The 72,089-nt window shown below is 42.6% G+C and overlaps 1 protein-coding gene across 2 annotated transcripts; it reads left to right on the forward strand.

Annotated features, from left to right (window-relative positions):
- The first annotated feature begins 19,390 nt into the window (after window positions 1-19,390).
- Window positions 19,391-52,123, forward strand: LOC106583974 (beta-1,3-galactosyltransferase 2). 2 transcript variants are annotated; one of them, XM_014168700.2, is made up of 2 exons: window positions 19,391-20,178; window positions 49,813-52,123. In XM_014168700.2, the coding sequence occupies exon 2, from the start codon at window positions 50,227-50,229 to the stop codon at window positions 51,526-51,528; it is 1,302 nt and encodes a 433-aa protein (XP_014024175.2). In that variant the 5' UTR covers window positions 19,391-20,178; window positions 49,813-50,226; the 3' UTR covers window positions 51,529-52,123. The 2 variants fall into 2 exon arrangements, with proteins under 2 accessions (XP_014024175.2, XP_014024176.2); XM_014168701.2 differs by having other exon boundaries at window positions 19,391-19,590.
- The last annotated feature ends 19,966 nt before the right edge of the window (window positions 52,124-72,089 follow it).

Here is a 72,089-nt window from a genome sequence, read left to right on the forward strand (position 1 = left end):
GGAGATGTTGTTACCTACCCTCACCACCTGGGGGCGGCCCATCAGGAAGTTCAGGACCCAGTTGCACAGGGCGGGGTCGAGACCTAGGGTCTCAAGCTTGATGACGAGTTTGGAGGGTACTATGGTGTTAAATGCTGAGCTGTAGTCGATGAACAGCATTCTGACATAGGTATTCCTCTTGTCCAGATGGGTTAGGGCAATGTGACTGCGATTGCGTCGTCTGTGGACCTATTGGGACGGTAAGTAAATTGGAGTGGATCTAGGATGTCAGGTAGGGTGGAGGTGATATGGTCCTTGACTAGTCTCTCAAAGCACTTCATGATGACGGAAGTGAGTGCTATGGGGCGGTAGTCATTTAGCTCAGTTACCTTAGCTTTCTTGGGAACAGGAACAATGGTGGCCCTCTGGAAGCATGTGGGGACAGCAGACTGGGATAAGGTTGATTGAATATGTCCATAAACACACCAGCCAGCTGGTCTGCGCATGCTCTGAGGACGTGGCTGGGGATTCTGTCTGGGCCTGCAGCCTTGCGAGGGTTGACATGTTTAAATGTTTTGCTCACGTCGGCTGCAGTGAAGGAGAGCCCGCAGGTTTCGGTAGCGGGCCGTGTCAGTGGCACTGTATTGTTCTCAAAGCAAGCAAATAAGTGGTTTAGTCTGTCTGGGAGCAAGACATCCTGGTCTGCAACGGGGCTGGTTTTCCTTTTATAGTCTGTGATTGACTGTAGACCCTGCCACATACCTCTCGTGTCTGAGCCATTGAATTGTGACTCTTCTTTGTCTTTATACTGACGCTTAGCTTGTTTGATTGCCTTGCGGAGGGAATAGCTACACTGTTTGTATTCGGTCATGTTTCCGGTCACCTTGCCCTGATTAAAAGCAGTTGTTTGCGCTTTCAGTTTTGCGCAAATGCTGCCATCAATCCATGGTTTCTGGTTTTGGAATGTTTTAATAGACGCTGTGGGTACGACATCGCCGATGCACTTGCTCATAAACACGCTCACCGAATCAGCGTATTCATCAATGTTGTTGTTTGCTGCAATGCGGAACATATCCCAGTCCACGTGATTGAAGCAATCTTGAAGCGTGGAATCTGATTGGTCGGACCAGCGTTGAACAGACCTGAGCGCATGAGCTTCCCATTTTAGTTTCTGTCTATAGGCTGGAAGCAACAAAATGGAGTCGTGGTCAGCTTTTCCGAAAGGAGGGCGGGGGAGGACCTTATATGCGTCGCAGAAGTTAGAATAACAATGATCTAGGGTGTTGCCAGCCCTGGTAGCACAATCGATATGCTAATAGAATTTAGGGAGCCTTGTTTTCAGATTAGCCTTGTTAAAATCCCCAGCTACAATAAATGCAGCCTCAGGATATGTGGTTTACATAGAGTCAAATGTAGTTCGTTCAGGGCCATCGATGTGTCTGCTTGGGGGGGGATATATGCGGCTGTGATTATAATCGAAGAGAATTTTCTAGGTAGATAATGCGGTCGGCATTTGATTGTGAGGAATTCTAAGTCAGGTGAACAGAAGGACTTGAGTTCCTATATGTTGTTATGATCACACCACGTCTCGTTAATCATAAGGCATACACCCCCGCCCTTCTTCTTACCAGAAAGATGTTTGTTTATGTCGGCGCGATCCTTGAAGAAACCAGCTGGCTGTACCGACTCCGATAGCGTGTCTCGAGTGAGTCATGTTTCCGTGAAACAAAGAACGTTACAGTCTCTGGTGTCTCTCTGGAAGGCTACCCTTGCACGGATTTCGTCTACCTTGTCAAGAGACGGGACATTGGCGAGTAGTATGCTCGGGAGCGGTGCGCGATGTGCCCGTCTACGTTGCCTGATCAGAAGACCGCTCTGTCTGCCCCTTCTATGGCGTCGTTGTTTTGGGTCGCCAGCTGGGATCTGATCCATTGTCCTGGGTGGTGGGCAAAACAGAGGATCCGCTCCGGGAAAGTCGTATTCCTCGTCGTAATGGTGGTGAGTTGACATTACTCTTATATCCAATAGTTCCTCCCGAATGTATGTAATAAAACCTAAGATTACCTGGGGTAACAATGTAAGATATAATACATTAAAAAAAAATACTGCATAGTTTCCTAGGAACGCGAAGCGAGGTGGCCATCTCTGTCGGCACCGGAAGAAATCCTGTGATTTACATAGGTAAACAACGTTTAAGATCACACACGTCAAGTAAAATTAGCTAATGAGCCAGCCAGCTAACGTTAGCTAGTTAACCTGTTGGGTCTAGGGGGCAGCATTTGCACGTCTGGATAAAAAAAATGTACCCGATTTAATCTGGTTACTAATCCTACCCAGTAACTAGAATATGCATATACTTATTATATATGGATAGAAAACACTCTAAAGTTTCTAAAACTGTTTGAATGGTGTCTGTGAGTATAACAGAACTCATTTGGCAGGCAAAACCCTGAGACATTTTCTGACAGGAAGTGGATACCTGATGTGTTGTATTGACTTTAAACCTATCCCATTGAAAAACACAGGGGCTTAGGAATATTTTGGCACTTCCTATTGCTTCCACTAGATGTCACCAGCCTTTACAAAGTGTTTTGAGTCTTCTGGAGGGAGATCTGACCGAACAAGAGCCGTGGAACGATGATGTCCCATTAGACACCTGGCGCGCGAGTTCATGTTGGGTACCCTCGTTCCAATACGTTATAAAAGAGTATGCATTCGTCCACCTTGAATATTATTCATGTTCTGGTTAAAAAAGGCCCTAATGATTTATGCTATACAACGTTTGACATGTTTGAACGAACGGAAATATATTTTTTCCCCTCGTTCATGACGAGAAGTCCGGCTGGCTTACATCATGTGCTAACGAGACGGAGATTTTTGGACATAAATGATGAGCTTTTTTGAACAAAACTACATTCGTTATGGACCTGTGATACCTGGAAGTGACATCTGATGAAGAGAATCAAAGGTAATGGATTATTTACATAGTATTTTCGATTTTAGATCTCCCCAACATGACGTCTAGTCTGTATCGCAACGCGTATTTTTCTGGGCGCAGTGCTCAGATTATTGCAAAGTGTGATTTCCCAGTAAGGTTATTTTTAAATCTGGCAAGTTGATTGAGTTCAAGAGATGTAAATCTATAATTCTTTAAATGACAATATAATATTTTACCAATGTTTTCTAATTTTAATTATTTAATTTGTGACGCTGACTTGACTGCCGGTTATTGGAGGAAACGATTTCCTCAACATCAATGCCATAGTAAAACGCTGTTTTTGGATATAAATATGAACTTGATAGAACTAAAAATGCATGCATTGTCTAACATAATGTCCTAGGAGTGTCATCTGATGGAGATTGTAAAAGGTTAGTGCATCATTTTAGCTGGTTTTATGGTTTTGGTGACCCTGTCTTTGACTTGACAAAACATTACACACAACTCTTGTAAATGTACTGTCCTAACATACTCTAAATTTATGCTTTCGCCGTAAAACCTTTTTGAAATCGTAAAACGTGGTTAGATTAAGGAGATGTTTATCTTTGAAATGGTGTAAAATAGTTGTATTTTTGAAAAATTTGAATTTTGACATTTATTTGGATTCAAATTTGCCGCTCTTGAAATGCACCTGCTGTTGATGGAGTGCACCACGGGTGGCACGCTAGCGTCCCACCTAGCCCCAAGAGGTTAACCTGTTGGGGCTAGGGGGCAGTATTTGCACGTCTGGATAAAAAAATGTACCCGATTTAATCTGGTTACTAATCCTACCCAGTAACTAGAATATGCATATACTTATTATATATGGATAGAAAACACCCTAAATTTTCTAAAACTGTTTGAATGGTGTCTGTGAGTATAACAGAACTCATTTGGCAGGCAAAACCCTGAGACATTTTCTGACAGGAAGTGGATACCTGATGTGTTGTATTACCTTTAAACCTATGCCATTGAAAAACACAGGGGCTGAGGAATATTTTGGCACTTCCTATTGCTTCCACTAGATGTCACCAGCCTTTACAAAGTGTTTTGAGTCTTCTGGAGGGAGATCTGACCGAACAAGAGCCATGGAACGATGATGGCCCATTAGACACCTGGCGTGCGAGTTCATGTTGGGTACCCTCGTTCCAATACGTTATAAAAGAGAATGCATTCGTCCACCTTGAATATTATTCATGTTCTGGTTAAAAAGGCCCTAATGATTTATGCTATACAACGTTTGACATGTTTGAACGAACGTAAATATATTTTTTCCCCTCGTTCATGACGAGAAGTCCGGCGGGCTTAGATCATGTGCTAACAAGACGGAGATTTTTGGACATAAATGATGAGCTTTTTTGAACAAAACTACATTCGTTATGGACCTGTGATACCTGGAAGTGACATCTGATGAAGAGAATCAAAGGTAATGGATTATTTACATAGTATTTTCGATTTTAGATCTCCCCAACATGACGTCTAGTCTGTATCGCAACGCGTATTTTTCTGGGCGCAGTGCTCAGATTATTGCAAAGTGTGATTTCCCAGTAAGGTTATTTTTAAATCTGGCAAGTTGATTGCGTTCAAGAGATGTAAATCTATAATTCTTTAAATGACAATATAATATTTTACCAATGTTTTCTAATTTTCATTATTTAATTTGTGACGCTGACTTGACTGCCGGTTATTGGAGGGAAACGATTTCCTCAACATCAATGCCATAGTAAAACGCTGTTTTTGGATATAAATATGAACTTGATAGAACTAAAAATGCATGCATTGTCTAACATAATGTCCTAGGAGTGTCATCTGATGGAGATTGTAAAAGGTTAGTGCATCATTTTAGCTGGTTTTATGGTTTTGGTGACCCTGTCTTTGAATTGACAAAACATTACACACAACTCTTGTAAATGTACTGTCCTAACATACTCTAAATTTATGCTTTCGCCGTAAAACCTTTTTGAAATCGTAAAACGTGGTTAGATTAAGGAGATGTTTATCTTTGAAATGGTGTAAAATAGTTGTATTTTTGAAAAATTTGAATTTTGACATTTATTTGGATTCAAATTTGCCGCTCTTGAAATGCACCTGCTGTTGATGGAGTGCACCACGGGTGGCACGCTAGCGTCCCACCTAGCCCATAGAGGTTAAAATCAATTTTTATGCCATTTTTCTCGTAAAAAAGCGATACTATTCCGACCGGGAAAGCCTGTATACGTACAAAGAGAGAGAAAATAAATACATCTCGTGCCCTCATGCACGAGCGTGAGTCTCAGAGTACTCTGACCAGCCACTATCCAAACGCGATAATGTGTTTCAGCCAGAGTCTGCCTCAAAATCGTTCAGCTTTTTCCCGGGTTCTGAGAGCCTATGGGAGCCGTAGGAAATGTCACGTTACGGCAAAGATCCTCAGTCTTCAATAAAAAGAGCCAAGATGAACAACAACTTGTCAGAGAGGGCGCTTCCTGTTTGGAATCTTCTCAGGTTTTTGCCTGCCATATGAGTTCTGTTATACTCACAGACACCATTCAAACAGTTTTAGAAACTTTAGGGTGTTTTCTATCCAAAGCCAATAATTATATGCATATTCTAGTTACTGGGCAGGAGTAGTAACCAGATTAAATCGGGTACGTTTTTTATCCGGCCGTGTCAATACTGCCCTCTAGCCCTAACAGGTTAACCTCCTCCGATAATTCATGAAGGAATGTGTCGAACAGGGATTCCGGGTTCCAGGCACTCTCGGGCAGCTAACGTGCCGAAATCAACCTCATAGTCCGCCACACTGCGGGAGTCTTGGCGAAGCTGCAGTAACTTCTGGGCAGCCTCTCTCCCAGCCAATAGAGAATCGAAAACCTTTTTCACCACAGCCACGAACTCCTCCAGGCTAAAACACCCGGCAGATTGTTGTTCCCATACCGCCGTAGCCCAGGCGAGAGCCCTCCTGAACATTAGCGTTATGAGATACGTTATCTTTGAGCAGTCCGAGGGGAAGGATGAGGGCTGCAGCTCAAAGATGAGGGATCACAGGGAGAGAAATGCACAACAGGTTCATGACCCTCCAGCGAAGCATTCCGCAGGAGGTAAGCAGGGTTCTCGGAAAGCCGGGGTGGCCTGGAGAGACGCACTACTGACAGCGGTGTTACTGGGGGGCTGGGAGGCAACTGTCGTGGCCGGCTACCTCATAGATAATTTGTGGAATTGCTCAAGCAATGTATTCAAGGCACAGTCATGGCATTCTGCCATGGTCTGGAATCCGTCCAGAAGACCTCGAAGTAACTCCACGTGTCTCCCAATGCGGAGCTGGTCTGTGTCTCATGGGTCAGTCAGGGCCAGTACGTACTATCAGACCTCAGGATAAGACCCAGATGCAGACAATTCGAAGTAGCAAAAGTTTATTACAAAAACAGGGGGCAGGCAAATGACAGGTCAAGGGCAGGCAGAGGTCAGTAATCCAGAGCAGAGTCCGAAAGGTACAGAATGGCAGGCAGGGTCAGGGCAGGCAAAGGTCAGTAATTCAGGGCAGTGTCACAAGGTACAGAATGGCAGGCACGCTCAGGGTTAGGGCACACAGAATGGTCAAAACCTGGAAAACTAGAAAACAGGGACTACATTTTACATTTTAGTCATTTAGCAGACACTCTTATCCAGAGCGACTTACAGTAGTGAATGCATACATTTCATACTTCTTTTTTTTTTTTTTTCTGTGCTGGCCCCCCGTGGGAATCGAACCCACAACCCTGGTGTTGCAAACACCATGCTCTACCAACTGAGCTACAGGGAAGGACTAGAGAGAAAACAGGAGTGCGGGAAAGACGAACTGGCAACAAGACGAACAGACAAACAGAGAACACAGGTGTAAATACACAGGGGATAATGAGGCAGATGGGCAACACCTGGAGGGTGGTTGAGAAAAACACAAAGACAGGTGAAACAGATCAGGGTGTGACAGTAGGTGCTAGTTGAGTCTGTCATATTGATAACAAACCGAATATTAACTCATCTCTGGCTTTTTCACTTGAACAGCTCCATTTCTTTCTCTATGTGTTTCGATAAGAGGCCATATACAAATCTGTGAGTCATTCTCTTGAATAAAATGTGTGCACACGTCATGGAGTCAAACCCGTGGGGAGAAATGAAAGGGAGAAATAAAAAGGACTGTTGAGCAGTTCCAACAGTGAATTGAAAAGGGGAAATATGTATACTTTTCATGGAGGGTCACACTACATTTACAGTACATGCAGCACGATGTGTAGAAAACATTCAGTGTGACATTTTGCCAGTATGAAAAAGAGCTTCCATCGTCATAATGTACCATATCCTTTCAGCCTTCAAGTATCCTACTCTCTGTGGAATTTTTCTTGTAAGGTTTTTTTTAATGCAACAGTTTTGTGACTGTATTGAGTGTCTTCTTTATACACAGTTACACTCTACATGTAATACATTGCATTGCACAGATACAGTAATGATGATGCTGGTTATGGTGGTGATTATGTAGAATCTTCATTGTAAATTATACTTATGATGGTGATGAAGATGATGATGATGTAATGTTGAGAGGAAAGAGTGGTGATGTTGATCAGATCTAGGCCTTGTTATCTTATCTCGGCGACGTCATTTACAAAATAGCCTCCAATACCCTACTCAATAAATTGGATGCGGTCACAGTGCCATCCGTTTTGTCACCAAAGCCCCATATACTACCCACCACTGCGACCTGTATGCTCTCGTTGGCTGGCCCTCGCTTCATACTCGTCGCCAAACCCACTGGCTCCAGGTCATCTACAAGACCCTGCTAGGTAAAGTTCCCCCTTATCTCAGCTCGCTGGTCACCATAGCAGCACCCACCTGTAGCACGCGCTCCAGCAGGTATATCTCTCTGGTCACCCCCAAAGCCAATTCCTCCTTCGGCCACCTCTCCTTCCAGTTCTCTGCTGCCAATGACTGGAACGAACTACAAAAATCTCTAAAACTGGAAACACTTATCTCCCTCACTAGCTTTAAGCACCAGCTGTCAGAGCAGCTCACAGATTACTGCACCTGTACATAGCCCATCTATAATTTAGCCCAAACAACTACCTCTTCCCCTACTGTATTTATTTATTTTGCTGCTTTGCACCTTCTTCCACTGCAAATCTACCATTCCAGTGTTTTACTCGCTATATTGTATTTACTTCGCCACCATGGTCTTTTTTGCCTTTACCTCCCTTATCTCACCTCATTTGCTCACTTTGTATATAGACTTATTTTTCTACTATATTATTGACTGTAGGTTTGTTTTACTCCATGTGTAACTCTGTGTTGTTGTATGTGTCAAACTGCTTTGCTTTATCTTGGCCAGGTCGCAATTGTAAATGAGAACTTGTTCTCAACTTGCCTACCTGGTTAAATAAAGGTAAAATAAATAAATACATCTTCACTAGTTAATCACCTTGGCAACACTATTATTAACTCTAATCCCTGTGGATTTGAGTTGATGCAGGGAAAGGTATTTGCTAAATCAATAAACCCCAAATTCAAGGCAAAAATGCATTTCGTTTCAGCCTCTTTAATATGGTGAGTTAAATGTAGTCCTTAACAGGGGAGGGGGGAAAAGCGTTCCATTTGCCAGTGGAACACTTAGCGAGATGAAAAGCCTTCCTAGCAGCCTTGTTGCGGGGCTGCTCTGCCTGTATTAATGTATTTGTAGATTACACCCAGCGAGGGGGACTGCAGGGGTCAGTGCCGGAAGCAGGCTAGTACAAGCAGCTTACTGCCTGTGCCCTGCAGCCCAGATCCCCAGCCCTGCCAAACAGCTGGCTCTACAGCGCGCCACTGGCCCTGGTGATTAAATAAAGTGCCCTTTTGCAGCTTCGACTTCCTCAACTCTGACTGCCATTCACAGAGCGTGTTTATGTGCCAGACAAACACTCGGCTGACGCAATAAAACATGACCAGGAAAGAACCTGAACCTCAACTCAGAGGTGGTGAAAGATGCTAGCATGTCATCTCTCTCGTGCATCTCATCTCATCTCAGGAGTGGAGGAGAGTGAGGAGAAAATGAATAACATCAAGAGGAGATGAGAGGAAACGTAAGGGGCGCCACCCCTTTTCAACAACACTTTGCTCAGAGGTCTGATGTTATATTGTAAGAGTGAGGCAGCTGAAAATGTTTCATTCAAAGCAAACAGGAATAACTAATTGTACATTTCGAATGCAAAGCCTCCCTGTTGGGGAGTTGGGCAGGGAGGTTTGCGTGTAAAAGGATTTAGACGTCTGTTCCACGGAGGGAAGCCAATGCTTCAGCATGCCAAGCCGTAAGTCTCTCTCTCTCTTTCTCGCTCTCTCATCAGACACGGAAGCAAAACAATCAAATGGGAACCGTTATGTTAATCTCTCAGAGGCATGCAAAGTCTGATAATACCTAAGTGCCACAGCCATAAGCAGCCTCATGTGAAGGGAATCGTACTGTAACCCTTCTCACACACAGCCGCAGCAGCCAAAAGACTGGGAGACATTTAAATATCACTGTAGTGTTACACCTACTGTGCTATATTTTTCATGCACACTCTAAACTGGAAAAGGAACTGTAATACCCTCAGTCTTTTTTAGTAGTATTAGAGGCTCCATTTTGGGGTCATATAGAGTAGTATGGCCTGTCGCTTTTGAAATTTAACCTCTTAGCCCGTTACTCCTAGACAATCCTGGTAGATCTGAGAGGATCACATATTGCTGACACTATAATTCTGTCAGGTAAAATACATATCCAAAACATACTAATCTGCAGCTCTGTTCAGGTCTAGGAACCAGGTCTCTGTCCCTTTTCACTCCCTGATGACGGTCAATGCCGAAACGTATCCGATTTTATCAGTTCATTTGAGCTTGACCATATCAATAAAAACATGTTAACCTACAGTAGCTGTCTATTGGATTTCGATGTTGAGAGACTGAAACTGTAACGCTCAAACAAGAATAACCAAAAAAACAACAAAACAAAAATGAACAGTTCCGTCAGGCTCAGAAGCTAAACAGAAAACAACCTCCCACAAACACAGGAAGAAAACAGGCTGCCTAAGTATGACTCCCAATCAGAGACAACGATAGACAGCTGCCTCTGATTGGGAACCACACTCGGCCCAGAAACAGAAAACATAGATTTTCCCACCCGAGTCACACCCTGACCAAAGGATCTCTTTGGTCAGGGCGTGACAGTAACCCCCCCCCTACCAAAGGTGCAGAATCCGGCTGCAAACCTGAACCTATAGGGGAGGGTCCGGGTGGGCATCTCCTCTTGGTGGAGGCTCCAGTGCGGGACACAGATCCCCCTCCGCTTGGGGCTCCCCCCACTTTCATGGAACCGGACCGTGGATTGTCGCTGGAGGCTCCGGACCCTGGATTGTTGCCAGAGGAACCGTACCATAGATCATCGCAGGAGGCTCCGGACTGCCGACCGTCGCCAGAGGCTCCGAACGGGGGAACATCGCTGCAGGCTCCGCGCCATGGATCGTCGCTGCAGGCTCCGCGCCATGGATCGTCGCTGCAGGCTCCGCGCCATGGATCGTCGCTGCAGGCTCCGGGCCATGGATCGTCGCTGCAGGCTCCAGGCCATGGATCGGCGCTGGAGGCTGCGTACCATGGATCATCACTGGAGGCTGCGTGCCATGGATCATCACTGGAGGCTTCGTACGTGGAGCCGGAACCGGTCTCACCGGACTGGGGAGATGCACTGGTGGCCGGGTGCGCAGAGCAGGCACAGGGCATACCAGGCTGGAGAGACGCACTGGAGACCGGGTGCGTGGAGCTGGCACAGGATATACTGGGCCGTGGAGGTGCACTGGAGGTCTGGAGCGTAGGCCTGGCACAACCCGTCCTGGCTGGATGCTCACTTTAGCCCGGCAAGTGCGAGGCGCTGGCACAGGACGACCTGGGCTGTGAAGGCGCACTGGCGACACAGTGCGTAGAGCTGGCACAGGATATCCTGGACCGAGGAGGCGTACTGGAGACCAGGAGCACTGAGCCGGCACAATCCGTCCTGGCTGAATGCCCACTCTAGCACGGCAAATGTGGGGCGCAGGCACAGAGCGCACTGGGCTATGAATGCGCACTGGAGATACAGTGCGCATCACCGCATAACATGGTGCCTGACTGGTCACACGCTCACCACAGTAAGCACAGGGAGTTGGCTCAGGTCTAAACCCTGACTGCTCCAATCTCCCCGTGTGCCCCCCCAAAAACTCTTTGGGGAGCTGCCTCTCGGGCTTCCGTTGTTGCCATGCTAACTCCTCGTAGCGTTGCCGTTCCTCCTTTGCTGCCTCTATCTCCTCCCTTGGACAGCAATCCCCAATCTGTGTCCAGGGCCCTTTGTCGTCCAGGATCTCCTCCCATGTCCAACTATCCTGGCCACGCTGCTTGGTCCGTTTTTGGTGGGAGGTTTTGTAACGCTCGTCGTTTTTAGAAGTGGACCAAAGCGCAGCGTGGTGTGTGTTCATGATAATTTATTACAAGAAGCACTCAAACAAGAATAACCAAAAAAACAACAAAACGAAAACGAACAGTTCCGTCAGGCTCAGAAGCTAAACAGAAAACAACCTCCCACAAACACAGGAAGAAAACAGGCTGCCTAAGTATGATTGGGAACCACACTCGGCCCAAAAACAAAGAAACAGAAAACAAGATTTTCCCACCCGAGTCCCACCCTGACCTAACCAAACATAGAGAATAATAAGGATCTCTATTGTCAGGGCGTGACAGAAACAAGCCAGACAGGTGCTACATCTCTGAGACACTTTGGTGGTAATTGGGTGCACCTGTATGTTTTTTCCTTTGAGGAGAGCAGTATCACCTCTATGTAAACCCTTATGGTCTATTGACCAAAATGTTGGGTTTAAGATCCTTTAAAAAAAAAAACATTTGTGAAGAATACAAAAATGCCAGTGTGTTAGTGAGTTTCTTTTTCATAACAAAAACAGTGTCCAGATGGGATCCTGTGAAACACTAGCCGGCTAGCTCAGTAGTGGATGCTGATAGCCTGAGAAGGGATCAGGAGACTGTGCTGTGTGTTTGCTCACTACAGTACAACCGTTTTACCTTCCAGAGACGAGAACCAGATACATGGAACAGCCAGGGGATCCATCCCTTTAATATTGAAAAAATCAGTCCATCGTCTCCCTCCCTCCCTAGCTCCCGCAGAATTCACACAGAACCTGAATTTCAAAGCCATTGGAAACTGATTAATGTATTCTCTTTGAAGGCTAGTATTTATCAAGGGCTATTTGCACCAATATCTACTTTTAGACACAAGCCTAGCTAGCTACGGTACTGTAAAGGGCCCAGTCACCAATTCATGCAGATTGAATGGGATGGATGGATATGGAAAGCTTGGATAATTCCTGAACATGAAGTACGGAGCTGCATGTGGAGACAGACACACTCCAGTCAGCATAATGATATCGCAAGTGAGGACCTCTAAAGTATGGCATGTTTAGAACCATTTCAGGGCGTATGTAAATGTTCTCCTATGAATTAACCATTTCTGTTGGGTGTAAGACTGATTTGTGTTATCATGCATATTCATTATCACTTCGAATAATGTCAAAACACTTGTGTTGAATTTGTACAATATTGACAAGGCAATTTAGTGTGGAAAAAGTGGAAAAGTACAGGTACATTTCTGAATAGACAATGAGATATTTTGCTCCCCAGGGCAAAAAAAAGAAGGAATATCATTGGAAAAAGAAATAGCTAACATTGAAAAAAAGACGAATGAAGAAGCAAATTTGTTAAGATTAAAATAGTAGGCCATTGTATATTTTCACGTTGAGTAAAGTTGACCTATAGTACATTTAGCAAAGGATGATCCTTATAGTTGGGTGAATAACTGGCATTGTGAGACAAAGTAACTAATACAGCATGACAAAAAAATTAATCATTCTAACCACTGAAGGCCAAATAGCTTCTATTGGAAGCTTTAAAAACCCAATAAGCCCAGCACAATGCTGTCTACACTTGAATACATCGATCAGACTAATTCTTAATTTGTCATTCGCGGGTACCTAAGAGACCCATTTGGTGAGTTTTCTGCATGCTATCAATGCTCTTAGCATATTTCCATCATTATGACTCAACAAAAACTCTTTGATAATCATTATTATTGATTCATGACAATTTATGAATTAGCGCTGATCAAAACTAAGCAGCCATAAACTTTATTTTTATGTGTTTAGTTTCTCTTGCCTTCTGAGAGAACATTTAAATAAAGTATTTTTCTTTCAAGGCACAAAAGTGCCCTCCTGCCCGGCACTGACTGTCTTAGTTGGGTCTGTTTCATAAATGTTGGGTAAGACCACGTCTATCTATCCTACTCCAGCCAGACACAACCCAAAGACACAAAACGCCCAAACCCACCCAGACAATAGGGAGGAAAGTAAAATACTTACTAACGCAGTAAGTGTGGAGGTACTATAACAGTATAGATTTCACAGAGTAGCAGCGGTCTGTTCAGGAGAGACCTAAGCAGGTTTTATGTTGATTCATTACTCTATTAAGGTCCATGACAGAGATAAGGACCAGCATGTTTCAAAGTGATAGCTGACCTCCGCGTTCTACCCATCACACAACAACCACACCTAAGGAGAGGGCTCGGTTAGTCAGACACCCAGAACACAGCTCTGTTATCTACCCCCCCCCCCCCCCTCAAGTCAATTACCAATAAAATGGATTTCATTCATCGTCTCACAAATAAATGGGAAAGAAAGAGATCGACTGGGTTGGAGAGTGCGGTATAATGGTAAAAATGAGAAACTGAAAATATAACCTGTGAGGCCATTGCAAGTGTTATGACAAGTGTATCTTCTAACACAGTGTACCTTTCCCAAGATATTGTTTTTCAGAAATATATAATGAGTGATGGGGACTGCGGTAACAGGAAACTTGAGTCTACGATTCCTCTAAAAGGAAATGGAGAAATGGTTGAGCAAGAAGGAAGAAAAAGCACTTAAAGAAAACATAAATCCCAGTGCTGACAGATATTTAGGGATTTGTTTGATTTGAAATAAGAAAATATGGATTCTACATTATGACTAGGGAAAAGTCTATAATAAAAAAAGCCCATTAATTTAATCATATCATACACTACCTCCGGGATATATAAAAAAAACTGAGAAAAGGTAGATAAGGATTTGTCACATTGATGCCACCATACAATAGTGTTGTGGGCTTGTTATTGTATCAGCCTGCTAACACTACGAGATGGGGTGCTGTGCTGTGCTCTGTCCTGCATCTGCAAGTGTTTCTATTTGCAAAATAAAGTCTATCCGTCTTCTTTCATCTCTTGTGTTGATGTTAATAAAGCCCCATGTGACAGAGACTGAGAGGAAGGTAGAAGAGGGGAATAAAATAATGTAGTCTATAGAATTGACATCAGCTGGCTACAAATACTGATCCAATATGTTTTTCCACACTTGCTATTGATATACACATCCTTTAGTACCATATATACACTACCGTTCAAAGGTTTGGGGTCACTTCGAAATGTCCACATTTTTTGTCCATTAAAATAACATCAAATTGTTCAGAAATACACTGTAGACATTGTTAATGTTGTAAATGACTATTGTAGCGGGAAACGGCTGATTTTTAATGGAATATCTACATTAAACATTTTTTATTTGACCTGTATTTATAAAGGTTTTTCTCATTGAGATAACATCTCTTTTCCAAGAGAGACCTGGTCCAATAGCAGCAGAGGGAACAACATTTCAGACAAAACAACTTACATACACTAACACAACATTAAACAAAACTATAAAAACACACATACAGTACATTAATTACATATTATGTTAAAAACACAAAAGTCTTGACTAAAAACAACTGTCCTAAAGACAATTACCCTCTTCTATGATATATCCATTGATCAAGTGTTTAAACTCCACCAACAAAACTAGATCAAATAATAGGCACTGTTCTGTGAAGGGAGTAGTACACAGCGTTGTATGTGATCTTCAGTTTCTTGGCAATTTCTCGCATGGGATAGCCTTAATTTCTCAGAACAAGAATAGACTGATGAGTTTCAGAAGAAAGCTCTTTGTTTCTAGTCATTTTGAGCCTGTAATCGAATCCACAACTGCTGATGCTCCAGATACACATCTAGTCTAAAGAAGGCCAGTTTTATTGCTTCTTCAATCAGGACAACAGTTTTCAGCTGTGCTACCATAATTGCAAAAGGGTTTTCTAATGATCAATTAGCCTTTTAAAATGATAAACTTGGATTAGCTAACACAACGTGCCATTGGAACACAGGAGTGATGGTTGCTGATAATGGACCTCTGTACGCCTATGTACAGTTGAAGTCGGAAGTTTACATACACTTAGGTTGGAGTCATAAAAACTCGTTTTTCAACCACTCCACAAATTTCTTGTTAACAAACTATAGTTTTGGCAAGTCGGTTAGGACATCTACTTTGTGCATCACACAAGTAATTTTCCCAACAATTGTTTACAGACAGATTAATTCACTGTATCACAATTCCAGCGGGCCAGAAGTTTACATACACTAAGTTGACTGTGCCTTTAAACAGCTTGGAAATATCCAGAAAATTATGTCATGGCTTTAGAAGCTTCTGATAGGCTAATTGACATAATTTGAGTCAATTGGAGGTGTACCTGTGGATGTATTTCAAGGCCTACCTTCAAACCAAGTGCCTCTTTAGTTGACATCATGGGGAAATCAAAAGAAATCAGCCAAGACCACAGAAATAAAATTGTAGACCTCCACAAGTCTGGTTCATCCTTGGGAGCAATTTCCAAATGCCTGAAGGTGCCACGTTCATCTGTAAAAACAATAGTACGCAAGTATAATCACCATGGGACCATGCAGCCGTCATACCGTTCAGGAAGGAGAAGCGTTCTGTCTCCTAGAGATGAACGTACTTTGGTGCGAAAAGTGCAAATCAATCCCAGAACAACAGCAAAGGACCTTGTGAAGATGCCAGAGGAAACAGGTACAAAAGTATCTATATCCACAGTAAAACGAGTCCTATATCAACATAACCTGAAAGGCCACTCAGCAAGGAAGAAGCCACTGCTCCCAAACCGCCATAAAAAAGCCAGTCTATGGTTTGCAACTGCACATGGGGACAAAGATTGTACTTTTTGGAGAAATGTCCTCTGGTCTGATGAAACAAAAATAGAACTGTTTGGCCATAATGACCATCATTATGTTTGGAGGAAAAAGGGGGAGGCTTGCAAGCCGAAGAACACCATCCCAACCGTGAAGCACGGGGGTGGCAGCATCATGTTGTGGGGGTGCTTTGCTGCAGGAGGAACTGGTGCACTTCACAAAATAGATGGCATCATGAGGACGGAAATGTATGTGGATATATTGAAGCAACATCTCAAGACATCAGTCAGGAAGTTAAAGCTTGGTCGCAAATGGGTCTTCCAAATGGACAATGACCCCAAGCATACTTCCAAAGCTGTGGCAAAATGGCTTAAGGACAACAAAGTCAAGGTATTGGAGTGGCCATCACAAAGCCCTGACCTCAATCCCATAGAAAATTTGTGGGCAGAACTGAAAAGCGTTTGGTGTAAGGTGTATGTAAACTTCCGACTTCAACTGTAGATATTCCATAAAAAGATCTGCCGTTTCCAGCTACAATAGTCATTTACAACATTGACAATGTCTACACTGTATTTCTGATCAATTTGATGTTATTTTAATGGACAGAAATTATGCTTTTCTTTCAAAAACAAGGACATTTCTAAGTGACCCCCAAACTTTTGAACAATAGTGTATTTGAAATCAAAATCCAGACAACAGTAGCAGTTTGATAGCTTCTGAAACCAGACTTATACATTTTTGTGCATTTGCTACGATAACATACATCAATTAATTTTCACCATCGAACCCAGGTACAGAATCCACACAGGCTACAAAACACACCTGTAAACCTTGAAACCACAGGCAGTTAGTGTGTGATATTGCTTGAAAAAGGTGTTTCTGTTAAATAAAAACTCAAATGTGGATATTTTCTAAGAATTTACATAGCAACCCCAGAAACAAAAACAATTGTCACGTCTTCTCCCGCTCCTCCTCTCTGGCGCTCGTTGCCACCAGTTGTCTAATCATTACGCACATCTGCCACCATCGCGCACCTGCGCCTCATGACACTCACCTGGACTCCATCACTTTCCTGATTACCTTCCCTATATCTGTCACTCCCTTTGGTTCTTTCCCTAGGCGTTATTGTTTTCGTTCCTGTCTGTACACTACATGTGTGTCTTGTTTTGGTCTATGTATGTATGTATGTATGTATGTATGTATGTATGTATGTATGTATGTATGTATGTATGTATGTATGTATGTATGTATGTATGTATGTATGTATGTTTGTTTGTTTGTTTGTTTGTTTGTTTGTTTGTTTGTTCAATTTGTCACTCCCTGTACTTCCTCCCAACTCTCAGTGCACACATTACTGACTCTGTTTGGGTTTCATGTCTGTACGCTTTTCGTGTTTCTTGTTTTGTACCATGTTCTATTTCTTTATTAAATTATTCACTCCCTGTACTTGCTTCCTGACTCCCAGTGTACACATTACAACAAGACAAAATGACCTGTAATAGACTTTATCCCTGTAGAGTCACTGTATTATTTCACAAAACAAACATTGGTTTATTGATTCGGCTAAATTAATACAATTTACTTTTTCACTTTGCAAGAGAATGTTTAAACGTTTTCTCTTGCGTGGCAATGCTCAAGTAGGGTCTCTGGTTAAGAATCTACAGTAAGGCATAAATCTGAGGACATAGAGATTCTGAGACATCACCATACTTGAGGCTTTGCTACAGGATATTGCTTCTGCATTCAGGGGATAACTCCCAGTTCATCTGCAACTGCACCTCCTAAAAGCCCTAGCATGGAGATGAAAGAAGAGAATTAAAACAGACGACAATTGTAAAATAAAATTGGGCAAAATGTCAATGTACTGTATAATAAAAATATGTAGCTAGAAAAAAGTAATTATTCGCTGTGTCACTGGACAGTTCTTTTCAGCCTTCACAAATATGGAGAATGGGCTATGACAGAAAGCATAGAAATTAGACATTATTCAAATGGTAAGGTGCTTTCAGATTGCTATGCTAATGTGTGGGCTATTTGTATTTGAACTTATTGCTTTGCGCAGAAATGGAATGGCTGTGACTGAAAAAAATCTTTAAAAAACAGATGTCTATTTGTGAACTAGCTATATTGTGATATGTTTGAACTAGTTATAACATTTGGTCCCTGGCTGGCACTACATATTTTTATTGACATTGTGCGGCCTTATTGTCTGTACTGAGCCAAAGCACACCTCCTTTAATCTTCTGTTACTAAACACTATATTGCTGCTTCTACACAGCAAGGCACAAGGCTTAAACAGAGCTCCACATGAAGATAACACACAAAAAAGAAGCTAATACTACTAAAAGCTATTGTATCTATGGTTCTCCATACAATCCCTCAGAAGTGCATAAGTTCAGAATTCAACTACATGAAAACATTTTTTCAATCTACATTAACTGTAGAACTCTTGCTAATTGTAGATACTGCACAATGCACATTTAAATATGTAGGCTAATGTTGATTGTAACTGAAGCAGCTTCATATGTTTTTTATATGAACAAATAAGATCAATCATTCAATCAAATAAATTACCAGCATGTGAATGATCAGCAGGCTGGTGTGTGTCCATAGCCTCTGCAGAGTTGGCATGTCTTCTAACCTGCAATATGTGAGGGTTTATGTGAAAGACACGAGCGATAAATAAAATGAGCAAGAGATAGAACCTGTGTGAGAGTATTCCTCCCCACGCTGACAATTAATGATGACAATTTTAATTTTGATACGCTAGCTGTTCCCTTGTTCAGCCAGGCCAGACGAGTCTAGGAAGTCACCTATCTAATAAATGCCACATGATATTAATGTGCCGAGGCACTGCCTGTAACCTGGCAGCTGTGGGTGAATCAATCACAGACTAAGCGTTACTTTCTACTGACATATACTCTCTCCCTGGCCTAGTAGCAGAGCTAATGGCCTCAAAAGCAGTTCTGTCAACCAGAGGTCTCCTATTAATTATGTAGTCCCTCACCCGTGCCACTGAGATACCTTACAATATTTACAGTGTTCGTCCCATCTGCATCATATAGCTCTCATCGGCTATTATGCTACTTTACTGAACCACAGAGTTACTGTTCATGAAGAATCAGACACGGGGGTTTCATAAACTTGTCAATTTGTAATGTGTGTGTGTGTGAGGAAAAAAATGTGTCCATCCATCAAGCCCACACAGAATTAAATCCCTTTAGGTGAGGGGAGGAGGGTAGAGGAACGGAGTGAATCTAAAACGGGTCACGTGGATCACGTGTGACCCCCTCTGCTAAGTATGCAGTGACGTTTGAGAGCTCAGTCAGTGTAGCGGTGCCTGTCAGCCTGCCTCTGCCTCTGCTTCCACGCTACAGCTGCTGCTTCTCCTCCCACTACAGAACAACGAAGCCCAGCCGAGAGGAGAGAGGCTGGACAGAGAGAGGGAGAGAGAGAAAGAAAAATAGGGACGAGAGCTTTTTCCTCGAGATTCAGGATCATGTTCTACTGCAGCCATCCTCAGAAACCCTGAGTGGAGGTTTGTTTTCTCTTTTCCTTTCTCTCTCTCTCTGTCAGACTGCCTAGCAACATGAGGGACTAGCCGCAGCACTATCACCACAGCTCGGCTCTGTCGTCCCTCAGCACTGCTTTCCTTTCCTTCAGCAGAGCAGGCTGAGGATAACAGATGCATAAAAGAGCAGTGAAGAGGAAACAAATGGCACAGTGAAGGCTTCTGTTTTATTTTAGGGCACATTAAATAAGGGAAGTGGGGACAGGAGGAGAAAGAGAGAGACCGGTGAGACCATTGGAGAGATAGGAAAGGTGTAGTGCTGAGACAAGGGTTGAAAAGAGGGGAGAAAGAACCTTAAACCTGTAGTCTTGGTGAGGCAGAGGAGGAGAGGAGAAGACACAGGCTGTGGAACGCACTGTGACAAATGGATGAGTGTTACACCAACAATAATACATCCAGACCCGGGCGAAGGGGATGTGTGTTGCGTGATTAGGCAGACAGGGTGGAAGTGGACATTACCCCAGATTTCGGAGGAGAGGAGCAGTGTTAGCGTGCCGAGTGTGTCGACAGACGGCACTAGTGATCACACAGTCCGTCTGCCAGTCACAGGAGGAGGTACAGTACTATATGTCTCATCAGCTCTGGCACTCACTCCCCCAATCCTCATTATTAATTTACCCCCCTCCATTCTCCTCTTTCCGTCATTCTCAACTCTCTCTCCCATCCTCGCTTCACAGAACATTTGTGGGTGTTAAAATCTCAGTTTTGAGGTAAAAAGTTTTGTGAGTGTTATATCTGAGTGTTGATTCTAGTGGTGCTTACATCAGTGACATTGAAATTGACGCCACCTGCGGTGAATAAATGAAGTGTTATTTGAACTATACTATACTGCGTTGAGAATACTATACTGCGTTGAGTTAATTATCATTAACTCTCTCAGAGTGAAAAAGACATGGGAGAGGCCTTATTATATTTCCCAGCATGCTTTGCTGCAGGTTGTTTTTTAGAATCGTAATTTTTTTTATGTACATATATGTTTCTTGTGGACATTGATTGAATAATTGATCTTATACTACATAAAGTAACAATACACTAAATCACATAGATGTTTCTAAACAAATTCAATCTGTAAGTTATTGAACTTATTTCACTAATTATTGAGATGGTTTCTCCACATTAGATGGTTTAGGTAGTCTCATTTATCATTCTTCCCTACCTTGGCAGTCATTCTAACAACAGATTTCAGGTGATTTAAAGTTCCAATTGTTAGACATCCTATAAGAATGGTATAACACTTTGCAAGCCAGCATAATGTGACTTGCCAATGTGGCCTGCAAACCATGAGTTTCAGGCCACTGTGGTAGGGTAGAACTAGGCTGTCAAAGTATGTACTGTCCCCAAAAAGTTTTGTATTGTCATAAATACTGTAACTTTAGTTGGTGAAGGCTATAAGACTGAAAGCCGTCAAATGCAACACACTTCTCTGTCACTAGCAAACACAGTCATGGGTGGTACAGGAACCTCTAAAATTCCCTTGAAAGGCAACCTGGGAAATAAATATGCAAATAAGGCTTTACACTCTACAGTGTTAAAACAAAACCCCAAATGTGTTACTGTAACACCATAGGTGTTAATTCCCTAACACTGAGGAAGTGTAACAGCATTAGCTCTAATAAAGTGTTCATTTCAGTCGGAATTTGCAACACCCAACACTCTTGGGGTGTTAATTTGTCAACACTTTAAAAAGTTTTAGTTGAACTCTATTTGAGATGGTCACATATAATTTCTATGAAAGTGTTAAATTGAAAACTGTGGGTGTTAAAATCCTAATAGCAAATGTGCTATCCATCTATGCATCCATCCATCAATATATCCTCTTCCCACAGCATAGCTAGGCTCACAGCTCTGTCGTTTACAGCCCTCTCAGACCTTTCAAAACCATTACCTGCCTGATCTAGTGATTCATGCTGGCACGCCGGGCAGATCACATTGATCCAATTCAATTAACACTGGCTCTATCCCATGCATCATGTCCATCCCACTGACTGGGGAAAATGGCACACTGGCCAAGATGCTTAGGGACAGCTAATTGCTGAGATGTCCCTTTAAAATGCATGGGGTTTGGCTCTTCATCTTGGTCACAGGCTTCCCCCTCTACTAAGAAACTTAAATAGGATCTAATTTTCAAAGCACGTCATCATTTATTGCAGCAGATTAACCTGCGAACACACACACGCAAAACCCAACACAGCAGTTTAACAGATGAGACACAAACAACCCAGCAAAATGACTTAACGCACAAGATACACACACAAACCAACATAGTGAATTCACCTGTGACACACACACACACACAACTTAACCTGTTGGGTCTAGGGGGCAGCATTTGCACGTCTGGATAAAAAAAATGTACCCGATTTAATCTGGTTACTAATCCTACCCAGTAACTAGAATATGCATATACTTATTATATATGGATAGAAAACACTCTAAAGTTTCCAAAACTGTTTGAATGGTGTCTGTGAGTATAACAGAACTCATTTGGCAGGCAAAACCCTGAGACATTTTCTGACAGGAAGTGGATACCTGATGTGTTGTATTGACTTTAAACCTATCCCATTGAAAAACACAGGGGCTTAGGAATATTTTGGCACTTCCTATTGCTTCCACTAGATGTCACCAGCCTTTACAAAGTGTTTTGAGTCTTCTGGAGGGAGATCTGACCGAACAAGAGCCATGGAACGATGATGTCCCATTAGACACCTGGCGCGCGAGTTCATGTTGGGTACCCTCGTTCCAATACGTTATAAAAGAGTATGCATTCGTCCACCTTGAATATTATTCATGTTCTGGTTAAAAAAGGCCCTAATGATTTATGCTATACAACGTTTGACATGTTTGAACGAACGGAAATATATTTTTTCCCCTCGTTCATGACGAGAAGTCCGGCTGGCTTACATCATGTGCTAACGAGACGGAGATTTTTGGACATAAATGATGAGCTTTTTTGAACAAAACTACATTCGTTATGGACCTGTGATACCTGGAAGTGACATCTGATGAAGAGAATCAAAGGTAATGGATTATTTACATAGTATTTTCGATTTTAGATCTCCCCAACATGACGTCTAGTCTGTATCGCAACGCGTATTTTTCTGGGCGCAGTGCTCAGATTATTGCAAAGTGTGATTTCCCAGTAAGGTTATTTTTAAATCTGGCAAGTTGATTGCGTTCAAGAGATGTAAATCTATAATTCTTTAAATGACAATATAATATTTTACCAATGTTTTCTAATTTTAATTATTTAATTTGTGGTGTTGACTTGACTGCCGGTTATTGGAGGGAAACGATTTCCTCAACATCAATGCCATAGTAAAACGCTGTTTTTGGATATAAATATGAACTTGATAGAACTAAAAATGCATGCATTGTCTAACATAATGTCCTAGGAGTGTCATCTGATGGAGATTGTAAAAGGTTAGTGCATCATTTTAGCTGGTTTTATGGTTTTGGTGACCCTGTCTTTGACTTGACAAAACATTACATACAACTCTTGTAAATGTACTGTCCTAACATACTCTAAATTTATGCTTTCGCCGTAAAACCTTTTTGAAATCGTAAAACGTGGTTAGATTAAGGAGATGTTTATCTTTCAAATGGTGTAAAATAGTTGTATTTTTGAAAAATTTGAATTTTGACATTTATTTGGATTCAAATTTGCCGCTCTTGAAATGCACCTGCTGTTGATGGAGTGCACCACGGGTGGCACGCTAGCGTCCCACCTAGCCCCAAGAGGTTAATACAGTTATTAAATCTATGATACACACACACACAACCCAACAGCAGCTGCATTGTTAACAAAGATCACCTATTCTCATTTAATTAAACTATTCTTACTAAGCTGCACCCATTCTGAGGGTTTGCAGTATATCTCACAAATACTACTACAGTATCAGAAAATGCCTCTGAGTTGCTACGGCTGAATGTGATTCGCAGGCATCAGATATGGCTGTGTGTACATCAGATATGGATTTGTTTACAGGGGGGCTCCGGTGGCCTGGCCTAAATTTGACCAGCGCCTAGGCGCTGAAGTATAGAAACACCCCGTCAATCCAGTAACATTAGCCCACACACACAGACATTTTCTCAGGGCCTGCCTTTCCTGCTTGTACTCAAGATTATCCAGATAGGCACAGAACAAAGAAGCCACGATTGAACAGAGAGAGTGAGAAAGAGAAAGAGACAAAGAAAGAAAGAGGAGTGAAGGTGTACATTTACCAGAAACCAATATACAAATACACTCGCTCTGAATGAAGCACAATAGCATGCAATTCCCAGGACATTCCCCATGTTTCAAAAAACCCAGAAAACTGAGACGTCAACCCACAGAGGACAGAATGTAAGAATACAAAGTAAAGTGCTGAGTAGATTCAATCAGACTCATATTCACGTCTCCACTAGGCTTACTTGAACATCGCTGTAAATGTTGTTCAGGATGATGGTAATAACAACACAAGCCGCTAAGTTATTTATAATCATAACATCAGATGAAAATGCCTTTAGATGTGAGAGCGATGGGGTCAGAGGGTACAGTGTGAGATTTCAGAACACTAAGCAATTCATTTAGACCCGTTCTGGAGCAGCAGCACGCACACAAAGAGACATCAGCACTGGATGGAAAGAGCATAAAGGCTATTCTTAGAAAAAATGGCATGTTCCGACTAAGGGGTGGGTTGAGTGATAACTGCTTAATGCTTTGGCCTCAGACTGACCCTGACGGAATCTGGCTGTAACAATAGGGGAATACAGCCATAGCATTGTATTACAGTCATAACCTGTACACATATTGAAGACTTGTGAGATTGCTTTATCAAAACAAATATCACAGTTATGGTAGTAGTCTACCTTGAATGGTTTATTCAATCACATTTATTGTGTGCACCACAATGTCCTCTCTAGACTCATTCAGCCAAACATGCAGTTAGTTGTCAGCTGGTCAGATTTCAGCAGCATCTGTCTGGTATACATAAGGTCATTTGTTTCATCAAATAATCCAGTCCCCCCAAAAATTACTATCCAGAGACCTTTGTTTTGACAAGGTCTTTGTTTTGGCCTCAATAAACAAACATATAGCATCACACACAGCTCAGTATTGAATATCAGACGGCATTTGACAGAGTGCCAATGACAACTATGAAAAAGAGAACGATCGATACTCTGACAAGGCGCGCATTTATAATAACTGACCGTCAACATATTAGACCATGGACTTTGATCGGATGAAAAACGTACAATGTTAATCTTTAAACTTGGTTTGACTGTCACAAAAACAAAAAACAATTTGAAGAGTTTAATTCCAAAATGCTATATGCACCAGTTATTATACATTTTCACCAGAAATGATTGCTTATGGATATCTTCATGTTTGTGTGAAATATCACTGTTCTCAGATCTTTTTTTATTAGTGTATTTTAGGTGTGTATTTTATATATATTGTGGCAGACCAGGGGGGTGGGTCAGAACGTATTTTCAAAACTTCATTTGTGTGATTAGGCAACCCTCATGAACTGTATATCAGTCATTTCTCCAAACAGATGTCAAAGAAAAGCTCTCTCTCTCACACACACACACACACACACACACACACACACACACACACACACACACACACACACACACACACACACACACACACACACACACACACACACACACACACACAGCAAGGATGGAGTGTCACAGTGCGGTGCTTAAAGACACACAGAGCCTGCAATGGCATTATCATTATCTCTAGGCTGTGCCGAGTTCAATGAGACACCCCGCTTGACCGTAGCTCGCTCTGAGCGCAGCAACCATGAAAAAAAGTAGGCCCAAAATGAAGCCTGGCCCTAAATTGCAGGTGCTTTTGGGTGACAGCAGGAGAACAGTTAGTGTTAGAAGGACAATTCAACCACAGGAATGTTCCTAAGGTCCTCCCGATCTGTGCAAGCCTAACCTTGACCGTGTGCCATTAACCCTTAAGAGTAAAAACAGGGTTTTTTCATCTCACAGATTACAATGACATCTCTCCCCATAGGAATACAGAGAAGGGAGAGGTCAGACTTGTCTTCATGTGAATGTGTCTTTACCTATTCTTAAACCATGTAAAAGGATGGCGTGATTAATGGGGAACCAATTATTTGTCTCCACAATGTCTGTGCGCAGGTCACTCCCCTCAGTGAACTTGTCCAGGAGTGGGAACAAGAGGTGTTTTACTGAGGATGTGCCACTATGAGATAGCACTGACAAAGGAGATTTATGGTGTATTTTGATAAGAACGCCTAAAAAGCATTTCAGAGGACATGAGATAATAGTTCTGTTCAATACCGTACCAGGGAGGGACGGTTCTAGGGGGACCAGATACTGGGCTATACAATGAACCCTGTTGATATAGCAGTTACTGTCTGCTGTGTTTTATGGATATCTGTCATACAAAACTTAACCTTTGTGAACTGTTACTAAGATTTGTGGTTCGTCAATATACGTCGAAGGGGGTGTATCTTTGCTATAAAATATCTCTGTAGCCATTGTGTAATCACCTTATTCAATGGTTCATTCAAGAGAGTGCATTATTGAAGGTCAAGTGTTTTTGCAAAAGTATCTAGAAATTAAATAATTAAAATTAGAAAACATTGGTAAAATATTATATTGTCATTTAAAGAATTATAGATTTACATCTTTTGAGCGCAATCAACTTGCCAGATTTAAAAATAACCTTGCTGGGAAATCACACTTCTGCAATAATCCCTGAGCACTGTGCCCAGAAAAATACGGCGTTGCGATACAGACTAGACGTCATGTTGGGGAGATCTAAAATCGAAAATACTATGTAAATAATCCATTACCTTTGATTCTCTTCATCAGATGTCACTTCCAGGTATCACAGGTCCATAACGAATGTAGTTTTGTTCAAAAAAGCTCATCATTTATGTCCAAAAATCTCCGTCTCGTTAGCACATGATGTAAGCCAGCCGGACTTCTCGTCATGAACGAGGGGAAAAAATATATTTCCGTTCGTTCAAACATGTCAAACGTTGTATAGCATAAATCATTAGGGCCTTTTTTTAACCAGAACATGAATAATATTCAAGGTGGACGAATGCATAGCCTTTTATAACGTATTGGAACGAGGGTGCCCACATGAAGAGCGCCCTTACTCTTGTTCGGTCAGATCTCCCTCCGAAACTCAAAAACTTTGTAAAGGCTGGTGACATCTAGTGGAAGCAATAGGAAGTGCCAAAATTCTAACTGTGTTTTTAAAGGGGGGGGGTTTAAACCCAAAAAAAAACATCAGGTGTTCTTCCTGAAAGGGTTTTGCCTCCCAGGTATTCTTATGAGGTTCTGTTATTCTCACAGACACCATTTGAAACTTTAGTCTTAGTGTTTTCTATCCATAATAGTATGAATAGTTATGGGTAGGATTAGTAACCGATAGATTATTTTTATGACGTTTTTTATCCAATGTGAAAGGTTAATTACTAAAGATGTAGTTAACTCGGACTGGTGTGTTTGTAACTCTCCTCATTTGGTAATGCAGAAATTAGCCACCACAAAGCCTACCACAATGAGAATATGTGTTTACTTTAAGCTTCCTGTGTCAACCGGAAGTGCCTTAAATTGGGGTCGTAGGGGCTGTTTTGAATGGTTAAAAAGGTCAGATCATTTCAAAACTTCATATTTGTGACTTGGCAACCCTCATGAACTGTAAATCAGTCATTTATCCCATCAGATGTCAAAGAAAATCTCTCTCACACAAACACACACACACACACACACACACACACACACACAGCAAGGATGGAGTGTCACAGTGCGGTGCTTAAAGACACACAGAGCCTGCAATGGCATTATCATTATCTCTAGGCTGTGCCGAGTTCAATGAGACACCCCGCTTGACCGTAGCTCGCTCTGAGCGCAGCAACCATGAAAAAAAGTAGGCCCAAAATGAAGCCTGGCCCTAAATTTCAGGTGCTTTTGGGGGACAGCGGCGGAACCATTAGAGTTAGAAGCACAATTCGACCTCGGGAACATTCCTGAGGTCCTCCCGATCTGTGCAAGCCTAACCTTGACTGTGTGGCATTAACCCTTAACAGTGAAAAGAAGGTGTTTACATCAAACAGTTTGCAATGACTTCTCTCCCCATAGGAATACATTTCCTATTCCCCTAAATTCAACCTGAAGCCTATGTGGGTTATGAATGCCTTATGAACCTGCCTTCGATGACAATCCATCAGGCCACTATGAGGTCTACCTGTGTCGATTCTAAGCTTCCTGGAGCAACCGGAAGTTGTTAACCTCTATGGGCTAGGTGGGACGCTAGCGTGCCACCCGTGGTGCACTCCATCAACAGCAGGTGCATTTCAAGAGCGGCAAATTTGAATCCAAATAAATGTCAAAATTCAAATTTTTCAAACATACAACTATTTTACACCCTTTGAAAGATAAACATCTCCTTAATCTAACCACGTTTTACGATTTCAAAAAGGTTTTACGGCGAAAGCATAAATTTAGAGTATGTTAGGACAGTACATTTACAAGAGTTGTGTGTAATGTTTTGTCAATTCAAAGACCGGGTCACCAAAACCATAAAACCAGCTAAAATGATGCACTAACCTTTTACAATCTCCATCAGATGACACTCCTAGGACATTATGTTAGACAATGCATGCATTTTTAGTTCTATCAAGTTCATATTTATATCCAAAAACAGCGTTTTACTATGGCATTGATGTTGAGGAAATCGTTTCCCTCCAATAACCGGCAGTCAAGTCAGCGTCACAAATTAAATAATTAAAATTAGAAAACATTGGTAAAATATTATATTGTCATTTAAAGAATTATAGATTTACATCTCTTGAACGCAATCAACTTGCCAGATTTAAAAATAACCTTACTGGGAAATCACACTTTGCAATAATCTGAGCACTGCGCCCAGAAAAATACGGCGTTGCGATACAGACTAGACATCATGTTGGGGAGATCTAAAATCGAAAATACTATGTAAATAATCCATTACCTTTGATTCTCTTCATCAGATGTCACTTCCAGGTATCACAGGTCCATAACGAATGTAGTTTTGTTCAAAAAAGCTCATCATTTATGTCCAAAAATCTCCGTCTTGTTAGCACATGATCTAAGCCAGCCGGACTTCTCGTCATGAACGAGGGGAAAAAATATATTTCCGTTCGTTCAAACATGTCAAACGTTGTATAGCATAAATCATTAGGGCCTTTTTTAACCAGAACATGAATAATATTCAAGGTGGACGAATGCATACTCTTTTATAACGTATTGGAACGAGGGTACCCAACATGAACTCGCGCGCCAGGTGTCTAATGGGACATCATCGTTCCATGGCTCTTGTTCGGTCAGATCTCCCTCCAGAAGACTCAAAACACTTTGTAAAGGCTGGTGACATCTAGTGGAAGCAATAGGAAGTGCCAAAATATTCCTCAGCCCCTGTGTTTTTCAATGGGATAGGTTTAAAGGTAATACAACACATCAGGTATCCACTTCCTGTCAGAAAATGTCTCAGGGTTTTGCCTGCCAAATGAGTTCTGTTATACTCACAGACACCATTCAAACAGTTTTAGAAACTTTAGAGTGTTTTCTATCCATATATAATAAGTATATGCATATTCTAGTTACTGGGTAGGATTAGTAACCAGATTAAATCGGGTACATTTTTTTATCCAGACGTGCAAATGCTGCCCCCTAGCCCTAACAGGTTAACTTCTCAAGGGCCAGTGGGACGACCTACGTAACAGCCAGTGGAATCCTGTGGCGCGTTATTCAAATACCTTAGAATTGCTATTACTTCAATTTCTCAAACATATTACTATTTTACACCATTTTAAAGACAAGACTCTCGTTAATCTAACCACACACTCCGATTTCAAAAAGGCTTTACAACGAAAGCAAAACATTAGATTATGTCAGCAGAGTACCCAGCCAGAAATAATCAGACACCCATTTTTCAAGCTAGCATATAATGTCACATAAACCCAAACCACAGCTAAATGCAGCACTAACCTTTGATGATCTTCATCAGATGACAATCTTAGGACATTATGTTATACAATACATGCATGTTTTGTTCAATCAAGTTCATATTTATATCAAAAACCAGCTTTTTACGTTAGCATGTGACGTTCAGAACTAGCATACCCCCCGCAAACTTCCGGTGAATTTATTAAATTACTCACGATAAACGTTCACAAAAAAACATAACAATTATTTTAAGAATTATAGATACAGAACTCCTCTATGCACTCGCTATGTCCGATTTTAAAATAGCTTTTTGGTGAAAGCACATTTTGCAATATTCTAAGTAGATAGCCCGGCATAACAGGGCTAGCTATTTAGACACCCAGCAAGTTTAGCCCTCACCAAAGTCAGATTTACTATAAGAAAAATGTTATTACCTTTGCTGTTCTTCGTCAGAATGCACTCCCAGGACTTCTACTTCAATAACAAATGTTGGTTTGGTCCCAAATAATCCATAGTTATATCCAAATAGCGGCGTTTTGTTTGTGCGTTCAAGACACTATCCGAAAGGGTAAATAAGGGTTACGCGCCCGACGCATTTCGTGACAAAAAAAATCTAAATATTCCATTACCGTACTTCGAAGCATGTCAACCGCTGTTTAACCTGTTATGGCTAGGGGGCAATATTTTCAACCCTGGATAAAAAACGTACCCGATTTAATCTGGTTACTACTCCTGCCCAGTAACTAGAATATGCATATAATTATTGGCTTTGGATAGAAAACACTCCAAAGGTTCTAAAACTGTTTGAATGGTGTCTGTGAGTATAACAGAACTCAAATGGCAGGTCAAAACCTGAGAGATTCCTTTACAGGAAGTGGCCTGTCTGACCATTTCTTGAACTTCTTTGCCATCTCTATCTTTTACAAAGGATCTCTGCTCTAACGTGAGACTTCCTACGTCTTCCATGGGCGCACAGAGCCCGGGAAAAACCTGAATGTCGTCATCCCAGCCCTAGGCTGAAACACGTTATCGCCTTTGTCAAGTGGCCGATCAAGGGACTGTGGGCTTAGGCGCGTGCCCTGGCCGCCCCCGTCTTTGTGATTTTTCCTCTGTTTGCCGAAAAGGAGATTCCCGGTCGGAATATTATCGCTTTTTTACGAGATAAATTGCATAAAAATTGATTTTAAACAGCGGTTGACATGCTTCGAAGTACGGTAATGGAATATTTAGAATTTTTTTGTCACGAATTGCGCCATGTGCGCGACCCTGATTTACCATTTCGGATAGTGTCTGGGACGCACGAACAAAACGCCGCTATTCAGATATAACGATGGATTATTTTGGACCAAACCAATATTTGTTATTGAAGTAGCAGTCCTGGGAGTGCATTCTGACGAAGACAACAAAAGGTAATCAAACTTTTATAATAGTAAATGTGATTTTGGTGAAGGCTAAACTTGCCGGGTGTCTAAATAGCTAGCCCGTGATGGCTGGGCTATGTACTTAGAATATTGCAAAATGTGCTTTCACCAAAAAGCTATTTTAAAATCGGACATATCGAGTGCATAGAGGAGTTCTGTATCTATAATTCTTAAAATAATTGTTATGCTTTTTGTGAACGTTTATCGTGAGTAATTTAGTAAATTGTTAGCAAATTCCCCGGAAGTTTGCGGGGGTATGCTAGTTCTGAACGTCACATGCTAATGTAAAAAGCTGTTTTTTGATATAAATATGAACTTGATTGAACAAAACATGCATGTATTGTATAACATAATGTCCTAGGTGTGTCATCTGATGAAGATCATCAAAGGTTAGTGCTGCATTTAGCTGTCTTCTGGGTTTTTGTGACATTATATGCTAGCTTGAAAAATGGGTGTCTGATTATTTCTGGCTTGGTACTCTGCTGACATAATCTAATGTTTTGCTTTCGCTGTAAAGCCTTTTTGAAATCGGACTGTGTGGTTAGATAAAGGAGAGTCTTGTCTTTAAAATGCTGTGAAATAGTCATATGTTTGAAAAATTGAAGTTTTTGTATTTTTGAGGAATTTGTAATTCGCGCCACCCCTATCATTGGATATTGGAGCAGGTGTTCCGCTAGCGTAACGTCTAGATGTAAGAGGTTAAAATCAATTTTTATTCAATTTTTCTCGCAAAAAAGCGATAATATTCCAACCGGGAAAGCGTGTTTACGTTCAGAGAGAGAAAATAAAAACATGGGATCCCCTCGTGCACGAGCCTCAGTCTGATGGTCCTCTGATCGGCCACTTACCCAAGGCGCTAAAGTTTTTCAGCCAGCGGCTGGAATTACATAATTCAGCTTTTTCCCGGGTTCTGAGAGCCTATGGGAGCCGTAGGAAGTGTCACGTTAAAGCAAAGATCCTACATTTTCAATAAACAGAGCCAAGAAGCCCAAGGAATGGTCAGAGAGGGTACTTCCTGTACAGAATCTTCTCAGGTTTTTGCCTGCCATATGAGTTCTGTTATACTCACAGACACCATTCAAACAGTTTTAGAAACTTTAGGGTGTTTTCTATCCAAAGCCAATAATTATATGCTTATTCTAGTTTCTGGGCAGTAGTAATGACCAGATGAAATCGGGTACGTTTTTTATACGGCCTTGTAAATACTGCCCCCTAGCCCTAACAGGTTAAAAACACCCTAAAGGTGTTTTGATATAACCAACCTGCAGATTGTGAAAATCACTGCATTGAACCCTGTGTAAATCAGTCAATTCTTAACCTGTTAGGGCTAGGGGGCAGCATTGACACGGCTGGATAAAAAACATACCCAATTTAATCTGGTTACCACTCCTACTCAGTAACTAGAATATGCATATACTTATTACATATGGATAGAAAACACCCTAAATTTTCTAAAACTGTTTGAATGGTGTCTGTGAGTATAACAGAACTCAAATGGCAGGTCAAAACCTGAGAGATTCCTTTACAGGAAGTGGCCTGTCTGACCATTTCTGGAACTTCTTTGCCATCTCTATCATTTACTAAGGATCTCTGCTCTAACGTGACACTTCCCACGTCTTCCATAGGCTCTCATAGCCCGGGAAAAAAGAGAATGTCGTCATTCCAGCCCCAGGCTGAAACACATTATCGCCTTTCTCAAGTGGCCCATCAAGAGACACTAGCTTATGCGCGTGACCCCGACCGCCCCCGCCTTTGGGATTTTTTTCCTCTGTTTGCCGAAAAGGAGATTCCCTGTCGGAATATTATCGCTTTTCTACGAGAAAAATGACGTAAAAATTGATTTTAAACAGCGGTTGACATGCTTCGACGTACGGCAATGGAATACTTTGAATTTTATTGTCAGGAATTGCGCCAAGCGCGACACTTCTTTACTATTTCGGATAGTGTCTGGAACGCATCGAACAAAACGCCGCTATTCGGATATAACGATGGATTATTTTGGACCAAACCAACATTTGTTATTGAAGTAGACGTCCTGGGTGTGCATTCTGACGAAGACAACAAAAGGTAATGACATTTTTATAATAGTAAATATGATTATGGTGAGTGCTAAACTTGCCGGGTGTCTAAATAGCGAGCCCGTGATGCCTGTGCTATGTACTTAGAATATTGCAAAATGTGCTTTCACCAAAAAGCTATTTTAAAATCGGACATATCGAGTGCATAGAGGAGGTCTGTATCTATAATTCTTAAAATAATTGTTATGCTTTTTGTGAACGTTTATCGTGAGTAATTTAGTAAAATGTTAGCGAATTCCCCGTAAGTTTGCGGGGGGTATGCTAGTTCTGAACGTCACATGCTAATGTAAAAAGCTGGTTTTTGATATAAATATGAACTTGATTGAACAAAACATGCATGTATTGTATAACATAATGTCCTAGGGTTGTCATCTGATGAAGATCATCAAAGGTGAGTGCTGCATTTAGCTGTCTTCTGGGTTTTGGTGACATTATATGCTGGCTTGAAAAATGGGTGTCTGATTATTTCTGGCTTGGTACTCTGCTGACATAATCTAATGTTTTGCTTTCGTTGTAAAGCCTTTTTGAAATCGGACAGTGTGGTTAGATTAACGAGAGTCTTATCTTTAAATGGCTGTAAAATAGTCATATGTTTGAGAAATTGAAGTAATAGGATTTTGAAGATTTTGAAAATCGCGCCACAGGCTGGCAGTGGCTGTTACGTAGGTGGGACGAATTCGTCCCGCCGGTCCCATAGAGGTTAACGTAAAGACTTAAAACTCAGGATTCTGTAAAAGCCTAACCCAATGAGGATATGTGTTTACTTTTAGCTTCCTGTGCCAACCCGAAAGTGCCTTAATTTGTGGTCAAAGTGGCTGTTTCGAAGGGTTAAAAAAGTCACATCTTTCCAAAACTTTATATGTGTGATTAGGCAACCCTCATGAACTGTAAATCAGTCATTTATCCCATCAGATTTCCAAGAAAAACTCACACACACATACAGCTAGGATGGAGTGACACAGTGTGGGGCTTAGAGACATACAGAGCCTGCAATAGTTACCTTTGTTCGAACTGTCAAAGAACCGTCAGAGCTAGAGCTCTGAAACATTAGAAACCTGTTCTAGAGCTCAAGTTGATAGTGCACGGTGAGTTATGTGGCTCGAGAAGGTTCTCAGACCGAGAAACAGCCTCATACATTTGCAATAACTTCAATTCATTTTGACCATTACAAAAATGATGACATTTACAAATGTCCCAGAGTCGCAAGACTAGGTGCATTGAAACCGCCTCGGCCCGTAGAGACGGACCCCAACGTTTCTGTCCGATAGCTCATTCAAGGACCCGTAGCAACGCCCGGAAAAAGTGGATTTTCAGCACCAATTAAGGTCGTTGCTCGGGCACTCGGGATTCGGGGTCGCCTCACATAGGCCTACACATAAAGTCAAAGCTGGACCTTCAGCTAGAACGTAACTACATGTTTTACATTTTGATTATGGTTTAATCTGAAGGCGCTGTGAATTATGGGCCTGCTCTGAAATATGTGATAGTTGGCTTCTAAACGAGTCGGAAAAACTGGGTTTGGTGTCAGATGGTATCAGTTTGGTGTCAGAATGATATCTAATTGACTGATGGACGCTGACTTGCTGGGTGACTTTTGTACATTTGCAATATGTTTAACTTCTATGGGCTACGTGGGATGCAAGCGTCCCACCCACGGTTCACACTATTCAACAGCCAGTGAAAAATCAGAGCGCCAAATTCGAAAACAACAAAATGTCATAATTCAAATTTCTTAAACAAACAACTATTTTACACCATTTTATAGATAAACATCTCCTTAATCCAACCAGGTTGTCCGATTTCAAAAAGGCTTTATGGCGAAAGCATAAAGTTAGATTATGTTAGGACAGTACATAGACAAAAAATTACACAGCCATTTTCAATGCAAGACAGGCGTCACCAAAAGCAGAAAACCAGCTAAAATGATGCACTAACCTTTGACAATCTTCATCAGATGACACTCCTAGGACATTTTGTTAGACAATACATGCATTTTCCGTTCTATCAAGTTCATATTTCTATCCAAAAACAGCAATTTACATCTGCGCGTGACGTTCAGTAAATGTATTTCACCCAAAACTTCCGGTGGATCAGTAGTACAATTTACAAAAATACTCATTATAAACGTTGATAAAATATTAAACTGTTATTCAAAGAATTATAGATTAACATCTCCTGAATGCAACCGCATTGAGAGATTTCAAAATAACTTTACTGGGAAAGCACACTTTGCAATAATCTGAGTACTGTGCTCAGAAAAATACACTACGCAATACAGATAGCCGCCATTTTGGAGTCATCTAAATGCATAAATAGCATTACAAATATTTACTTACCTGTAATAATCTTCATCAGAAGGCACTTCCAGGAATCCCAGGTCCAAGTTGTTTTGTTCGATAAAGTTCATAATTTATGTCCAAATAACTTCTTGTTGTTCGCGCATTCAGTTCAGCTACTCCGAATGTAGGAAGCGTGCGGAAAATGTGAAGACGAAAAGTTAAAAAAAATCTATTTACGTTTGTTCAAACATGTCAAACGTAGTATAGCATCAATCTTTAGGGCCATTTTAACGTGAAACTTCAGTAATATTTCAACTGGATCATTCCTGTGTCTTGAAAAACTTTTTGGAACACAGGTCCCATCTCACATGAATGTGCGCCAATGAAGTGATGTCATTCCCTGGGACACCAACTTCCCAGCCTTCTCATTCGGTCTCTGTTCATCATAGACGCCTCAAACAACTTTCTAAAGACTGTTGACATCTAGTGGAAGCCTTAGGAAGTGAATCCTTTGTCACTGTGTGTTCCATTGCCAATGACTTGAAAATACTACAGCCACAAGATTTTCATTTCCTGATTGTATTTTTCTCAGGTTTTTGCCTGCCATATGAGTTCCGTTATACTTACAGACACCATTCAAACAGTTTTAGAAACTGCATAGTGTTTTCTATACAAATCTACTAATAATATGCATATTCTAGTTTCTGGGCCAGAGTAGTAACCTGTTCAAATTGGGTACGTTTTTCATCCGGCCGTGAAAATACTGCCCCCTAGCCCAACAGGTTTTAAACAGTATTAGACCATCACCAAAATGACATTCTGAAATCAACACCAACGAGCGATGGAGAGGAACCAGAATCACTGCCCGGCCATCCCGAGTTCATCGGGCCAGTCAATTTCACATTCCTGCAGTTTTTTTGAGCATGTCAAATTCGTGATGGTAAATGCCCATTGAAACATATTGCAAATGGACAGTACATTTGCAATATGATTCAACAGTGAAAAGACATCACCAAATGGACATGATGAAATCAACACAACGAGTGAGGGAGAGGAACCACTATCACTGCCCAGCCATCCCAAGTTCATCGGGCCAGTCGCATTTCGGCAGTATTTTTGAGCATGTCAAATTCGTGATGGTAAATGCCCATTGAAACATATTGCAAATGGACAGCCGTGCACCTGATGATTGGAATGGGTTATCAGAAGCACATTTTTAAAATGGTTTTCAATGCCTTTAGGGGGAGCAAGGGGTCTACGGTTGGGTAGGGAGCACCCCCCACCTGTGCCCATCCAATAGGGGGGTCATTTTGGTCATTTTGAATGTTTTTCAAAAAATCGTTAAAAAACAACAGAGTCCCACTTCTCCCTCACCATACATGACAAATAGACCATATAGGTTTATTCATGGCTTAACATAGGACTATATATAATTTGGGCAGTATAAATGCCATTTGGACATGGTTCACTGACTTTTGGGTTTGGAAACCGACTTCCTATGATCGTACATGGCAAATGGACAAACATCCTGATTTGGCACATTCAATACTTTCATATTGCATTTGGTCATTTCTTATGGCATTTGGAGAAAAAAAAGAAAAAAAAGTGACATTTGACTTTGACTTTTGACTTCCTATGAAATCATATTGCAAATGGACAAAACATGTGCCTTATGGACAAGCAAAAAAAATGTCAAAGAATTATGTCAATAAAATATGACAAACGTATGTTCATACAGGTCTTATACATGTGAAATTGACCAAAAAAATGAAAGAATTTAGAAAAACGGTCCAGAAAGCACTTTTTTTATTAAGGGGGTGAAAAGTTTTCAAAAAAAAAATAATTTTTTCAAAGTTTTACCCTTGGGTCTTGACTTGTGTTACATTTGCAATAAGAAAATGTTACGGTGGAGCGCGCTTGCCATCTATTGGATTTTAGCATTGTGACGCTTGGCATTTGCCACATGACATTTGCAATATGTTTTCATTGAAACGGCGTCCACATGAGTGGTATTGTACATTGTGTATATGTTTCGTACGGTGCCAATATGTTCCCATTCATTTTTGTCCATTTCATGGGGGTCTTCCCTTACTCATTTAAGGGTTTTTCTTTATTTTTACTATTTCTACATTTTAGAATAATAGTGAAGACATCAAAACTCTTAAGTAACACATATGGAATCATGTAGTAACCAAAAAAGTGTTAAACAAATCCAAATATATTTTATATTTGAGATTCTTCAAATAGCCACCCTTTGCTTTGATGAGAGCTTTGCACACTCTTGGCATTCTCTCAACCAGCTTCACCTGGAATGCTTTCCCAACAGTCTTGAAAGACTTCCCACATATGCTGAGCACTTGTTGGCTGCTTTTCCTTCGCTCTGCGGTCCAATTCATTCCAAACCATCTCAATTTGGTTGAGGTCAGGGGATTGTGGAGGCCAGGTCATCTGATGCAGCACTCCATCACTCTCCTTCTTGGTAAAATAGCCCTTACACAGCCTGGAGGTGTGTTGGGTCATTGTCCTGTTGAAAAACAAATGATAGTCCCACTAAGCCCAAACCAGATGGGATGGCGTATCGCTGCAGAAGGCTGAGGTAGCCATGCTGGTTAAGAGGGAAAGGAATTCCACAAATTATCTTTTAACCTCTATGGGCTAGGTGGGACGCTAGCGTGCCACCCGTGGTGCACTCCATCAACAGCAGGTGCATTTCAAGAGCGGCAAATTTGAATCCAAATAAATGTCAAAATTCAAATTTTTCAAAAATACAACTATTTTACACCATTTGAAAGATAAACATCTCCTTAATCTAACCACGTTTTACGATTTCAAAAAGGTTTTACGGCGAAAGCATAAATTTAGAGTATGTTAGGACAGTACATTTACAAGAGTTGTGTGTAATGTTTTGTCAAGTCAAAGACAGGGTCACCAAAATCATAAAACCAGCTAAAATGATGCACTAACCTTTTACAATCTCCATCAGATGACACTCCTAGGACATTATGTTAGACAATGCATGCATTTTTAGTTCTATCAAGTTCATATTTATATCCAAAAACAGCGTTTTACTATGGCATTGATGTTGAGGAAATCGTTTCCCTCCAATAACCGGCAGTCAAGTGAGCGTCACAAATTAAATAATTAAAATTAGAAAACATTGGTAAAATATTATATTGTCATTTAAAGAATTATAGATTTACATCTCTTGAACGCAATCAAATTGCCAGATTTAAAAATAACCTTACTGGGAAATCACACTTTGCAATAATCTGAGCACTGCACCCAGAAAAATACGCGTTGCGATACAGACTAGACGTCATGTTGGGGAGATCTAAAATCGAAAATACTATGTAAATAATCCATTACCTTTGATTCTCTTCATCAGATGTCACTTCCAGGTATCACAGGTCCATAACGAATGTAGTTTTGTTCAAAAAAGCTCATCATTTATGTCCAAAAATCTCCATCTTGTTAGCACATGATCTAAGCCAGCCGGACTTCTCGTCATGAACGAGGGGAAAAAATATATTTCCGTTCGTTCAAACATGTCAAACGTTGTATAGCATAAATCATTAGGGCCTTTTTTAACCAGAACATGAATAATATTCAAGGTGGACGAATGCATACTCTTTTATAACGTATTGGAACGAGGGTACCCAACATGAACTCGCGCGCCAGGTGTCTAATGGGACATCATCGTTCCATGGCTCTTGTTCGGTCAGATCTCCCTCCAGAAGACTCAAAACACTTTGTAAAGGCTGGTGACATCTAGTGGAAGCAATAGGAAGTGCCAAAATATTCCTCAGCCCCTGTGTTTTTCAATGGGATAGGTTTAAAGTCAATACAACACATCAGGTATCCACTTCCTGTCAGAAAATGTCTCAGGGTTTTGCCTGCCAAATGAGTTCTGTTATACTCACAGACACCATTCAAACAGTTTTAGAAACTTTAGAGTGTTTTCTATCCATATATAATAAGTATATGCATATTCTAGTTACTGGGTAGGATTAGTAACCAGATTAAATCGGGTACATTTTTTTTATCCAGACGTGCAAATGCTGCCCCCTAGCCCTAACAGGTTAACAAGGCACACCTTTTAATTGAAATTCATTCCAGGTGACTACCTCATTAAGCTGGTTGAGGGAATGGCAAGAATGTGCAAAGCTGTCATCAAGGCAAAGGGTGGCTATTTGAAGAATCTCAAATATAAAATATATTTAGATTTGTTTAACAATTTTTTGGTTACTACATGATTCCAGGGTAGCCTAGTGGTTAGAGTGTTGGGCTAGTAACTGAAAGGTTGCAAGTTTGAATCCCTGGGCTGACAAGGTACAAATCTGTCATTCTGCCCCTGAACAAGGCAGTTAACCCACTATTCCTAGGCTGTCATTGAAAATAAGAATTTATTCTTAACTGACTTGCCTAGTTAAATAAAATAAATGTGTTATTTTATAGTTTTGAGGTCTTCACTATTATTCTACAATGTAGAAAATAGTAAAAATAAAGAAAAACCCTTGAATGAGTAGGTGTTCTAAAACTTTTGACCGGTAGTGTATGTACATTACATGAAATCCAAATAAAAATCCCATTAAATTACAGATTGTAATGCAACAAAATTGGAAAAACACCATGGGGGATGAATACTTTTGCAAGGCACTGTAGATACTGATAAAATACAGCAATCTCTTTCATAAGTTCTTTAAACAATAAAGGCTTATTTACCAACAATTCTGAAAATGGATATATAGTGGTTTGGAAAGAAACTCTTCATTTGGACATTTTAGGCCATGGTGTTCTATTAGATTTCACCATTTAATGGTGTCTATCATTAGGTGTGATTTGAGACGCATAAGTCATTAGCTGGATTCAAATATTATCATTCAGTCTTTGATATTTTTTACTGAGGTGGAACTGCTGGGTCCTCAATTATCACCACTGTAACTAATTGGCTGGTGTGGCAGTGATGGGAGGCAAGGAAATATATTAATGAAGCACCACGTTCAGCCTAATCACTGAAACGCTACCAAAAGGGATGCCTGCCTGATCAGACCGTGTGAAATTTCACTTGATTAGACAACTGTGTAATCAGGAAGTGTATAGAAGATGTTGTACCCACTGTGACTATTATAACCTACCCTAACCAGAAACCGTGGATTGATGGCAGCATTCACACAAAATTGAAAGCACGAACCATCGCATTTAACAAATGGCAAGGTGGCTGGGAATATGGCCGAATACAAACAGGCAAACAGGCAAAACGTCAGTATCGAGACAAATTGGAGTTGCAATTCAACGGCTCAGACACAAAACGTATGTGGCAGGGTCTACAGACAATCACAGACTACAAAAGGAAAACCAGCCACGTCGCAGACACCGACATCTTGCTTCCGGACAAGCTTAACAGGTTCTTTGCCCGCTTTGAGGATAACACAGGGACAACGATGTGGCCCAGTACCAAGGACTGTGGGCTCTCCTTCTCCGTGGCCGACGTGAGTAAGACGTTTAAACCGGTTAACCCTTGCAGGGCTGCCGGCCCAGATGGCATTCCTAGCCGCGTCCTCAGAGCATGCGCAGACCAGCTGACTGGTGTGTTTACGGACATATTCAATCTCTCCCTATCCCAGTCTGCTGTCCCCACATGCTTCAATATGGCCATCATTGTTCCTGTACCCAAGAATGCAAAGGTAACTGAACTAAATGACTATCATCATGATGTGCTTTGAGAGACTAGTCAAGGACCATATCACCTCCATCTGTCACACTGTCACCCTAGACCCACTTCAATTTGCTTAGCGCCCCAATAGGTCCACTGACAATGCAATCGCAATCACACTGCACACTGCCCTATCCCATTTCAACAAGAGGAATACCTATGTATTCCTAACAATCCGCACCCAGGTGGTGAAGGTAGGAAACAACGTTTCGCTGCGCTGATCCTCAACACTGGGGTCCCACAAGGGTGCTTACTTAGCCCCCTCCTGTACTCACTGTTCACGCATGACTGCATGGCCATGCACACCTCCAACTCAATCATCAAGTTTGCAGATCACACAACAGCGGTAGGCTTGATTACCAACAACGACGTCAAACAGTCTACAGGGAGGAGGTGAGGGCTCTGGGGGTGTGGTGCCAGGAAAATAACCTCTCACTCAACATCAACAAAACACAGGAGATGATCGTGGACTTCAGGGAACAGCAGAGGGAGCATCCCCCCCATCCACATCGACGGGACAGCAGTGGAGAAGGTGGACAGTTTTAAGTTCCTCGGCGTACACATCACGGACAAACTGAAATGGTCCACCCACACAGACAGTGTGGTGAAGAAGGTGCAACAGCTTCTCTTCAAGCTCAGGAGGCTGAAGAAATGTGGCTTGACACCTAAAACCCACACAAACTTTTACAGATGCTCAATTCAGAGCATCCTGTCGGGCTGCATCGCCGCCTGGTACGGCAACTGCACCGCCCACAACCGCAGGGCTCTCCAGAGGGTGTTGCGGTCTGCACAACACATCAACGGGGGCAAACTACCTGCCCTCCAGGACACCTACAGCACCCGATGTCACCGGAAGGCCAAAAAGATCATCAAGGACAACAATCACCAAGCCACTGCCTGTTCACCCCACTTCCATCCAGAAGGCGAGGTCAGTACAGGTGCATCAAATCTGGGACTGAGAAACTGAAAAACAGCTTCTATCTCAAGGCCATCAGACTGTTAAATATCCATCACTAGCACATTACAGGCTGCTGCCTTATACATAGACTTAAAATCACTGGCCACTTTAATAAATGAAACACAAGTCACTTTAATAATGTTTACATATCTTGCATTACTCATCTCATATGTATATACTGTATTCTATACTATTCTACTGTATCTTAGTCTATGCCGCTCTGACATCGCTCCTCCATATATTTATATATTCTTTATTCCATTCCTTACTTAGATTTGTGTGTATTGGGTATATGTTGTGAAATTGTTAGATATTACTTGTTAGATATTCTTGCACTGTCGGAACTAGAAGCACAAGCATTACCCTACACCCACAATAACATCTGCTAAACACATATATGTGACCAATAACATTTTATTTGATTTGACAAACAACACGTCAACATCTCTCCTGCGGATAAACTCTGTGTGTGTGCATGTGTGTGCGCTCCCACACGTGTGTGCATACTGTATTAGACTCCTGATAATTATTCCATGTATAGGCGACAACAGAAACCTTTCGAGCATTCGATTTGCTCTGATGTAAAGTGTGTTAACCTTTAAAGCAAAGCCAGCCTTGGCCATTCTCATTCTGCTGTAATTGCATGCACAGGGTAAGCACATTCTGCTCAAAAGTTTAGCATGCTCCCATCCAGTTGTTGTGACAAATGAGTAAACACTTTCCCTCTCTCTCACTCACTCACCCACTCTCTCATAGCATTACACATCATAACACATGAACAAACACAATGCTAATAAACAAACAAACTGAAAGTAAGACAGAAAGAAATGGAGGAAGAATTCAGGAACTGAGCTGTTTGTGTCTCAATTATATGGAAAGAAACGTAGGCCCCTCAGCCTGCCAATATCTGGCAGCATGTTTGTGTGTGTGCGTGTGTGTGCGTGTGTGTGTGTATATGCCTGTGTATGTGTGTGTACTCAGAGAGCAAGAGCTGGCAGGGAGGCTTCTCTCCACGCAGGCAGAGAGGCAGGCAGGCAGGCAAGGTATTGATAAGCTAGAGGTGCAAGGTGAATGAAGGCTGATATCGCCGGTGGCTGGCTGGGGCTCCTGCAATACTGCTTGCTGGAGCCTGAAAATTCCTTTTGACAGATGAATCTCCGCCCCGGCTGGTGAGGCATGGAGCGGTGGGGGGCTGATTGCACAGGCTCACCAGAGCGGCGCAGAGTAGCGTTAGCCAGCGTCATGTTGTGCAAACCTGCAATTTATACTTCCGCCCCTGGCATTAATCCCGGCTGATGATATGCAAGAAGCCCCCTTACCATTCCATTCTACCTCCATCATCACCAGCCCACAAGTCCTAAGGAGTTTACATACATACTAGTACCAGATAAATGCTTTATTTTACTGTTCTGTTATACACTATATATACAAAGGTATGTGGAAACCCCTTCTAAGTACTGGATTCCACCCGCCAACCCCTCTTTTACGCTACTGCTACTCTCTGTTCATCATATATGCATAGTCACTTTAACCTGTTAGGGCTAGGGGGCAGTATTGACACGGCTGGATAAAAAACGTACCCGATTTAATCTGGTTATTACTCCTGCTCAGTAACTAGAATATGCATATAATTATTGGCTTTGGGTAGAAAACACTCCAAAGTTTCTAAAACTGTTTGAATGGTGTCTGTGAGTATAACAGAACTCAAATGGCAGGTCAAAACCTGAGAAGATTCTGTACAGGAAGTACCCTGTCTGACCATTTCTTGGCCTTCTTTGCCATCTCTATCCATTACAAAGGATCTCTGCTGTTTCGTGACACTTCCTACGGCTCACATGGTCTCTCAGAAGGCGGCAAAAAGCTGAATTGTGGCTTTGCAGGCTCTGGCTGAAAAAAAGTAGCGCGTTTGGGTAGTGGCTGGTTACAGTACTGTGAGACTCAGGCTCGTGCCCGCGTCGACCGAATGCTTTGTTTTCTTTCCTCTGTTTACCTAAACGGAGATTCCCGGTCGGAATATTATCGCTTTTTTACGAGAAAAATGGCATAAAAATGGATTTTAAACAGCGGTTGACATGCTTCGAAGTACGGTAATGGAATATTTTGTTTATTGTCAATCAGTGTTGCTTCCTAAGTGGACAGTTTGATTTCACAGAAGTGTGATTGACTTGGAGTTACATTGTGTTGTTTAACCTCTCTGGGCTAGGCGGGACGAATTCGTCCCACCTACGCAACAGCCAGTGTAATCCAGTGGCGCGATTTTAAAATACCTTAAAAATCCTATTACTTCAATTTCTCAAACATATGACTATTTTACAGCTATTTAAAGACAAGACTCTCGTTAATCTAACCACACTGTCCGATTTCAAAAAGGCTTTACAACGAAAGCAAAACATTAGATTATGTCAGCAGAGTACCAAGCCAGAAATAATCAGACACCCATTTTTCAAGCTAGCATATAATGTCACAAAAACCCAGAAGACACCTAAATGCAGCACTAACCTTTGATGATCTTCATCAGATGACACACCTAGGACATTATGTTATACAATACATGCATGTTTTGTTCAATCAAGTTCATATTTATATCAAAAAACAGCTTTTTACATTAGCATGTGACGTTCAGAACTAGCATACCCCCCCGCAAACTTCCGGCGAATTCACTAACAATTTACTAAATTACTCACGATAAACGTTCACAAAAAGCATAACAATTATTTTAAGAATTGTAGATACAGAACTCCTCTATGCACTCGATATGTCCGATTTTAAAATAGCTTTTTGGTGAAAGCACATTTTGCAATATTCTAAGTACATAGCCCAGCCATCACGGGCAAGCTATTTAGACACCCGGCAAGTTTAGCACTCACCAATATCAGATTTACTATTACAAAAGTTTGATTACCTTTTGTTGTCTTCATCAGAATGCACTCCCAGGACTTCTACTTCAATAACAAATGTTGGTTTGGTCCAAAATAATCCATCGTTATATCCGAATAGCGGCGTTTTGTTCGTGCGTTCCAGACACTATCCGAATGGTAAATAAGGGTCGTGCGCATGGCGCAATTCGTGACAAAATAAATCTAAATATTCCATTAACGTACTTCGAAGCATGTCAACCGCTGTTTAAAATCCATTTTTATGCCATTTTTCTCGTAATAAAGCGATAATATTCCGACCGGGAATATCCTTTTAGGTAAACAGACAAAGGAAAAGAAAGCTTTCGGTCGACGCGGGCACGAGCCTGAGTCTCACAGTACTGTAACCAGCCACTACCCAAACGCGGTACTTTTTTTCAGCCAGAGCCTGCAAAGCCACGATTCAGCATTTTTCCGCCTTCTGAGAGCCTATGGCAGCCGTAGGAAGTGTCACGTTATAGCTAAGTTTCTCACTCTTCAATAAACAGAGACAAGAAGAACGACACCTTGTCAGACAGGCCACTTCCTGCATGAAATCTTCTCAGGTTTTTGCCTGCCATATGAGTTCTGTTATACTCACAGACACCATTCAAACAGTTTTAGAAACTTTAGGGTGTTTTCTATCCAAAGCCAATAATTATATGCATATTCTAGTTACTGGGCAGGAGTAGTAACCATATTAAATCGGGTACGTTTTTTATCCAGCCGTGTCATTACTGCCCCCTAGCCCTAACAGGTTAAAATGCTGTAAAATAGTCATATGTTTGAGAAATTGAAGTAATAGCATTTCTAAGGTATTTGAAAATCGCGCCACGGGATTCAACTGGCTGTTGCGTAGGTGGGACGAATTCGTCCCGCCTAGCCCAGAGAGGTTAACCATATCTACATGTACATACTACCTCAATCAGCCTGACTAACCGATGTCTGTATGTAGCCTCGCTACTTTTATAGCCTCGCTACTGTATATAGCCTGTCTTTTTACTGTTGTTTTATTTCTTTACTTACCTATTGTTCACCTAACACCTTTTTTGCACTATTGGTTAGAGCCTGTAAGTAAGCATTTCACTGTAAGGTCTACTACACCTGTTGTATTCGGCGCACGTGACAAATAAACTTTGATTTGATTCGGCTATTTCAGCCACACCCATTGCTGACAGGTGTATAAAATCGAGCACCCAGCCATGCAATCTCCATAGGGAAACATTGCCAGTAGAATGCTGTTATTGTGAAGTGGAAACGTCTAGGAGCAACAACAGCTCAGCCGCGAAGTAGTAGGCCACACAAGCTCACCGAGCGGGACCGCCTAGTGCTGAAGTGCGTGGTGCTTAAAAATCGTCTGTCCTCGGTTGTAACACTCACTACCGAGTTTCAAACTGCCTCTGGAAACAACTTCAGCACAACAACTATTCATTGTGAAGCATAAGGAAATGGGTTTCCATGGCCGAGCAGCCGCACACAAGCTTAAGATCACCATGCGCAATGCCAAGCATCAGCTGGAGTGGTGTAAATCTCACCGCCATTGGAGCAGTGGAAACATGTTCTCTGGAGTGATGAATCACGCTTCACCATCTGGCAGCCATACGGACAAATCTGGGTTTGGCAGATACCAGGAGAGCGCTACCTGCTCAAATGCATACATGTTACATTTACATTTTTTGTCATTTAGCAGACGCTCTTATCCAGAGCGACTTACAGTAGTGAATGCATACATTTCATTATTAAAAAAAAAAAAATCCATACTGGTCCCCTGTGGGAATCAAACCCACTTACCTACTTACAGTAGTGAATGCATACATTTCATAAATGTTTTCTCCATACTGATCCCCGTGGGAATCAAACCCACAACCCTGGCGTTGCAAACACCATGCTCTACCAACTGAGCTACATGGGACTGCGTAGTGCCAACTGTAAAGTTTGGTGGAGGAGGAATGGTCTGGGGCTGTTCTTCATTGTCTGGCTAGGCCCTTTAGCGTTAAGAGGAATCTTAGCGCTACAGCATACATTGGCATTCTAGACAATTCTGTGCTTCCAACTTTGTGGGAACAGTTTGGGGAAGGCCCTTCCCTGTTTCAGCATGACAATGCCCCCGTGCACAAAGTGAGGTCCATACAGAAATGGTTTGCCGAGATCAGTGTGGAGGAACCTGACTGGCCTGCACAGAGCCCTGACCTCAAATTAACTTCTGGGCCACATCCTGACTGATGGTAGCCCATTCTTGCATAATCAATGCTTGGAGTTTCTCAGAATTTGTGGGTTTTTGTTTGTCCACCCGCCTCTTGAGGATTGACCACAAGTTCTCAATGGGATTAAGGTCTGGGGAGTTTCCTGGCCATGGACCCAAAATATCGATGTTTTGTTCCCCAAGCCACTTAGTTATCACTTTTGCCTTATGGCAAGGTGCTCCATCATGCTGGAAAAGGCATTGTTCGTCACCAAACTGTTCCTGGATGGTTGGGAGAAGTTGCTCTCAGAGGACGTGTTGGTACTATTCTTTATTCATGGCTGTGTTCTTAGGCAAAATTGTGAGTGAGACCACACCCTTGGCTGAGAACCAACCCCACACATGAATGGTCTCAGGATGCTTTACTGTTGGCATGACACAGGACTGATGGTAGCGCTCACCTTGTCTTCTCCGGACAAGCTTTTTTCCGGATGCCCCAAACAATCGGAAAGGGGATTCATCAGAGAAAATGACCTTTTGCAGAATATCAGTCTGTCCCTGATGTTTTTCCTGGAGAGAAGTGGCTTCTTTGCTGCCCTTCTTGACACCAGGCCATCCTCCAAAAGTTTTCACCTCACTGTGCGTGCAGATGCACTCACACCTGCCTGCTGCCATTCCTGAGCAAGCTCTGTACTGGTGGTGCCCCGATCCCGCAGCTGAGTCAACTTTAGGAGACGGTCCTGGCGCTTGCTGGACTTTCTTGGGCGCCCTGAAGCCTTCTTCACAACAATTGAACTGCTCTCCTTGAAGTTCTTGATGATCCAATAAATGGATGATTTAGGTGCAATCTTACTGGCAGCAATATCCTTGCCTGTGAAGCCCTTTTTGTGCAAAGCAATGATGACGGCAAATGTTTCCTTGCAGGTAACCATGGTTGACAGAGGAAGAACAATGATTCCAAGCACCACCCTCCTTTCGAAGCTTCCAGTATGTTATTCGAACTCAATCAGTATGACAGAGTGATCTCCAGCCTTGTCCCCGTCAACAATCACACCTGTGTTAACAAGAGAATCACTGACATGATGTCAGCTGGTCCTTTTGCGGCAGGGCTGAAATGCAGTGGAAATGTTTTTGGGGGATTCAGGTCATTTGCATGTCAAAGAGGGACTTTGTAATTCATCTGATCACTCTTCATAACATTCTGGAGTATATGCAAATTGCCATCATACAAATTGAGGCAGCAGACTTTGTGAAAATCTATATTTGTGTCATTCTCAAAACTTTAGGCCATGACTGTCCATAGATTTCACGGTGGGTACGAGACACTGTGGCTTGTAGGCCTCTCCAGGTTTCGCACCCACTGTGAAATTTGGTGGAGGATCGGTGATGATCTAGGGGGCTTCAGCAAGGCTGGAATGTTCCATTAGCAGGAAAACACCATTCTCAAAAGTGACCACAAATGCGATTATGCATGTAATGCTTTTATTATAAAGGTGCATTTTATGGTGAAAATTAACTGTGACGTGATTCTCCGCCCATGTAGGCAGCCTAATCTATTGAAGTGAGACAACACATACTGTGTGCACTTGAACTGGAGAGGAGAGGTAGGTTACTGAAGTTGATGTTGACCTGGTTTTTATGCAAGTCTAGCTCTCTGGAGTTTTATACATACAGCTACGCTTTGTTTCACAGTCCTGCTCAACTGTTGGTTACCTAGTTATTGAGAAATTATGTAATAATAATGTAGTTGGTTCTTCAAACAATTCATCATAATAAAGAACTAATTGATGCCGAATGGAACATGGCACTGGTTGTTTAAATGACTCACAAAGAAAGAGAACAGCTGGTCATTGTGTAATTATTAAGTAATTACTGTTTTAGCATGCAATTTCTACTATGGGCATACCAGGAAGTAGACTATAAAGCAAAACACAACTGATATAAAATTCTCAGAAGGCCCCTGCTGGTATACATCCACACCCTATCCACACTGACATGCTCATGGATGTATGCAATATCACCTTCACAGCTCCCTAATACATATCTATAGTACCACAAATAGTTACAACACTCACACACATGCACGTGAATATGAATGCACATACGTACGCACACACACACAAGCCCCTGTCTCCCTTCCCCACTAGCATCTACGCCCTATCACCCATTGCAGTCATCATCCAGACGTCATCATCCACTCTTCACTCCATCTCAATTCCCCATTATTAACAATCCACCACAGGCGGAGCGTTTACTATGCAAACATTTAAGGCCAGTGGAGATGAGTGTCAGGTTTTGCTGCTCTCATGGAAAGTGCAAATATAATCTACAAGAGGTACTTACCATGGTGAATGCGTAACATTATACTGTACACATAGAATCCATTCTATTGGATTCTATTTCTTTGACTATACATTACTCATGCAGTGCAGCAGAGGGTTTTCATATTTGAATAGATGAGTCATTCTGAATTACTTTGATCATCCGCCACTAAGAATAAAATGCAAAGAAACAACAAAACACAAAGTCAAAGCTGAATCATTTTAAATAAGCTTTGTTCCTCCTCATGGGGATATAGTAAAATCTATTAAATTTAAACAGTTGACATACGTATGGCTCAACGCCATACAATTCTACAGTAGTAGGCACATTTCTGAACATTTGCCAAGCCTGTTTCTCTGTTCTGTCTTCCCAGATAAGAGAGGTGATCCACTAAGAAGGCGACTCCAGTCTCTGATCTGAAAGAGTCCGTACCTGGAGCATGATCCTTGGTGTGTCTGCAGAGCCAGTGAAGAGCCTGGAACCTGCCTCCATGGCCACAGAGTCAGCACCCTCCTAGCTCTGCCAGGGGACACAAGAATAGCTCGACGAGGGGGCTCAACCATCCCCCTCCTAGCTCTGTGTGGGGCCTCAAGCAACCCCTTTCTAGCTCTGCCAGGGGGCCTTGTACATCCCTACTAGGTCCGCCAGGGGCTCACTCCCACCTATCTGCCAGCTCAGATAACCCTCTGGCTGTTGGCAAACACATGTTTGACGTGATCGAATGTGACCGCCGCCGCGCCATCCAGAGCAGCTGCAGCCCCCTGCTCCCCCTGCCTGCTGATCCACCATGCAGTGGAGACGACGGCACTGCTGCCCCATGAAGATGACCTGGACCATGAAGCGCTCGCTCTTCCGGACCCACATGGCGGGTCTCCTGTCCCTGGCCCTCCTCTTCACCCTCTTCCTCTTCTTCAGCCACCAGGACTGGCTGCCGGGCCGGACCGGGCCCCGTGACAACCCCCTGACCTACACCGTTAGGGGCTTCCGCACGGCCAAGGCCGAGGCAAATCAGAGCTTGAGTCTGCGGAACCTGTGGAGGGAGACAGGCTACGTGCCTCCAAAGCCCCAGCTTAACCTCAGCTCCCAGCAGGCTGAGGGTGGCGGTGGAGGGGGAGCCATGGTGGGCGTAACGGGACTAGAGAACTCGATGAGCGCCAACAACAGTTTACAGCAGGAGATGGGCGTGGGAGGGAGGCTCAATTCCCAGCCCTACCGCTACATGCTCAACGAGCCCTTCAAGTGCAGGGACAGCACCCCGTTCTTGGTGCTGCTGATCGCTGCAGAGCCAGGCCAGGTAGACGCCAGGAACGCTATCCGGCAGACGTGGAGCAACGAGAGCGTGGCCATGGGTCTAGGTTTCGTCCGACTCTTCCTGCTGGGTCTAGGGCGGAGCTCGGACAGGTACACCCAGACCGCCATTGAGGAGGAGAGCTGGGTTCACCATGACATCATCCAGCAGGACTATCAGGACACATACTACAACCTCACCATCAAAACCCTGATGGGCATGAACTGGGTGGCCACCCATTGCCCGCAGGCGCACTATGTCATGAAGACAGACAGTGACATGTTTGTTAACACGGAGTATCTCATCCAGAAGCTGCTGAAGCCCGAGCTCCCACCGAGACAGAGCTACTTCACTGGCTATCTGATGAGGGGCTACGCACCCAACCGCAACAAGGACAGCAAGTGGTACATGCCTCCAGAGCTGTACCCTAGCGAGAGGTACCCCATCTTCTGCTCGGGAACCGGGTATGTGTTATCTGGGGACATGGCAGAGAGGATCTATCAGGCGTCTCTGAGCATACGGAGGCTGCATCTGGAGGACGTTTACGTGGGCATATGCCTAGCCAAGCTCCGCATTGACCCCACACCGCCGCCCAACGAGTTTCTCTTCAACCACTGGAGGGTGTCCTACTCCAGCTGTAAGTACAGCCATCTCATCACCTCCCACCAGTTCGAGCCCAACGAACTGGTCAAGTACTGGAACCACCTGCAGACCAACAAGCACAATGCATGCATCAACATGGCCAAGGAAAGGAATGGGAGGTATAGACACAGGAAGTATCACGCAGAGAGACATCAGTGATGATAACTCTACTTACCGTGGGAAGTCTGGACAGGAAGACAAAATGGTAAGGAAGTGGACAAGAAGAATGGTTGGATCTGGAAAGGGCATGTTAAGAGAGCTCAGCACTATACACTACCTGGGAAAGAGCAGTGTTTTTGGTATTGTGTACAGTCAATTAAAACTATTTTTTTAATTTGAGAGAGATGTTATGTATTGTAAACCTGTTGAAAACTCTTTTTAAAAAGGTTAGTGACGTTCCATGTTTATGTGCAATATAAAGCATGCACACAACATAAAAAAACTGCAAAGTGGGGATTCTGCCACTTTCAGGTGCAAATACAATGATCAGAAGAGACAAGGCCAGTGGTTGATGGGGTTTTGTTACACAACAGGTAGGTCACTAACTGTGGGGACAATTCTGTCAAAGAACTATAAACAATTAATAATATTAAGAGTATTTACATGGGATGGGAAAAGGGAAAGAGAGAAATGCATCACTACCTACAGAAATTATGAATATATTTATGATGTGGACCACTAATGCTGCCCTCATTCTCAATGTTTGCTTTACATAATTATCATAAAATATGAATTAAAAGGGTTTACCTGTCAATATGCCATATATTTTATTTACAGCCAAGGTGAAAGCACTCAGAATAACTACTGAGATTGTATTTTCTAAAGCTTTACATTGAGTGTGATGAGTCTGCACATGAGCAAATGTGCAATGAATTGAATAACAACTAAATGTATTGAATTTCTCAGGTTTCTTTTGCTTTTGTTGTTTATAATTTTGAGAAACGTCTCACTTGACGCTGCCTATCTTTCATTCACCATTATACACCAACAGCTCATTTTGCCATTTTGCAGTCAACAACCATTTACATATATTATCAGGTATGAAGGTAAGACCCAGATGCAGACAGGTCAAATTAACAATGGTTTAATAATCCAACAGGGGCAGGCAATAGACAGGTCAAGGCAGGCAGGGCTCAGTAAACCAGAGGTGGGGCAACGGTATCAGACGGCAGGCAGGCTCAGGGTCAGGTTAGGCAGAGTTCAATAATCCAGAGGTGGGGCAAAGGTACAGGTTGGCAGGCAGGCTCACGGGCAGGCAGAGTGGTCAGGCAGGTGGGCTCAGAGTCAGGACAGGCAAGGGTCAAAACCAGGAGGGCGAGAAAAAGAGAGACAGGAGCTGAGAACAAAAACTCTGGTTGACTTGACTAACTGGCAACAGACAAACAGATAACACAGGAATAAATACACAGGGGATAATGGAGAAGTTGGGTGACACCTGGAGGGGGGTGGAGACAATCACAAAGACAAGTGAAACAGATCAGGGTGTGACAGTACCCCCCCCCAGAGGCGTCACCTGGCGTCCTACCTGGTTGACCAGGGAGTCGGCGGTGGAACTCGGCGATGAGGGCTGGGTCCAGGATGTCTCTAGCAGGGACCCAGCACCTCTCCTCCAGGCCATAACCCTCCCAGTCCACCAGGTACTGGAAACCCCTGCCCCGTGGTTGAACACTCAGGTGGTGTCACTGTGTACACCGGATGGCCATCAATGACACAAGGAAGAGGCGTGGGCCTGGAAACAGAAGACAAAGGTTTGTGAGACACGGGCTTAATCCTAAACACATGGAAAGTAGGGTGAATATGGAGGGTACAGGGTAACAAAAGACAAACAGCAGTGGGGCTAATGGCTCTAGAGATGGGGAACGGGCTGATGAAACGGGGGGAAAGTTTACGGGAGAGCCATACCCTCTGCCCGAGCCGATAGCATGGAGCAGGGGTCCGGTGGCGATCCGCTTGTCACCTATACATGGAAGTGGTCTTAAACAGAGCGGTCCGGGCTCTCTTCCAGGTACGGCAACAGTGGCGGATGAACATCTGGTCAGAGGGATTGCTGACTTCCTCCTCTTTCTCGGGGAAGAGCGCTGGCTGATATCCCAAGGAATGCTCGAAGGGCGAGAGACCCGTGGCAGAGCAAGGAAGGGTGTGGCGGGTGTACTCAACCCATACCAGTTGCTGACTCCAGGTGGTAGGTTTGGCGGAGACTAGGAAGTGAAGAGTCGGCTCTAAGTCCTGGTTGGCTCGCTCCAACTGGCCTTTGGACTGGGGATGGAATCCAGAGGACAGGCTGGCCGATGACCCAATGAGCGTGCAGAACACCTTCCAGAACCGGGAAAGAACTGTGGACCCCGGTCGGAGACCATGTCCACCGGGAGTCTGTGGATCCAGAAGACGTGATGCCCCATAAGCTGAGCTGTCTCCTTGGCCAAGGGTAATTTGGGGTAGAGGAATGAAGTGGGCAGCTTTGTAAAACCGGTTGACAACCGTCAGGATGGCAGTGTTGCCCTCAGATGGGGGAAGGCCCGTGACAAAATCCAGGGATATATGGGACCAGGGATGGTGAGGGACAAGCAGTGGTTGGAGAAGACCATCCGTAACTTACCGTCTTGTTCTGTGTGCAGACTGTGCAGTCGGCGACAAAAGCGGCAACATCCGGAACCATAGTAGGCCACCAAAAGCATTGTCGCACTAAGGCCAGGGTCTGACGAGCGCCTGGGTGACAGGCAAGCCTGGAGGAATGAGCCCACTCCAGGACCGCGGAGCGGACAGCGTCAGGTACAAATATCGTTATCTGGGCCCCCCCAGGGTTCGGCTGGGACCGCTGCGCCTCCCAGACCTGTTTCCCTATACACCAGCTGAGTGACGTGCCTGGCAACGAGGTGAGAAGGATGGTCTCGGGCTCCGGGGAGGTAACCGTGGGGTTATAGGGCGAGACAGGGCATCCAGCTTGATGTTCTTGGACCCCGGCCGGTAGGAGATGGAAAAGTTGAACCGGGTAAACAGCAGGGCCCATTTCGCTTGCCTGGAGTTGAGGCGCTTGGCGGTGCGGAGATACTCCAGGTTTTTGTGGTCGGTCCACACAATGAACGGATGTTCCACCCCTTCTAGCCAGTGCCTCCATTCCTCCAATGCCATCTTCACTGCGAGAAGCTCCCGATTCCCCACATCGTAGTTCCTCTCCATGGCGTTGAGACAGTGGGAGAAAAAGGTGCAGGGATGCATCTTAAAGTCCAGGACCGCCCCCACTCCGACATCCGAAGCATCGGCCACCACCACAAACTGATGGAAAGAGTCAGGATGAACCAAGAGCAGTGGTGAAGCGGTGTTTAAGGTCCCGGAACACCCGGTCAGCGGCAGAGGACCACATGAACGGAACCTTGGTAAAGGTGAGGGCAGACAGGGTGGAGGCCAGGGTGCTGTAACCCTGGATGAAGCGGCGATAAAAGTTAGTGAACCCCAGGAAGCATTGCAGCTGCACCCTGGATGTAGGCTGAGGCCAATCCACCACCGCTCTCACCTTCTCGGGATCCATCTGGACACTCCCAGCAGAGATGATGTAGCCCAGAAAGGGAATGGTGGAGCGATGGAACTCGCATATTTCCGCCTTAACAAACAAATGGTTCTCCAGAAGGTACTGGAGAACCTGTCAGATGTGGAGCACGTGTTCTTGGGGGGAGCGGTAGAAGACGAGGATCAATGTAGACAAACCGGTTTAACATGTCGCGGAGAACATCATTCACAAGAGCCTGGAACACAGCAGGGGCGTTGGTGAGGCCAAAGGGCATGACCAGATATTCGTAGTGGCTGCTGGCTGTGTTGAAGGCAGTCTTCCACTCGTCCCCCTCTCGTATCCGCACCAAGGGGTCGGCTTTTTGTAGATGCAGCTTGGAGAAAACCGTGGCCCCCTGGAGCAGCTCGAAGGCCAAGTAAATGAGTGGTAGCAGATAACGCTTCTTCACAGTAATGTCATTGCCTGGTAGTCAATGCACGGGTGCAGGGTCTTGTCCTCTCCTCGAAGAAGAGCCCTGCGCCAGGGGGAGAGGAAGAGGGACAGATAAATCATGTAGCTAGGGAGTCCCCAATGTAGTTCTCCATAGCCTTGGTCTCTGGTCTCGACAGAGAGTACAGACTTCCCCAGGGCAGCGTGGTGCTAGGGAGAAGGACAATCCCGCAGTCATCGGTGCAGTGTGGCAGAAGGGAAGTGGCCTGTGACGTGCTGAACACCTCCCGGAGGTCCTGGTACTCCGCAGGAATGGAGGAGAGGTCCGGAGCAACTTCCGAGCCCCCAGGAGACGTCCCGGGGCAGGATGCACCGACTTCAGACAATGGGCTTGGCAGAACGGACTTCAGCCCATGATAGCACCCATAGACCAGTTGATGAGGGGATTGTGTCAATGGAGCCAGGAGAACCCCAAAACCACAGGAATCTGGCGGGACTTGATGAGCAGGAATTGAATGGTCTTGCTGTGATTCCCTGACACACGTAGATTGATGGGAGTGGTGTTATGGGTGACCCGACCTATAGAGCGCCCGTCCAGTGCTCTAACATCCATGGGAATGGAGAGGGGCTGAGTGGGGATGTTCAGCTCAGAAGCCAGAGTGGCATCCAAAAAGCTCTCATCAGCCCCAGAGTCAATGATGACCCGGAGCGATTTGGACTAGTTTCCTCACAGCAGAATGATATGAAAAGGAGTGCGAGTAAGGGAAGCAGAAAAGTTCTCCATATGGCCCACCAAAATACTCACTCCTACCGGTGAGCCTGGTCTTTCACCGGGCAAGAGGACAAAAACTGACCAAAAGTCCCACAATACACCCAGCTCCTTGTGTTGATCCAGTGTTGCCGTTCTGCTGGTGACTGCCCAGCTTTGCCTAGTTGCATAGGCTTGGGAAACAGTGCCTCGGCCGTCTTCGGTGACTCTCGAGGAAGGTCGGGAAACATCGGGTGCTCTCGGCAACGGAACCGTCAGGGACTTGCGGGATGACTCGAGGCAAGGTGGAATCCCTGGACGTGCGAGCGAAATTGAATTTCCTCTCAATCCGTTGTTCCCGCAATCGCCCATCGATGCGGATGGTCAAAGCGATGAGGGAGTCAAGATCCGTAGGTAACTCCCGAGCAGCAAGCTCGTCCTTAATAACCTCCTCTGAGACGGCATGCAGGAACATGTTGAACAGTGCTTCCACGCACTCTCCACTGCCAATGTGCGGAAATCCACTGCATAGTCGGCCACTCGGCGGGCGTCCCGCCAGAGCTGGATTAGCTTCCGGGCAGCATCACTCCCGGAGAACCAGGCATCAAAAACCTTCCTCACCTCTCCCGGGAACCCCTCCATTCTCACGCACATGGCCGGCTGTTGATCCCATATGGCGATAGCCCAGGCGAGTGCCCTCCCAGACATCAGTGTGATGAGGGAGGCTATCTTGGAGCGATCGGAGGGGAAGGAGGAGGGCTGAAGCTGAAAAATGAGGACACATTGAGCTAAAAATGCCCGACAGGTGCTCGGATCTCCATTAAAGCGTTCCGGGGGAGGTAACCGGGGCTCCTGGGAAGGTGGAGTGGCTGGGGGGCAGCGCTACTAACTGCCGAGTTACTGAGGGGCGGTGGGTTTACCACCATGGCAGGCTGCCCCCCAGACAACACGCGGAATTGCTCCAGCGAAATGTCCAACGCCCGGTCATGGCGCTCAGCCAATGTTTGGACCCCTTCCATAAGACCACGAAGCAATTCCTCATGCCTATTAATGGAGGCTCCTTGAAAGGAGATGGCGTTGCGCAGCTGGCCCGGGTGTGCTGGGTCATTCATGGCCAGTTCATACTCTCAGGTATGGTTAGATCCAGACGCAGACACGTTGAATTAACTTGCAAGCGTCCCACCCTAGTCAATAGCCAGTGGAATCGCGTGGCGCGAAATACAAATACCTCAAAAATGCTATAACTTCAATTTCTCAAACATTTGACTATTTTATACCATTTTAACCTCTTGGGGCTATGTGGGACGCTAGCGTGCCACCCGTGGTGCACCTTATCAACAGCAGGTGCATTTCAAGAGCCGCAAATTTGAAACCAAATAAATGTCAAAATTCAAATTTTTCAAACATACAACTATCTTACACCCTTTGAAAGATAAACATCTCCTTAATCTAACCACGTTGTCCGATTTCAAAAAGGTTTTACGGCGAAAGCATAAAGTTAGATTATGTTAGGAGAGTACATTGACAATAGCTGTGTGTAATGTTTTGTCAATTCAAAGACAGGCGTCACCAAAACCATAAAACCAGCTAAAATTATGCACTAACCTTTAACCTCTATGGGACCGGCGGGACGAATTCGTCCCACCTACGTAACAGCCACTGCCAGCCTGTGGCGCGATTTTCAAAATCTTCAAAATCCTATTACTTCAATTTCTCAAACATATGACTATTTTACAGCCATTTAAAGATAAGACTCTCGTTAATCTAACCACACTGTCCGATTTCAAAAAGGCTTTACAACGAAAGCAAAACATTAGATTATGTCAGCAGAGTACCAAGCCAGAAATAATCAGACACCCATTTTTCAAGCCAGCATATAATGTCACCAAAACCCAGAAGACAGCTAAATGCAGCACTCACCTTTGATGATCTTCATCAGATGACAACCCTAGGACATTATGTTATACAATACATGCATGTTTTGTTCAATCAAGTTCATATTTATATCAAAAAACAGCTTTTTACATTAGCATGTGACGTTCAGAACTAGCATACCCCCGCAAACTTACGGGAATTCGCTAACATTTTACTAAATTACTCACGATAAACGTTCACAAAAAGCATAACAATTATTTTAAGAATTATAGATACAGACCTCCTCTATGCACTCGATATGTCCGATTTTAAAATAGCTTTTTGGTGAAAGCACATTTTGCAATATTCTAAGTACATAGCCCAGGCATCACGGGCTCGCTATTTAGACACCCGGCAAGTTTAGCACTCACCATAATCATATTTACTATTATAAAAATGTCATTACCTTTTGTTGTCTTCGTCAGAATGCACACCCAGGACGTCTACTTCAATAACAAATGTTGGTTTGGTCCAAAATAATCCATCGTTATATCCGAATAGCGGCGTTTTGTTCGTGCGTTCCAGACACTATCCGAAATAGTAAAGAAGTGTCGGCGCTTGGCGCAATTCCTGACAATAAAATTCAAAGTATTCCATTGCCGTACGTCGAAGCATGTCAACCGCTGTTTAAAATCAATTTTTACGTCATTTTTCTCGTAGAAAAGCGATAATATTCCGACAGGGAATCTCCTTTTCGGCAAACAGAGGAAAAAATCCCAAAGGCGGGGGCGGTCGGGGTCACGCGCATAAGCTAGTGTCTCTTGATGGGCCACTTGAGAAAGGCGATAATGTGTTTCAGCCTGGGGCTGGAATGACGACATTCTCTTTTTTCCCGGGCTCTGAGAGCCTATGGAAGACGTGGGAAGTGTCACGTTAGAGCAGAGATCCTTAGTAAATGATAGAGATGGCAAAGAAGTTCCAGAAATGGTCAGACAGGCCACTTCCTGTAAAGGAATCTCTCAGGTTTTGACCTGCCATTTGAGTTCTGTTATACTCACAGACACCATTCAAACAGTTTTAGAAAATTTAGGGTGTTTTCTATCCATATGTAATAAGTATATGCATATTCTAGTTACTGAGTAGGAGTGGTAACCAGATTAAATCGGGTATGTTTTTTATCCAGCCGTGTCAATGCTGCCCCCTAGCCCTAACAGGTTAACAATCTCCATCAGATGACACTCCTAGGACATTATGTTAGACAATACATGCATTTTTAGTTCTATCAAGTTCATATTTATATCCAAAAACAGCAGTTTACTATGGCGTTGATGTTCAGGAAATCGTTTCCCTCCAATAACCGGCAGTCAAGTCAGCACCACAAATTAAATAATTAAAATTAGAAAACATTGGTAAAATATTATATTGTCATTTAAAGAATTATAGATTTACATCTCTTGAACACAATCAACTTGCCAGATTTAAAAATAACCTTACTGGGAAATCACACTTTGCAATAATCTGAGCACTGCGTCCAGAAAAATACGCTTTGCTATACAGACAAACGGCCATGTTGGAGAGATCTAAAATCGAAAATACTATGTAAATAATTCATTACCTTTGATTCTCTTCATCAGATGTCACTTCCAGGAATCCCAGGTCCATAACGAATGTAGTTTTGTTCAAAAAAGCTCATCATTTATGTCCAAAAAGCTCCGTGTTGTTAGCACATGATCTAAGCCAGCCGGACTTCTCGTCATGAACGAGGGGAAAAAAATATATTTACGTTCGTTCAAACATGTCAAACGTTGTATAGCATAAATCATTAGTGCCTTTTTTAACCAGAACATGAATAATATTCAAGGTGGACGAATGCATTCTCTTTTAAAACGTATTGGAACGAGGGTACCCAACATGAACTCGCGCGCCAGAGTCTAATCGGCCATCACCGTTCCAAGGCTCTTGTTCGGTCAGATCTCACAGTAGAAGACTCAAAACACTTTGTAAAGGCTGGTGACATCTAGTGGAAGCAATAGGAAGTGCCAAAACATTAATAAGATCCTGTGTGTTTCAATGGTATAGGCTTAAAGGTAATTCAACACATCAGGTATCCACTTCCTGTCAAAATCTGTCTCAGGGTTTTGCCTGCCAAATGAGTTCTGTTATACTCACAGACACCATTCAAACAGTTCTAGAAACTTTAGGGTGTTTTCTATCCATATATAATAAGTATATGCATATTCTAGTTACTGGGTAGGATTAGTAACCAGATTAAATCGGGTACGTTTTTTTATCCAGCCGTGAAAATACTGCCCTAGCCCCAACAAGTTCAAGACAAGACTATCGTTAATCTAACCACATTGTCCGATTTCAAAAAGGCTTTACAGCGAAAGCAAAACATTAGATTATGTCAGGAGTCTACCCTGCCAAAAATAATCACACAGCCATTTTCAAAGCATGCATATATGTCACAAAAGCCAAAACCACATCTAAATGCAGTACTAACCTTTGATGATCTTCATCAGATGACAACCCTAGGACATTATGTTATACAATACATGCATGTTTTGTTCAATCAAGTTCATATTTATATCAAAAACCAGCTTTTTACATTAGCATGTGATGTTCAGAACTAGCATACCCACCAAAAACTTCCGGTGAATTTACTAAATTACTCATGATAAATGTTCACAAAATACATAACAATTATTTAAAGAATTATAGATACAGAACTCCTTTATGCAATCGCGGTGTCAGATTTTAAAATAGCTTTTCGGCGAAAGCACATTTTGCAATATTCTGAGTACATAGCTCGGCCATCACGGCTAGCTATTTTGACAGCCACCAAGTTTGGGACTCACTAAACTCAGAATTACTATTAGAAAAATTTGATTACCTTTGCTGTTCTTCGTCAGAATGCACTCCCAGGACTTCTACTTCAACAACAAATGTTGTTTTGGTTCCAAATAATCCATAGTTATATTCAAATAGCTCCGTTTTGTTCGTGCGTTCAGGTCACTATCTGAAGGGTGACGCGCGAGCGCATTTCGTGACAAAAAAAATCAAAATATTCCATTACCGTACTTAGAAGCATGTCAAACGCTGTTTAAAATCAATTTTTATACTATTTTTCCTCGTAAAATAGCGATAATATTCCAACCGGGCAACGTTGTATTCATTCAAAGGCTGAAAGAAAAAAAAGAGAATTCTCGTGAATGCGCATCTCAGTCTCACTGTCCCCACAGGCTGACCACTCACAAAGCCTGCTGCTGTTCTTCGCCCAGAGACAGCAGACACCCCATTCCACTTTCTGCCGGCTTTAGAGAGCCAATGGGAGCCTTAGAAAGTGTCACGTTACAGCACAGATGCTGTATTTTCGATAGAGATGCAACAGAAGCACAACAAATTTTCAGACAGGGTACTTCCTGTATGGAATCTTCTCAGGTTTTGGCCTGCCATATGAGTTCTGTTATACTCACAGACAACATTCAAACAGTTTTAGAAACTTTAGAGTGTTTTCTATCCAAATCTACTAATTATATGCATATTCTCGTTTCTGGGCAAGAGTAGTAACCAGTTTAAATCGGGTTTAAACCTGTTTAAATTTAAACCTGTTTAAATTGGGTACGTTTTTCATCCGGCCGTGAAAATACTGCCCCCTAGCCCAGACAGGTTAAAGCTAGTGAGGGAGATATGAGTCTCCAGCCTCAGTGATTTTGCAATTTGTTCCAGTCATTGGCAGCAGAGAACTGGAAGGAAAGACGGCCAAACGAGGAGTTGGCTTTGGGGGTGACCAGTGAAATATACCTGCTGGAGTGAGTGCTACGGGTGGGTGCTGCTATGGTGACCAGTGAGCTGAGATAAGGCGGGGCTTTACCTAGCAAAGACTTATAGATGACCTAGAGCCGGTGGGTTTGGCGACAGATATAGTGCAAAATGTGAGTCAAAACTTTCCAGGATCTGAATCAGATGTTGATATGTGAAAACATACTCACTGATAGAGAGAAAGAAATGAGTACCATACTGTATTATCTCACACGGAGGGAATTATGAAAAAAGTCCAAGTGATTAACACTTTGATTCGATTTTAATTAGAAATAAATTCTCATAACTTTGAAGGGGTGTTTAGTGTTTACTCCAGATGGTTGAGACGTTCAGTGGGGTGTATTATGTATTAAATGTCTACACACTCCACTGCTCAGGGTCAGCTAAAAGATCATACATAACTGGTTGAATTGGTGGATGACTCGGAATAGCCCCGAATAAGGACAGTTATCAAATTCAATTTATGCATAGCGAACTGGAGCCGCTATATCAGCGAACTTCATTGCACTTCTGTCTTACTCGTTTTAATTAGCCATACATTTGTGTAATTTTGTTTATTGAGCTGTGTAAAAATGTAAAGTTCACAATGCAACGTATATACAGTGTGGTCCGAAATGATTGACAAATACAGATGAGTAATAATGACTATATATAAACTCCCAGTAATTTATTGGGTATTTACCAACATTTTGGCATCACTGTGCCTTCTTCAGGATAATGTCATGAATACTTGAACCAGGTTATGTAGACAAACAGTGCAATTAGTGCAACTCCTGTGGCGGGCCGGGAGCAGTGCACGCTGACACGGTAGCCAGGTGTAAGGAGTTTCCTCTGACACATTGGTGTGGCTGGCTCCCTGGTTGGATGGGCATTGTGTCAAGAAGCAGTGCAGCTTGGTTGGGTTGTGTTTCGGAGGATGCATAGCTCTCGACCTTCGCCTCTCCTGAGTCCGTACGGGAGTTGCAGCGATGAGACAAGACTGTAACTACTACCAATTGGATACCATGAAATTGGAGAGAAAAAAAGGGGTGAATAATACAAAAAAAGGAATATAATCTATTTCTAAACACTTCTACATTAATGTGGATGCTGTCATAATTAGGGATAATCATGAATGAATCATGAATAATGATGTGGGAAAAAGTTACAGAGGGTCAATGATCATACCCCCAACCTAACCTCTCACCATTACCAATAACAGGGGAGGTTAGCATGTCTTGGGTATGATCTGCAAATCCATCCAACAATTTTGTAGAGTCACAAGCTTGATGTAGTTGGTGAAATGAAATGAAAAATACAAAAATAATTTAAAACGGAAAAATAGTGCGTGCATTCAGTATGTATTCACCCCCTTTGCTATGAAGCCCCTAAAGATCTGGTGCAACCAATTACCTTCAGAAGTCAAATAACTTCTTAAATAAAGTCCACCTGTGTGCAATCTAAGTGTCACATGATCTCAGTATATATACACCTGTACACTCTGAAAGGCCCCAGAGTCTGCAACACCACTAAGCAAGGGGCACCATGAAGACCAAGGAGCTCTCCAAACAGGTAAGGGACAAAGTTGTGGAGAGGTACAGATAAGGGTTAGGTTAAAAAAAAAAATACCCAAAACTTTGAACATCCCATGGAGCACCATTAACCTCTATGGGCTAGGTGGGACGCTTGCCCACCTACTCAACAGCCAGTGTAATCCCGTGGCGAGTTATTCAAATACCTAAAAAATGCAAAAACTTCAATTTTTCAAACATATGACTATTTTACACCATTTTAAAGACAAGACTCTCGTTAATCTAACCACACTGTCCGATTTCAAAAAGGCTTTACAACGAAAGCAAAACATTAGATTGAGTACCCAGCCAGAAATAATCAGACACCCATTTTTCAAGCTAGCATATAATGTCACATAAACCCAAACCACAGCTAAATGCAGCACTAACCTTTGATGATCTTCATCAGATGACAACCCTAGGACATTATGTTATACAATACATGCATGTTTTGTTCAATCAAGTTCATATTTATATAAAAAAACAGCTTTTTACATTAGCATGTGACTAGCATTCCCACCGAACACTGCCGGTGAATTTACTAAATTACTCACGATAAACGTTCACAAAAAGCATAACAATTTTTTAAGAATTATAGATACAGAACTCCTCTATGCACTCGATTTGTCCGATTTTAAAATAGCTTTTCGGTGAAAGCACATTTTGCAATATTCTCAGTAGATAGCCCTGCATCACAGGGCTAGCTATTTAGACACCCAGCAAGTTTAGCACTCACCAAAGTCACATTTACTATAAGAAAAATGTTATTACCTTTGCTGTTCTTCGTCAGAATGCACTCCCAGGACTTCTACTTCAATAACAAATGTTGGTTTGGTCCCAAATAATTCATTGTTATATCCAAATAGCGGCGTTTTGTTCGTGCGTTCAAGACACTATCCGAAAGGGTAAATAAGGGTGACGAGCATGGCGCAATTCGTGACAAAAAAAGTCTAAATGTTCCATTACCGTACTTCGAAGCATGTCAACCACTGTTTAAAATAAATGTTTATGCCATTTTTCTCATAAAAAAGCGATAATATTCCGGCCACTTGCCAAATGCGATAATGTGTTTCAGCCAGAGGCTGCCTCGATATCGTTCAGCTTTTTCCCGGGCTCTGAGAGCCTATGGGAGCCGTAGGAAGTGTCACGTTATAGCAAAGATCCTCAGTCTTCAATAAAAAGAGCCAAGATGAACAACAACTTGTCAGACAGGCCACTTCCTGCATGGAATCTTCTCAGGTTTTTGCCTGCCATATGAGTTATTTTATACTCACAGACACCATTCAAACAGTTTTAGAAACTTTAGGGTGTTTTCTATCCAAAGCCAATAATTATATGCATATTCTAGTTACTGGGCAGGAGTAGTAACCAGATTAAATCGGGTACGTTTTTTATCCGGCCGTGTCAATACTGCCCCCTAGCCCTAACAGGTTAAATCCATTATTTAAAAAATGGAAATAATATGGCACCACAACAAACCTGCCAAGAGGGGACCACCCACCCAAAGTCACGAACCAGGCAAGGAGGGAATTAATCAGAGGCAAAATAGAGACCAAAGTTAACCCTGAAAGAGATGCAAAGCTCCACATTGGAGTATCTGGAGTATCTGTCCATAGGACAACTTTAAGCCGTACACTCCACATAGCTGGGCTTTATGGAAGAGTGTCCAGAAAAAGTATTTGCTTAAAGAAATAAATAAGCAAACACGTTTGGTGTTCGTCAAAAGGCATGTGGGTGACTCTCAAAACATGTGGAAGAAGGTATTCTGGTCAGATGAGACCACAATTGAGCTTTTTGTCCATCAAAGAAAACGCTATGTCTGGCACAAACCCAACAACTCCCATCACCCCAAGAACACCATCCCCACAGTGAAGCATTGTGGGATGTTTTTTATCGGCAGGGACTGGGAAACTGGTCAGAATTTAAGGAAAATGGATGGCGCTACACACAGAAATTCTTGAGGGAAACCTGTTTCAGTCTTCCAGAGATTTGAGACTGGGACGGAGGTTCACCTTCCAGCAGGACAATTACCCTAAGCATACTACTAAAGCAACACTCGAGTGGTTTAAGGTGAAAAATGTATATGTATTGGAATGGCCTAGTCAAAGCCCAGACCTCAAACCAATTGAGAATCTGTGGTATGACTTAAAGATTGCTTTACACCAGCAGAATCCATCAAACTTGAAGGAGCTTGAGCAGTTTTGCCTTGTAGAATGGGCAAAAATCCCAGTGGCTAGATGTGCCCAAGCTTATAGAGACATACCCCAAGAGACTTGCAGCTGCAATTGCTGCAAAACATGGCTCTGCAAAGTATTGACTTTGGGCGGGTGAGTAGTTATGCACGCTAAAGTTTTGTGTTTTTTTTGTCTTGTTTGTTTCACAAAAAAAAATATTTAGCATCTTCAAAGTGGTAGGCATGTTTGTGTAAATCAAATGATACAGGTTGTAAGACAATAAAATAGGAAAAATGCCAACGGGCTGAATACTTTCGCAAGCCACTGTGTATACAACGTATCTAATATATTGAATGATTATTATAATTTCAGGCCCAACTGTGTGTAATAATGCATTTTATTTCAAGTTAAGTAATGTCACCATTGATCATAATAAAAACATATTTGTGCATATTTGGCAGGCTCAGCATCCAGAATTAATTAGCTGTATACTAATACCAGACATCTGATCACCTGGTATGTGCAGTACCAGTCAAAGGTTTGGACACACCTACTCATTCAAGGGTTTTTCTTTATTTTGACTATTTTCTACATTGTAGAATAATAGTGAAGACATCAAAACTATGGAATCATTTGTTAAACAAATCCAAATATATTTTAGATTCTTCAAAGTAGCCACCCTTTGCCTTGATGACATCTCAAATCAAATCACTTTGCACACTCTTGGCATTCTCTCAACCAGCTTCACCTGGAATGCTTTTCCAAGCATCTTGAAGGAGTTCCAACATATGCTGAGCACTTGTTGGCTGTTTCTTCTTCACTCTGCGGTCCAACTCATCCCAAACCATCTCAGCTTGGAGGTGTGTTCGGTCATTGTCCTGTTGAAAAATGAATGATAGACCCAATAAGCCAAACCAGATGGGATGGCGTCTCGCTGCAGAATGCTGTAGTAGCCATGATGGTTAAGTGTGCCTTGAATTCTAAATAAATCACAGACAGAGTCACTAGCAAAGCACCCCCACACTATCACACCACCTCCTCCATGCTTCACGGTGGGTACCACACATGTAGAGATCATCATGCAACTTCTCTGAGATAATGACTTAAGGCACAATTATGCATTTAAAGCAAATCAGCATGGAATGATTAGGCAGCATTATTGGATGCTTCTCTGCAACTCACAAAGACACGGCGGTTGGAACCAAAAATCTCAAATTTGTACTCATCAGACTAAAGGACAGATTTCCACCGGTCTAATGGCCATTGCTCGTGTTTCTTGGCCCAAGCCAGTCTCTTCTTGTTATTGGTGTCCTTTAGTAGTGGTTTCTTTGCAGCAATTCAACCATGAAGGCCTGATTCACGCAGTCTCCTCTGAACAGTTGATGTTGATGTGTCTAACTTGAACTCTGTGAAGCATTTATTTGGGCTGCAATTTCTGAGGCTGGTAACTCTAATGAACTTAACCTCTGCAGCAGTGGTAACTCTGGGTTTTCCTTTCCTGTGGCGGTCCTCATGAGACCCAGTTTCATCATAGCGCTTGATGGTTTTTGCAACTGCACTTTTAGACATTTTTCCATATTGACTGACCTTCATGTCTTAAAGTAATGATGTACTGTCGTTTCTCTTGGCTTGTTTGAGCTGTTCTTGCCATAATATGGACTTGGTCTTTTACCAAATAGGGCTATCTTCTGTATACCACCCTTACCTTGTCAAAACACAACTGATTGTCTCAATCGCATTAAGATGGAAAGAAATTCCACAAATGAACTTTTAACAAGGCACACCTGTTAATTTAAACGCATTCCAGGTGACTACCTCATTAAGCTGGTTGAGAGGGGGAGGCAGAAGAGGGGAGGGAAGACAAGAAGGTAGATGGAGGAATGAGATGAGAAAAAAGGGGGTAGAAAAGGAAGGCAGAACAAGCGAGAGGAAGGAGGGCAGAAGGGTTTGGAGAGAGGAAGGAGAAAGGATAAAAGTAGAAGAAAGGAGCTGGTGATGAATGAAAAGGAAAGAGGCTGTGACTGATCAGTATTGAAAATCTGTGATGCTGTAAATGTGGTATAAGTGAACCGGGGAAACGGATTGAAATGTCGGCAATGATGACTCAACCTGGACTCTACCACCGCAGCTCAGCACTACCGCAGAAACCAGAAAAGTAAAATACACTTGAGTTGCAGTCAAATATCCTGACCTTTCCCTGGCAGAGCTGTAGTAGACCTGAGTAATGTCTCTCCCTGATGGGCTTAAATGTTCTAAGATGAATTCTAACTTAAAGCTTTGGCATGGTATGTTCTGTTCATAATGAAAACACTGTAAATGGCATTCATTACAAGAAAAAGGTTTAAATGAAAAGGTTCTGATAAAAAAAATGTAACACTAGTTTCATTATTTTCTAGAACATCATGAAAATATAACAGGGGACTTTACTCAAATCAAATTTTATTGGTCACATACACAAGGTTAGCAGTTGTTATTGCGAGTGTAGTGAAATGCTTATGCTTCTAGATCTGACAGTGCAGCAGTATCTAACAGCTAATATCTAACAATTCCACAACAAATCCTAATACATACAATCTAGTAAAGGAATGGGATAAGAATATATAAAATATATGGATGGGCAGTGACAGAGTGGCTAAGATGCAATAGATAGTGTAGGATACAGTATATACATATGAGATAAGTAATGCAAGATATGTAAACATTCTTAAAGTGGCCAATGATATCGAGTCTGTAGGTAGGCAGTCGCCTCTCTGTGCTAGTGATGGCTGTTTAACAATCTGATGGCCTTGAGATTGAAAAACAGCTTCTACCTCTCGGTCACAGCTTTGATGCACCTGTACTAACCTATTGGGGCGGTAAGAACATTTAAGTGGGTCTAGGGTGACAGGTTGGGTGGAGGTGATATGATCCTTGACTAGTCTCTCAAAGCATTTCATCATGACAGAAGTGAGTGCTACATCATGCACGCCAATAACTAAATCTCAGTCAAATAGGCCTATGTTGTATTGATTTCATTTAAAAGATCTGAATCACGGCTTTAAACAGCAGCATGCTTGTTGTTTTTAATGATTTAGACAGCAGTGGTATATTAATAAAGCGTCATTGTCGAGCCCCCTCAATATCCTTTTTTGTTATCAATTTCGTGAGCTGTGGTTTATCATCAGACACAGATCTCATTAACGTCTTCTAACAGATGGTAGATTCCAACCAAGCCTCAAGGACTCAATGATGGGGAGCAGATAGCACCGATCCAAAATCTATTCATAAACATAATTTGAGGGTGACAACAATCCTGAATGGCCCATACAGGAGGAGAGGTTGGACATCCATCTGCCAGCTCTCAGATAACAAATCTTACCATCATATCAACACCAACCCTGAGCTCCTCTTCAGCCATGTAGGGGCAAACTGAGGGCTGTTAAATCACAAGAGCCGTCAAGGGTGATGTGATGTCAGCCGTTTTGTCGAAAACAAAACCAATCCAAGAGGTGTGTGGAGGTCACTGAGAGGATGTGGCTAAACTAGGGCCACGCAATTATTACAACAAGAGTAGATTGACGAGTTTCAGAAGAAAGTAATTTTTTTCTGGCCATTTTGAGCCTGTAATCGAACCGACAAATGCTGATGCTTCAGATACCCAACTAGTCTAAAGAAGGCCAGTTTAATTGCTTCTTTAAAACTTGTTAGAGCCTTTTTTCTCAATTTCAGCCTGACTGACGTGCCCAAAGTAAACTGCCTGTTACTCAGGCCCAGAAGCCAGGATATGCATATAATTGGTACTATTGGATAGAAAACACTTTGAAGGTTGGAGAAATGTTAAATCATGTATGAGACTATAACACAATAGATATGGTAGAAGAAAATCCAAAGACAAACCAACCGGAAATGTTTATTTTCTGAGCCCATGGTCTTACAATGGAAAGTATAGGGGCATATCCAAATCCAGCTCCCAGATTGCAATTCTTATGGCTTCCACTAGATGTCAACAGTCTTTGTTCAAGGTTTCAGGCTTTTTTCTTTGCAAACAAGGAAGAATTATGAGTTTTACTACTGGGACTCAGAGTTGGAAATCAGTCTGTGCGTGTGCGACGAAGAGGACGTGCACCTGCTAATATCATTTTCCTATTGAACATACTACTTTCTGTATTAAATATTATAGTTTAATTACATTTTAGGGTACCTGAGGATTGAGTAGAAATGTATTTTGACTTGTATTAACAAAGTTTAGCGGTAGCTTTTTGGATTCCTTTCTCTGCATGTTGAACGAGTGGATTACTCAAATCGATGGCGCCAACTAAACTGACTTTTTGGGATATAAAGAAGGATTTTATCAAAGAAAACGACACTACATGTTGTAGCTGGGACCCTTTAGATTGCAAATCAGTGAACGATTTTCAAAACGTAAGTGAATATTTAATCGCTATTTGTGTTTTTATGTAGCTTGTGCAGGTGGAAAAATATGTTGATGTGTGGCACCATCCTCAAACAATCGCATGGCATGCTTTCGCTGTAAAGCCTATTGTAAATTACCAGTGCAGTTAGATTAACAAGAATTTAAGCTTTTAACCGATATAAGACACTTGTATGTACCTAAATATTTAATATCCATCATTTATATAATTATTTATTTGAATTGTGCGCTCTCCAATTTCACCGGAAGTTGTTGACAGGTGTCCCGCTAGCGCCTAGCCCTTAATTAATCAGCACAACCGTTTTCAGCTGTGCTAACATAATTGCAAAAGGGTTTTCTAATGATCAATTAGCCTTTTAAAATGATAAACTTGGATTAGCTAACGCAATGTGCTACTGGAACACAGGAGTGCTGGTTGCTGATAATGAGCCTCTGTACGCCTATGTAGATATCCCATTAAAAATCAGCCGTTTCCAGCTACAATAGTCATTTACAATATTAACAATGTCTACACTGTATTTCTGATCAATTTGATATTATTTTAATGGAAAATGTGGTTTTCTTTAAAAAACAAGGACATTTCTAAGTGACCCCTAACTTTGAATGGTAGTGTGTGTGTATATTGATAGAACATATTGGTAGGCTCTTGTATCAGTTCAATATGCAGATAACACTCTTCAGGTATTTGTTAGAAAACATTCCCATAACATTTATAAACCAGAACCTTTGACCCCAGTCATGTGTGCGTACAGTACATACTGTAGGTAGATAAGTCCTGGCCATTGTACTGCAACAATTTCCAGGATCAACAGAAATGGCATCAAACCTTTTTAAAAACTGCATTAAACCTCCAAAAATCGATACCTGGGGCAATAATTATCCTCTTCCACGTTTGTCCGACTCCTGTTATAAGCAGTGTGGTGTGTAACACTGATACAACTCCTCCGGCACGGGGTCACATTTCAACGCAGTTGACAAACGAGGACAAATCACAGCCCAGGAGTGCATTAGCGATAGTATTACATTTTGGTAAAATATACGCCTGACAAAACTTTATCCTGCACAATCTCAGAGGTGTCACAGAAAAAGTGTCTAACGCATAGGGTGGGGGGGTTCCTCTAAAGTATGGGGATTAGATGCACGTGTGGATTTTCAATATTGACAGTTCATCATTGCCTCAAAAGAAAAGGAGATTATATGTGCTTTCTGTGAGTTTTCAGTCAAAATAATACACTCAACAAAAATATAAATGCAACAATCTCAATGATTTTACTGATTTACAGTCATATAAGGAAATCAGTCAATTAAAATAAATGCATTAGGCCCTAATCTATGGATTTCACATGATTGGACAAGGGTGCCATGGGTGGGTTTAGGAGGGCATAGGCCCACCCACTTGAGAGCCAGGCCCACCCACTTGGGAGCCAGTGTCACGACTTCCGCTGTAGTCGGTTCCTCTCCTTGTTCTGGCGGTGCTCGGAGGTCGGCGTCGCCGGTCTACTAGCCATCGCCGTTCCACTTTTCTTTTTCCTTTGGTTTTGTCTTTGTTTTCACACACCTGTTTTTCATTTCACAATTATTTGTTCCTGTATTTAAACCCTCTGTTTCCCCCCATGGTTTTGTGCGGCATTATTTATTGTTCAGTTCGGTTTATGATGGCTGGGTTTTCGACGGGTGCTGTGTTCACCCGTGCGTAATATTTACCGTATTGTTATTGGTCAAGTGTAATTGTTACCTTGTGACTTTTTTGAGTAAAGTACGTTGCTCACTCATTCTGCTCTCCTGCGCCTGACTTCATGCACCAGCTACACTCACCCTTCTGACAGCCAGGCCCAGTCAATCAGAATGTGTTTTTCCCCACAAAAGGGCTTTATTATAGACAGAAATACTCCTGAGTTTCCTCAGCTGTCATAGTGGCTGATCTCAGATGATCCTGCAGGTAGCCAGATGTGGAGGTCCTGGGCTGGCGGGGTTACACATGGCCTGCAGTTGTGACGCCGGTTAGAGGTACTGCCAAATTCTCTAACAAATGTTGGAGGTGTCCTATGGTAGAGAAATGAACATTCAATTCTCTGGTAACAGCTCTGGTGGACATTCCTGCAGTCAGCATGCCAATTACACATTCCCTCAACTTGAGACATCTGTGGCATTGTGTTGCGTGACAAAACGGCATATTTTAGAGTGGCCTTTTATTGTCCCCATCACAACGTGTAGCTGTGTAATGATC

The sequence above is a fragment of the Salmo salar genome, chromosome ssa23 (assembly GCF_905237065.1).
Source record: "Salmo salar chromosome ssa23, Ssal_v3.1, whole genome shotgun sequence".
NCBI lineage: Eukaryota > Metazoa > Chordata > Actinopteri > Salmoniformes > Salmonidae > Salmo > Salmo salar.

Excerpts from the sequence above, each read along its gene's own strand:
- LOC106583974 (XM_014168700.2), top strand. The coding sequence starts at position 50,227 with ATGCAGTGGAGACGACGGCACTGCTGCCCCATGAAGATGACCTGGACC.